General features: G+C 34.8%; 3 protein-coding genes across 8 annotated transcripts; 1 reads left to right on the top strand and 2 right to left on the bottom strand.

The window, feature by feature from the left end:
* Positions 1–7,924: 7,924 nt before the first annotated feature.
* Positions 7,925–37,623, bottom strand: Hmmr (hyaluronan mediated motility receptor). Of its 5 annotated transcripts, none has more exons than XM_005325412.5 (18): positions 37,147–37,623; positions 34,612–34,710; positions 34,090–34,169; positions 32,535–32,582; positions 30,771–30,959; positions 29,661–29,747; positions 29,394–29,494; positions 22,813–22,887; positions 22,510–22,685; positions 21,913–22,061; positions 19,993–20,207; positions 17,870–17,986; positions 14,347–14,493; positions 13,935–14,087; positions 13,732–13,831; positions 12,430–12,606; positions 9,549–9,711; positions 7,925–8,971 (listed from the first exon to the last, which is right to left on the bottom strand). In XM_005325412.5, the coding sequence occupies exons 1-18, from the start codon at positions 37,190–37,192 to the stop codon at positions 8,952–8,954; spliced, it is 2,142 nt and encodes a 713-aa protein (XP_005325469.1). In that variant the 5' UTR covers positions 37,193–37,623; the 3' UTR covers positions 7,925–8,951. The 5 variants fall into 5 exon arrangements, with proteins under 5 accessions (XP_005325469.1, XP_040128033.1, XP_021582135.1 ...); XM_040272099.2 differs by having other exon boundaries at positions 17,921–17,986; XM_021726460.3 differs by lacking the exon at positions 34,612–34,710.
* Positions 37,624–37,726: 103 nt separating this feature from the next.
* Nudcd2 (NudC domain containing 2) lies at positions 37,727–43,854 on the top strand. 2 transcript variants are annotated; one of them, XM_078052119.1, is made up of 4 exons: positions 37,727–38,001; positions 40,001–40,049; positions 40,259–40,410; positions 40,683–43,413. In XM_078052119.1, the coding sequence occupies exons 1-4, from the start codon at positions 37,813–37,815 to the stop codon at positions 40,728–40,730; spliced, it is 438 nt and encodes a 145-aa protein (XP_077908245.1). In that variant the 5' UTR covers positions 37,727–37,812; the 3' UTR covers positions 40,731–43,413. The 2 variants fall into 2 exon arrangements, with proteins under 2 accessions (XP_077908245.1, XP_005325470.1); XM_005325413.5 differs by having other exon boundaries at positions 37,734–38,001; positions 43,363–43,854.
* An 8,418-nt stretch (positions 43,855–52,272) lies between these two features.
* On the bottom strand, positions 52,273–59,230 carry Ccng1 (cyclin G1). The gene is made up of 6 exons (XM_005325414.5): positions 58,967–59,230; positions 57,681–57,944; positions 55,447–55,700; positions 54,984–55,062; positions 54,805–54,903; positions 52,273–54,583 (listed from the first exon to the last, which is right to left on the bottom strand). Exons 2-6 carry the CDS (start codon positions 57,942–57,944, stop codon positions 54,392–54,394), a joined length of 888 nt encoding a protein of 295 aa, XP_005325471.1. The 5' UTR covers positions 58,967–59,230; the 3' UTR covers positions 52,273–54,391.
* Positions 59,231–67,730: the final 8,500 nt, after the last annotated feature.

Here is a 67,730-nt window from a genome sequence, read left to right as displayed (position 1 = left end):
CCTTGCCTCGGCATGCTTCTCTGGTGTTATGGGGAAGCAAGGACTTGTCAACAGCAGTAACAGTGCTAAGTAAGTGCTCTACTACTGAGCTACAACCCCAGCCCCTGGTGTTTATATTTAAATATGTATTTTAAAAATTAACTTTGTCAAGGTACAAAAGCTAACCATCAAGCTTAGAAGAAAATATAGGGGAATATCTTCATATATATATGAATATCTTTTCTTTTTCCTGTTTTTTTTTGTTTTTTTTTTTTGGTGGTGATGCTGGGGATCAAATCCAGGGCCTCGCAATATACAACTAAGCCACGTCCCCAGTCCTTGTGTGCTTGTCTTATGTCAATTTAAGTCTCGGGTCTAACTGAAAATGCCTAAAATGTAGAGTCAAAATTTTTCCTTTCATATTAGTGTTTTTAATTTTATCTATTCCATTAGGTGAGAAACAGTATCTCAATATGGTTTTAATTTGAAATTCCTAGACGTTGAGCCTCTTTTACTGTGTTTGTTGGCTATTCTAATATCTTCCTTAGTGAAGTGTCTACTAAAAACTTCTGTTCATTTTAAAAATTGTTTTTTTTCAAATTATTGAGTTGAAAGAATTATTTAAATATTTCTGAATATAAATTTGTATTGGAATTGCTTTTCCTTAGTCTGTAGTTTATTCATTCATTTTCTTTTAATTTAATTTAATTAATTAATTTTGGTACTGGGGATTGAACCCAGAGTTGCTCTACCACTGAGCTACATCCCCAGTCCATTTTATTCTTTATTTTGAGACAGGTTCTCGCTAAATTGCTGAGGTTCTTGCTAAGTTTCTTAGGCTGGCCTTGCAATCCATAAATATGTTGTATATATATGCATATATATTTAATACACGTTTTTTTTTTAAAAAACATATACATGTATTTAAGTACAAATTTTACATGGTACAGACACTTTGGTAAGCATTGAAATGAGTAGAACGCCTTCAATGAAGAAGCTGGAGAGAATGACCTGCTAAATTCTGATGAATCTTCTTTGCCAGTTAAAGAAGCTTCCCTAAGCCCATGGAAACAGCTTTGCCATGCTTGGTGATAGCATCATACAGCCTGTTCTAAGGAGATTAACTTAATTTTGATTGCCTTTTCCTTCTACAAGATATTACACTAGTCTATTACATCGATGACATTATATGACATGTTAGTGAGGAATGAACGAGGAATAGAAAGCAGTTTAGTATAAGAGAAAGCACTGCAAGAAGTCCAAACTATCTATCGCAAAAGCTACTCTATTGCTCAGAGCCTTGAAGATTGTAGGCAAGAACTCTACCCTGAGCTATATTCCTAGCCACCTTCTAAAAATCTAACAAAATTTGACTGGTGACTTGGATGACTTCTGATTTAAAGGACTATTCAGTGAGCTGAACTCAAATAACCTTTGTAACAAGGTAGATGTCTCAATATCCAGCTCCATCCACAAATAGGAACCCAGACTTCCTTGAGTCCCCACCCTATTTTAAGGGATGTTTATGTTAAAGGATATTGTAGATACACAGGGCATGAGTTGTGCCAGATATGCACTGGTTTCCCATGTCCAGTGTAATGATTAATTTTATGTGTAAACCTGAAAGGATCATGGGGTGCCCAGATATATGGCTAAACATTGTTTATGGGTGTGTTTGTGTTTCCAGATGAGATTAACACTTGAATTGCTGGATTGAGTAAAGCAGATTCTAAATCAGGCCCAAATAGAAAAGCAGAGGTGGAGAGAATTCATCCCTTCTACCTGTTTGAACTTGCAACATTGGACTTTTTCTGCCCTTAGATGGAGATTTGCACCATCTGCTCTTCTGATTCTTAAGCTCTTGAACTTGGACTGAATTGTGTCTGTCTTTTGGGCCTGCAGCCTAAAAATAGCTGATTATGGGTCTTCTCAGTATTCAAAATCATATGAGCCAAAATTCTTCATAATAAATTACCTTTTCTATTTATTTCCCACTGGTTCTGTTTCTTTAGAAACCCCTAATATGGATTTTGGTATCTAGAGTGGTTCAAAAGGAACAAAATGTTAAGGATAAATTTTCTGAATTGCTTTTCAGGGATTCTGAAGTTGGCACTCTCATTAAACTTAATAGCCCTCTTTCCAGATGGAATATGTATATAGATGTAATAACCCTCTTTCCAGTAATAAAGACATTCCATGGCATGGTTTAGTAATAGAGATACATAAAATATTTTCATTGGGTACTCCTAATCAATCACTTATAAAAGGCAAGGAGCTAGGTGACTATTTCAAATGTTTTAGGAAAACTGTTGGGTAAAATGAGGTAGACTGATTGTTCCTAATATCACTTGATAAAGTGATGCAAACAAAGGATGAGTTCAGGAATTCCAGTTTTTAGCTCAAGTGACCAAACATGATCTACAAGTGTTTATGTGTGCCCTTATAGAGACTTATCTTCACTGCACAGCTCAGGCTGATGAAAATTAAACACAGAATCTCATCTTCCCACTGGCTGACTTGCAGCTGAAGTTGAAATCCCAACTTTTCAGTAAAGAATGGAATCCTTTAAGTTGTGATAACACATGAAAAGACCTCCATGAAACTGGAAATACAAGAACCAACTAAATTCTGGTAAATCTTCTTTGCCAGTAGAAGAGGCTTCCCTAAGCCCAGTGGAAGCAGCATCCCTGTGTTTGGTTATAATACCCCCCAACCTTGCCTGAGGGAATTAACCTCATATTGTCTGTGAAAATTATAATGGCCTCCCCTCCCACCTCCCAGCCAGTTGTCAAGGTAGACAATGCTGACTCTTTGAAGGACTTATCCTCATCACCCATCTTTGGGATAAATAGACCTATAACTAGACGCAAGCCTCATAGGCTCCCTAAGAAAGTGTTACCCATGAAAAGGTGCACAATACTCCAAAAGAAATTATCTGAATTTTCTCATTTATATGAAAATAATCTGGGAAAATGTGTAGGGAAGGATACTAAGGATGTGAATAAATGATGGGAGAAACATAAAGTTGGATCCAGTCATATTGCTGCTTGGGAATTTAGGAGTTTACAGTTTGGATAGGTGAACCATGAAGAAAAAATGGCCTACTGTTATAGTTTGGAAATGAGGTGTCCTTCAAAAGCTCATGTTTGAGACAATGCAGGAAGTTTCAGAGGAGAAATGATTAGATTGTGAGGGTCTTTTTTTTTAACTTTTTTTTTTTTTTATTGGTTGTTCAAAACCTTACAGAGCTCTTGACATATCATATTTCAAACATTAGTTTCCAGTGAGTTATGAACTCCCATTTTTACCCCAAATACAGATTGCAGAATCACATGGGTTACACATTCACATTTTTACATAATGCCATACTAGTAACTGTTTATTCTGCTACCTTTCCTATCCTCTACTATCCCCCTCCCCCCCATCTTCTCTTTCTATCCCATCTACTGTAATTCATTTCTCTCCTTGTTTTTTCTTCCAATTCCCCTCACAACCTCTTTTATGTAGTTTTTTATAACAATGAGGGTCTTGATTGTGAGGGTCTTAACCGCATCAGTGAATTAATCCCTGATGAGATTGAGTGGTAACTAGAGGCAGGTTGGGTGTGGCTGGAGGAAGTGGTTAATTGTGGGGGCATGGCTATGGGGTATATATTTTGTATCTGAAGCTGGAGTCTCTCTTTGCTTCTTGATTGCCATGATGTGAGCTGCTTTCCTCCGCCACCCTCTGCCGTTCAGCCTTACCTGGAGCCCCAAGTAATGGAGCTGGCCCTCTCTGGACTAAGACATCTGAAACCATGAGCCCTCAAATAAACTTTTCCTCCCCTACAATTGTACTGGTCAGATCCTTTAGTCACAGCAGTGAAAAAGCTGACTAAGACACCCATAGTGAGCAAACTGGAAAGCTAGTCCTGCCTTGATTTAATGTAGAGGAAGGGATTGAAGGTCTTAGGAAGATTGGAATATTAAGACTTGTCTCTTAAGACCTATTCACTCACACTAGGAGGTTGAGGAGAAGTATCTTTTCAACAATAGTGTGAGAGAGATTTATTTGTCAGCTTTTCATCATTTTGACAAAATACCTTGGAAAATCATGTTAAAGGAGGACATTTATTTTGGCCCAGTTTCAGAAATTTCATTTGGTGTTGCTTGGTCCTGTTGCTTTAGGTCCATGATGAGGCAGAACACCATGGCTGGCAGCATGTGGCAAAACATATGTTCACTTCATGGTGGCCAGGAAACAAAGAAAGAGGAAGGGTCTAGGTACCAATATCTCCTTCAAGGGCCTACCCCTATGGCATAACTTCTTTCACTAGGCTCTGCCTCAAATATTTCTACCACCTCTCCTCAGCGCCACCAGTAGGTAAGCAAGTCTTCAACAAGTGGTCTCTGGGGGACATTTAAGATCCACATAGTAACAGTATCCCGGTGTTCTTTTCAGAGCTTCCTGGTCAATCTTTGTAGGCTAGACCTCACACTGTGATAACTGTAGTTACTGATATGGGAAATTTAAATGAAAGGAGAATAATGGATCCAAGTGTAGTGGGGCCAAGTGATGGGGGAAAAAAAAATCACCAAAGTTAATGTGGCACAGTTTTCAAAATAGACATCAGAACCAGAGGAGTAATAAGAATAGTCTGTTTGCCTAGACCAATGGCTTTGGTGATCATGGTTTTCCTGTGAGTGAAATAGACAGGAAGTCTATTAACTTCTTACCTAATATGTATATGCACAAAAGTTCTAGGTCAAGTGAACAAAAACCTAACTTGAATCATAATGATGAAAGAATCTTAGACCCTGAGTTAATTCTCAGACTTAAGTCAGTATACAGAAGTCCTTGAGCGAAGCAGAGGCTGGGTCCTTTAAGGAAGGATTTTAGTACATTACTAAGAATTTAGTGTTAAGTGTCTCCCAGTCTTTCCCAAAGGGACCTACAGGCTTTTGACAGGGTTACTATACAAGGTAAAAGACAATAATCAACTTTTGTGGAACACTGGATACTAGCATTGTACTGACACAAATTTCAACAAACCCAAAATGTCAATATGGCCCACCAAGTGTTGAACAGTGTCTATGCAGGCCCATCTCCCAGTGTATCCTGTGGCTATTTATCTTGGTCTAGAATACGTACTCAACAGATTGCAAAATCCCCATATTGATTCTCTAACCTGTGAAGTGTAAGCAACTATGGTGGGAAGGCTAAGTAAAAGCCACTAGGACTTTTATCTATTAAGCCAAGAGCATTATAGATGCTCTTCAACTTAAGATGGGATTATACCCTGATAAATTCATCCTAAGTTGAAAATATCATAAAGTAAAATATGCATTTAATATACTTAACATGCTAGACATCATAACTTAGACTTACCTACCTTAATAGGCTCACAATAGCTTACGGTTGGGCAAAATAATTTAACACAAAGCCTACTTTATAATGAAAGTGTTGAATATCTCACATCATCTATTAGCTTAACAATGGGGATATCACTGAGGAATGTATTATTATGCAATTTCATCATTATGCAAACATTAGAGTGTGCTTATACAAAGCTAGATGGTAAAGATCAATCACTTGATGTATCCTTTTGAAACAATCCAGAGACATGGTAAACATGAGAAATGTAAAGCTTCTGCCACCCTAACATGGTTGCAACTGTATTATTATTATTATTATTATTATTATTATTATTATTTCTGTGGTGCTGGGGATTGAACCCAGGGCCTTGTGTATACGAGGCAAGCACTGTACCAACTGAGCTATATCCCTAGCCCTGCAACTGTATGTTTTTTATAAGTAGGAGTATACTCTTAAAGTATAATAAATACATAAGCCACTAACAGTCATATGTTATTCAATGTTATACATAAGGAATGTGCAATGACTGGCACATGTTTCACATGACTGGCAGTGCAGGAGCTTTACCATTACATAATGTTCTGTGCTATTATGTTATGATTCCTATAATGTCACTAGATAATCAGAAATTTTTCTCATTATCTAGTGACATTATAGGATGTATGATGGAACAACATATATGCATTCTGTCAATGACTGAAACATTGTTATGCTGAGTATGACTGTACAGTAATAAAAACAGAATGGTTGTATGGTACAGGAGACAGCGATTGGCATTTTGTAGACATAAGGTATGAAAACACAAAACACAATTGCCAAAAAATGCTGGAAACACACTAGAGTATTGGTTGTTTTCCTTCCGTATCATGTGGAATATGGAGAGCTGTGGCTGGCTACTACTGCTTAGCATGCAAGAGAGTATTATAACCCATAGCTCTGGCCTGGGAGGATCAAAATTCAAAAGCTGAAGTGCTGTTTCTATTTAACGTGTGCCACTTTGGCAAAATTGTACATTTGAAGTAATTATAAACCAAGGATCATTAGTACTAAATTCTTAAGGGTCTTGAAGAGATCAGTGCTATAAGTTCTCAAAGGATGCAGGGGTGGTGATCCCCACCACATCCCTATTCAACTCACCTATTTAATCAGTGCAGAAGACAGATGGGATTTGGAGAATGATTGGATAATCATAAGTTTAACTAGGGGATGGCTCCCATTGCAGTTGCAGTACCAAAAGTGTTTTCATTGTTTGAACAAATTAATGCAGTTCTTGGTTTCTAGTACCTAACTACTACTGATCTAACAAATTTCTTTTTCTTCATCTTTATTTACAAAGCTGAGAAGAAGCATTTTGCTTTCAGCTGGTAAGGCCTAACTCAAAGTATATAAAAACTATCCACCCTATGTCATAATTTAGTACACAGAAATATTAATTGCTTTCTCCTTCCAAAAGGTATTACATTGGTCCATTACATAGATATTAGGCTGACTGGACTCACTGACTCGGAAGTAATTTAGTCTTATGAGTAAGACATTTGCATGCCAGAATATAATCTGGCAAAAATTCAAGGACCTCAGTAAAATTTCTAGGGGTCTGGTGATATATGTTGAGATATCACTTCTAGGGTGAAGGGAATGTGGTTGCATCTGCCCCTTCCCATAACCACAAAAGAGGTACACCACCTAGTGGGCCTCTTTGAATTTTGGAAGAAATGTATTCTTTATTTGGGTGTGTTACTGTGGTCGATACTGAGTGACCTGAAAAACTGCTAGTTTTGAGTAGGGCCCAGAATAGGAAAGATCTGTAATAGGTCCAGACTATTGCTCAAGCTTCTCAGTTGCTCAGGCTACATAATCTGTCAGATCCAATGATACTTGAAATGTCACTTGCAGATAGGGATGTTCTTTGGAGCTCATAGTAGATCTCTATAGGTAAATCAAGGGGTATATCCTTTTTGGAGCAAAGACTTGCCATCCTTTGTAAATAAGTACACTCCTTTTGAGAAACAGCTCATGGCCTGCTGTTTAGGCCTTAGTAGAAATATAACACTTGTCCACAGGCCACCAGTTATCATGTAACCTGAGCTACTAATTGTGAACTGGAAGTTATCTGATCCACTAAGCCATAAAGTTGGATGTAAACAGTAAATGGAACTGGTATATAGGTGATAGGGCCCAAACAGGCCACAAAAGTACAAGTTACATGAAGAATTAGCTCATATGCCCACTACTGCCCTTTTTTTGCCGTTCTGTACCTGTGACCTTGTAGGAGTTTCCTATAATCAGTTGATAGAGGAGAAGGCTTGTGCTTTTTTTGTAGATGAACGATATGATATGCAGCCACTACCCTCTACAGTGGAGAGCTGTAACACTGTGGCCATTTTCTGGGACATTTGGGTATGACAGTGGTGAAGGGAAACCCTTCCAGTAAGCAGAACTTCCAGCAGTGCACCTGTGTGTTTACTTTGCTGTTACTTCAGCTTGACTAAAAGCAGTCTTAAACCATTTGATTTTATTGGACAATTTTTCTAATTTCTGTTTTCTTCTAAACCTATTTCAAATAATCACAGCTTAAAATTCAACCATGTACTAAGGTTTGACAAAATAATTTATTAAGAAAAGCTATTCTGTGATTGTCTGTTAGTCCATCAACATTACAAAAATGGTGTTTTACAATCACACAATTGTGCAAATCAGATATAGCAGAGGGAGAATTACCACTTTCTAAAGAGTATCATTTGTGATTACTGGGAACAAGGGCCAGTGTGGTGGTGGTGGGGGGAACAAAGAACATAAATATATCTTAAAGAAGAATTAATGTAGCTTCATAAAATGAAAATTTAATAACTGAGTAAATTGACTCTGTGATTTTAATTCATATTACACAAATACTTAACAAAGTTTCAGTAGATATACAAATCAAGTTCTCTAAAGAGGTTACTTGCAAAGTTTCTAAGATTTTTAGCATATCTAATAATTATCGAATAATTTATTATCGAATAAAGTGCAGGTTTATAAGCCTAATTACAAATTAAGATAGAGTCAAGGAATCTGTAAATTATTAAATAACTCAGTGACTTTGATAAACGATAATGAGGTTACTAGGAGTTAAGTCTGTCCTTATTTCATGTTTGAAATGGACAAATGGATGGATGATGAGTAGGTCAGAATAGACATTATTAGTAAATCAAAGCACAAGCAAGAATGAACAAAATGTATTTAAGCCTTTCTAAGTCTTTTCAGATTAGAAAAGACTCCAGAATCAAGCTAAAATAATCTGATAATTAGAAACTTGAAACTAAGGTTACAGAATAGGGGAATAATAATCTGAATGGTCATTTTTAAAGAGATGCTAATTTGATGGTGTGTACTGAAAACCGAAAAGCCAATTAGAATGTTTAGAATTAAATACTCCCTCCTAACTGAAAAAAGTTGAACTTCCTTTACATATCTGAGGATAGGAAGCTCAAATGCTCAAATTCACATTAAATATAACATTATAAGATACCCATTGTAAACATAATAATAACATCAACAATTATAGCAGTAAGTATAAAATAATCTTCAACAGGTTTTTCAGATATTTACTTGCATGATTCTTGACACTGCACAGGAGTTCAGTAGCAGTTTGAATTGCCTAGGAAGATTATTAAGAAGTATTATTATTTTTTTAAATTAAAACAAATTTCATCAAGTGTTATAAATTAAAAAGAGGCTTCTCATGTTCTAGAAGGCAGATGGAACAATATTTATACTCTGCAGCTTAATTTTGTTTATAGTTCTTTATATACTATTTAACCTACTTGGATTTATAGTGAAAGACACAAAGATTCAGCCAAAAGAGAAAATTTGCTTCTGCAAAACTACAAATTAGAAAATTATTATTAAAGGCCTAAGAGACATTTAGGTTAAAATGTAAATGTTTTATACAGGGAATAAAAATGTTGGCAGGGAGAATATAGAAGCAAAAAAGTAAAACAAGGCTTCAAGGAAGATCTAATTTTAAAGGGGCTTAAAGAATAGACAGGATCTAGATATACAGAAAGAGTATGACAGGAGGAAAAAAAGCATTATATGAATCAATCTTAGGAAGAATTTCTTATCTATAAAGGTATCAACAAATTTCCACAGTTCATAAAAAAGGTAAGTTGCTAAATGCTATGAAAGCAAATCCAAAGGAAGAGGACAGTTCTATACATGTACTCATTTCTTACCTTCTTTTAATGGAGTTTTGAGGGCAAAATTTTCTTTACTTTCATGATGAAAGGCCTTTGAAGGATCAAAGTGTTTGATACCCAGAACTTTATTCAATTCCTCCTGAAGTTTTCTCTCATTTTGTTTCTTTTTAGCAAGCTGAGATCGGAGTTTTGACACCTCCTAGATGAGAAATGTATAGAGAATAAACAATTATTAAAGATCATGTTGGTAGAAATGTATTATTACCAATGTTGCAGGCAAACTGGGCAAAAATCACTATTACACTTCAAAAAGGAATTACAAAATGCCTTTGAACAGCTATGCAAGTGAGATAGACTTTTAAGTCTTTTTGTTTCTCTGTAAGTACGAAGTTATTTTTCTAATAAAAGTTCTACTCAAAAGAAATTGCAGAAATCAACTACTGGCATGATACCATGCATGCTCTGCTAACCTACTTTCTAGTGAAAAAAATTTATAAAAAGGCAATCAATTAAGGCCTCTGAAAAATGGCTACAAAGGCAAAATACTAAATGAAGAAACATTTATTCAAAAAGATCCACAAAAAAATCTGTAGGAAACCTGAAAGTTTGGGGAATTTCAACCCCAACTGCTCTAGTCACATAATCCTTCCTTCCCTCCCAACTTCCAGAGACTTCTTGCCAGCAAGATCAAGGCATCAGACTTTCTCATCTTGCCCAAAGCTTCTATTGCTGTAGTTATATCCTTGCAAATGCAGCTGAGGGTGGAAAATCCCTTCTCCTGCTCAGCCTCACCTGTGGTACAGGGGTTTGACTGGGACACAGTATGTTGAAAATACTGTGACCCTGATCACCCTTGCTCAGGCTCAATTTTATGCCAGAAAAGGCAAGCAAGAAACTTTCCTTGCAAGACCTCAGCTCTAAGGGCAGATGTAAAATTCAAAAAACCTCCCACTATCCCCAATTTCAGTTCTAGAATTATAGCTCAGATATTGTCTGAAGGAAAAACACACCATAAAATAGCTCCTAATTTCTTTCCAAGGGAAGTGATTTCACTTGGAAGAGATTTCACATGCAGAGATAAAGCCTAAGTGTGCTCTAAAGAGCAGAGGTGGTTGTGGTGAAAGGAACTGGGAGAAGATTAGGGATAGTCTAAATTGTAGGTGGCTAATTTTGTAGGACAGAAATGGGGAATAAAACAGCTGGGATGAGCCTTTCCAGAATCAGAACAAATACCACACAGTACTCTCATATATTACTCCTACAAATGAACCAGAATTTGATTAGATTAATATTGTAGGCAATTTGTATGCCTTAGAACACTACTGAAAACAGCCATGAACCAGCAACTAGTAGAGTTATCAGTCATGTGTGTCAGCAAAAGACAGGAAGATAGCACTACCAAAGCAAGACTTACGCCAGAGTAACTAAGCATACCCAAACTATACCTCCCTGAATAGCAACATCAAAGGTACAACAGTGTTGGGAGGCACGGTTGTCATGTTTGGCAGTATTCACCCTAGATCAACATTTTTAGACAAGTGAAAACTACAAGGCAGGTATTAATTTATACACACTAGAATGGCTAGAATCAAAATTTTAGGTGATATCAAGTAATAGTGAGCATATGGAGAAAATGAAACCCTATATTGCTGATAGAAAGTAAAATGGTATAGCCCCTTTAGAAAACAGTTCTTTAAATGATTAAACAGAGCTACCATAAAACCCACCAATTTCACTCTTGGGCATATAACCCAGAAAAGTAAAAATACATGTCCATATAAAAACTTGGATATTTTTAGGGGGACTATATTAGGGATTGAATGCCAGTGTGCTTTCCCACTGAGCTACATACCCAGTCTTTTTTTTTTTGAGACAGGGTATTGCCAAGTTCCTGAGGCTATCCTCAAACTTGGGATCCTTCTGTGTTAGCCTCCCCAGTTGCTGGGATTACTGGCTACTGCCCCTGGAGAAAAAACTTGTATGGAAATGATTACAGTATGCTTATTATAATAGCCAAAAGGCAGAAAAAACTCCAAATGGCCATTAACTGAGGAATACATAAATGTTTATTCACACAATGAATTATTATTAGTCCATAAAAAATGAATGAAGTACTAAAACATTCTACAACATGGATGAATCTTAAAAATATTATGCTGTTTGAAAGAAGACAGTCAAAAAGACTACCTATTATTTGAGGCAATCAATTAGTAGTTGCTTAAGGTTGAAGCTGGGATAGAATGAGGAGATAAGAGGGTAATAGTAAAAAGAACAGGATTTTATTTTGAGGTGATAAAAAGTGATCTATAATTGTGATGCTGCTGCATACATCTGTGAATATACTAAAAACCACAAATTGTGTATTTTAAGTGGGGGAATTATATGGGATATGAATTATATCTCAGTAAGCATATTAAAAATTTAAGCATATTGGGCCAGGGGTGTGGCTCAATGGTAGAGCACTTGCCTAGCATGCGTGAGGCACTGGGTTCCATCCCTGGCAACACATAAAAATAAAACAATTAAAATAAAGGGTATTATGTCCATCTACAACTTAAAAAAAATTAAGTAAACAAGTGTTTTTGAACATTGTTTGTTTTTATGATATTTACATCAAGGAATTTGCTATTTTGCATACAGAAATGGATGTGTAAAGCTTTATACACTTTTCCAACTACACCAGTAATTTTAAATGTATTAAACCATAGCTGGAAAACTTGAGAACACTGAATATCCACCTCGTAAACACTAAAATAAATCCATTAATTCTCCGAATTTTCTCTGTAAACTGTTATTTTTTTTCTGAATTAGAAGACTTTCATCATACTTAAATATTATTAATAAGATATTAAGCCTTTAACTTGAATACTAAATAAAACTAAATGCTATTAATAAAACTAAATGCTATTTTACAAACCGATTTCAGTTGGCTATTTTCATCTTTCAATTTCACAACATGCTTGATTTTTTGCTTCAGATTCTGATGACCCAATAATTCCGCATATGAATCTCTTATTTTATTTAGCTGCTCCTGAGTTGCACCATGTTCACTCAACAAAGCCTGTTTCTCTGCTTCAAATGCATCCAGTTGAAGCTAGAAAAGATTTTTTAAATGAAATAAAGAATTAAAATTATTAAATTTTACAGGTCTCATACAGAGCATAAAAAACTAAACCCCGAACCAAACCAAACCACAATATGCTTACTTATTTTACAGGATCTCAACAGATTTTCTGATAAATCTTTTAAATTTTTTAGTTTTCATTTTAAATATCATTAAGACAGAGGAAAAGAAACAAGAAAACTAACTAGATCTATCTGATACAGATAGATCTCATGTTATAACCAATGTGTTTCTACTGTATTTAAGTGCCAAACTTAGCATTTATCCATTTCTTCTCTTAAAATGATACTATTTGACCTGGGTGCAGTGGTGCTTGCCTGTAAAGCCAGTGGCTCGGGAGGCTGAGGCAGGAGGATCATGAGTTCAAAGCCAGCATCAGCAACAGGGAGGTGCTAAACAACTCGGTGAGACCCTGTCTCTAAATAAAATACAAAATAGGGCTGGAGATGTGGTTCAGTGGTTAAGTGCCCCTGAGTTCAATTCCTGGTACCTCCAACCCCCAAAAAGATAGTATTTGAGATAGATCATAACAAAATGCACATCACAAAGTAACATAGATTAATCATCCAAAGTTTATTATCAGGATAGCCTTCTGATTGAACTCTGGGGTGCTTGTCCACTGAGCCACATCCCCAGCCCTACTTTTGTACTTTTTAAGGTAGAGACAGGGTCTCAACTGAGTTATTTAGTGCCTCGCTGTTGCTGAGTCTGGGTCTGAACTCTTAATTCTCCTGCCTCAGCCTCCTGAGCCACAGGGATTATAGCATACGCTACTGTGCCTGGCTAGAAAGCAACTTTTAACCTGTAAAGAGTACATTAAAAACTTATGGGGGCTGGGGTTATGGCTCAATAGTACAGTACTTGCCTAGCACGTGTGAGGCACTGGGTTCGATTCTCAACACCATATATAAACACATAAATGAATACAGGTGTATCAATAACTAATAAAAAAGACAAGGGCATGAAAATTTAAGTCTAGTAAAATTTTTAATTATATTTCAATAAAGGTGGAAAAATTTTATGCATAATCCATTTTATAAATCTTTAATTGGAACTTAAAATAAACACATATAAGTTTAATTCTAAGAGACAAACCTGAAAAGGTTTTGTTTTCTTATACAGTTCTTCATAAAGGAGACGCCATTTATTAACTTCCTCAGTTAATTCTGCCACTGTGTTTTCTTTCCCAACTTTTCTATATGGGAAAATTAAATTAAGAAAACATTAATTATTAAAATTAATTACGAATTAGAGAAAAATAACCATTACACGGTACTCACTTTCCCATTCTAACTTACCTTACTTCTTCCTCTTCCAGTTGCTTCTTAAAGTCTTCATCTTGTTGTTTGAGTTGGTTCTGCAAATCAGTTATTTTTTTAAGAGAAGAAACTGTCATTTCTTTAATTTCTACTTCTTTCAGTGCTGATTTGTTCTGTAGATCTACAAGCATCCTTTGAATTTGAGAGAAAAGTCACTAAATATTTTAGACATTGATTTTTCTTTCACTTCTTACTTTTTAAAATCAAACCCAAATACCCCAAATAACTCAAGTATCTTAATTTTATGGATTTAAATAAAAATTTTTAATTTAAGATGACCAAAAGCAAGCCATGGGACAATTCCCTGAACCACTTAGTAGCTGGATTTTGACAATATTAAGAAGTTTTAATGGTTCTAAGGTATTAGTGTGAGCAAGCAGCTTATTCATACCTTGCATATTCTTGATTTGTGCTTTCAGTTGTCAGTATCTGATGTTGAACATCCTCTGCTCTTTTTTCAGCCTTGGCCACTTTTTCCTGTAGTGATGAGTTCTCCAGTCTAAGATCTTCTAGCTCACTAATTATTAATGCTTTATAGCTTATTAAAAAGAAAAACAAAGTTAAAGTATTTTTCTAACTACCATGAAAATGACAAATAGAGTGAATCAGTTTACATTTCACATACTCTTCAGCAAAGTTAACAAAACTTTATAATATATTCCTGCACTTACACAGGTAGGAATTCAGGCTTCTAAGGTAAGTGTTAAGAAGGAAATATACAAAGCACTTTAAGTTGGTAAAATAGGGGAACCTACATTTTGGTTGGTGATTTAAAAAAGGCCTTTCTAAGAAATTTAGAATTAAGCTGAGACATGATGTGTAAGGAGGCATTAGCTAGGCAGTTAGGGGAAAGCATTTCAGAGGATAAAGCTGATATGAGAGTGAGGTAGAAAATGTCCACTAAGGGGTCAGAATGGAATCTAATGAATAAGAGAGGCAGAAACAAAAGCCAGAGCCATGAAGCCAATCAGGGGCACAATGGGTTTACCTAAAGAATAAGGGAGAAGCATTAATTTGTATGTAGATTACTCCAGAGATATGTGGAGGATGGATCCTGAAAATTGGAGGATGGAAAACCAGGAGATCAAAAGGAAGACAATTATTTATCATCCCAGGTGAGCAATTACAGAGGCTTAAACTAAGGTGTTAACAATGGAAAGATGGGAGATCTCTTTTGTAGGCAAAACAGAAAAACTAAAGAGATTAATTGGATATTGGTGGAAAGGGAAAGAAAAACAAGTCTAGGATTTATGGAGTGAAAGGCTGGAAGATGAAGATGTTATTGCTTGCAATTAAAAAAAAACATGATAAAACAATGAGAGAATAGAGGTGGAAAGAGAAAGAAGACCAATAATTATTTGATGCAGGTTATTATCAGGCAATAATAAAATATCTACTTCAATATATCAAGTACACAGAGATGTATGATATGCAGCTGAAAAGATAAGTATGTTTGAAGAAAAAAATTTTCATGATAATATATAACGAATTAAGACTTCCTGAAGCACTATTTTTAAAAAGTTTTTTTATAGTTGTACATAGACAGAATGCCTTTATTTTATTTGTTTTCTTTTATGTGGTGCTTAGGATTGAACCTAGTGCCTCACACCAGCTAGGCAAGTGCTCTGCCACTAAGCTACAGTCCCTCCCCTGAAGCACTATTTTTAAGCCAGTCTGCACCCCCCACAGTGTCTCATTAAGTCACCAGGCTGGCCTCAAACTTGTCCTCCTACTGTCTCAGTCTCCCATGTTGCTCTAAAGCTCTATTTTTTAAACCATTGAGAAGAAAAATTCCTTTAGAGGACACTGTGATTGTGTTATTTACATATATGTTCTGATATATAAAAGTTTTTAGTGAAATATATATAAATATATATTATTTATCTACATATTTACCAGAATGTTTCATATAGAGGAATACATCACTAGGAAAGAAGTAGTATTCAATGAATAGGTAGTAGGCAACTATTTCTCCATAGGGACAAACAAAAAGAAATTTAATCTTCGTAACATTGTACACACAGTAATCAGTTGTAGGCGAAAAAATGAAAAGCAAAACTTGAAACTTTAAGAAGAAAAATAGGTAAATATCTTCATGTTGCTGGGATAGAAAGAAGTTCTTATAAAATTTATAAATTTAAAAGAATAATTAAAATTTCCAAATTTAAAATCAAGAATTTCCACCCATCATAAGAAACCATGAAGAAAATGCAGACAGGCTACACTGTGGAAGAAAATATTTACAACTCATAGTGCTGATGAATTATCTACAATACAAAGTCATTTTACATTAGCATAGTGGCAAAATTTTAAAAGTACAGCAGCTTTGGTGAGAAAGTAGAACACTGGATATATTCTTACCCTCACTTTAGAAAATGATTGGTATTAAATTTTAAAAATTATCATTTACATACAAGGATTCTTATACTTGTGTACTAGGAGACGTTAAGATAATTTTCATTAAATATATCACCAATAATAACCAAAACATAAATAAATTTAAAAAAGGAAACAACAAATGTGCAAAGTAAGAATGCATAAAAAAATTGTGGTTATGTTCATACTCAGCTATTCACAGCATGACCATGAACAAACTATATTCTCATGAAACAATACAATTCTGTTCTAGAAATACATAAGGCAGAGTGAAAAGGCAAGTCAAGTCATAGGAAATGGCATATGGTATGATGACAATTTCTGTTGATGCTAAGAGTAAAATTAGATAAGTGATATTTGTATGGGTATACATGTTATAAAACTATAATGCATGGGGAAAAAGGTGAGAAAATACTAAATGGAGGCTTTGAGACAGTGTTACCTGTTCAGAAATGGCATAGAGATGAAACTCATACAACCAATTTGTTGAATATCATTATACTTAATGGTTGTCTTTCATGGGTTCACATGTATTGATTTTATACTTTATGCTTTATTATTCATGTATATTCTTTTGTGTCTAATATATATATTAAAGTGGCAGAAACCTCCTCTCCAAATGGTCTAAACTATGATAAACAAAAATATTAATACACTGTTATCTTTTGCAATTAAACTTCTTTTTTTTTTAAAGGAAAAATAGCAAGAGGTAAAGAAGTAGATATAATACGCAGACAGATAAGCTTCTATTAAGAAGATGAACTGGGAATAGGAATATAATTTTAGGTTAAGACATATTAGAAATGATTTGTATTGGACATGTACAAGAAGCAAGGAAGAGTCAAGGAGATTTTTTTTTAAATCCTGCATTTTAAAGATGACTGCACATTAACATTAATTCATATTGATGGGGAAAATTCTAGTAGAAAGGTTGAAAATTTTGAGAAACAAGGATCAAATATATAGTGATGTCACTGAAGGTTAAAAGATAGAAATAATCTAGTAGGTAAGAAGACAGTATGACTTTACAGCCATGTAGGTGTTTTTTAAGTTTGATGAGGACATAAAAGTTTTTGAATTTAAGCAAACAATATCAGAGAAGTAAAATAGAAGTGTCAAAAGTTCAAGAATGCATGAAATTTAAACTAGATAGTGGGAGTGAAACATTTCTGAATAAATATAGTGACCAATTTATGGCAAGTCATTATGGTAAGGAAAGTTAATAACCAAGTGTCATAGAACACGCCTATAATTACAGTAACTTGGGAGACTGGGAAACTGAGACAAGAGAATTACAAGTTCCCAGACCAGCAAGTTAGTGAAACTGTCTCAAGATAACAAAAAGGGCTGGGGATATAGCTCAGTAATAGAGCACTGTTGAGTTGAATCCCAAGGACCACAAAACAAAACAACAACAAAAATAATTTAAAGTAGTACCAGCCATCCTCTGTGTGATTACTTTGTTCACAGATTTCTGTAGATAAACACTTCTCCCTGCTCACATTATATTTGAGAGTAAAGGCTCCTAAGAAAAATACCTTTCAAATTGAGCAGTAACATCTCCAAGGTTTTGCACTGTACTATTATACCTTTCCTGCAAAATTAGGGTGGCCTGCATGTGAGCAGCATCATTTTTCTCCATTTCAGCTTCTTTCCTAAGAAAAAGAAAATTTTAGAAGATAAAACGCTAACAACAGATCAGTAAGAAAGAGAATACATAGGAAATGTGAATCATACAACTCATCTTTCAGGACCTGCATTAGTTTAGAGTTTATGGCCTAATTCTCATATTTTTATTTACTGTACTAAGAGTACTGGCTTCATCTTATTTCTTCTGCTCTTATTTTACTCTTTTTCATCCAAATTTATGCATTACTAAATTCCTTTTTTCATACCATATGCATTTAAGTGGGTGTTTAAAATTTGGGGGACAGGAGGTAAGTAAAAGCCCTAATGCAGAATCTTAACAACAAAAGCCCAAAATTACAAGTTAAAAAGTACCCAGATTTACTCAAGTTTCATTCTCTGCACTTAGATACTAATACTAAATATAGTTAAACACTTTATTTTAAAAGTTCTTTTGGAAAAAGAGTTATAAGATTCTGTGGATTATTTTGATTATATGATTAATCCACATAATTAATTGTTATAAAAAATTCAACACTTAAATGGATTATTTTATATTGACAAAATAAATTAAGTCATCTTTATATATTATAAATCACAGAATTTTTTGAAATATTCATGATAGATTATCAAAATGGTGAAAAAGTTTTTACATAGTTATCTGAGCTTATGAGAAACCTTTTAAAGAATATACAAAAGTAAAACTGTAATATGCATTGTGTACTTACAAACTAGGTAGGACACTGAAATAAGATAAATAGTTAATCAGGTTCATTAAGCAATGAGTTTAGATTTTTAAAATATACACATCACAGCAAAAGCTATCAAATGTTACTAAAGGGTTTGTAATAAAAACATTTTCTTCCTTATCCTTTAGAGAAATTACTTTCAATCCTTAGTTGATCTTTTCCTAAGCCTGAAATTTCTAGTCTAGGAGAGACCCTAGAGATCATCTTATAATTAAATTTCTTTATTTTATAGAAAATGACAGAAACTAATGATGTTTTGCTCAGAATCAGACAGTTAACAGATGCAGTAATAAAATTCTTATGTCTTGAATGCTACAATAGAGTTCTTTGTCTTTAGGATAAATGTCTCAACTATCCTCTGTGAAATTGATATCTACTCAGTTTCTTAAGGTTCCTGTTCTTTAAGACTGGGAGCAGTACAGAACAATCCCCCTAGTTATACTTTTGTACTGTTTCCAAAAAAACAGGTATAAACTCTTAAGTGTTCTTTGCCTTCACCAATCACAAAAAAAAATAGAAAAGAGATTAATAACAAAAAAAATCCAACAAGAAAAAGTGGGAGATTTACTATAATAATATAGGTTCATATCTAATCCATGGTTCCTTACTAATAAAATGTTTTAGTGATGAGTTCCCAAGGATTTGCAATTCAAATTCAAGAATCAAAATGGATATTTTAATATAAATACATTAAATGGTGAAAGAGGTATAATATAATGAAAGGAATATAAAGTTAGAGTCAAAAACCAAAATAAGATCTCAGATTTTCTACTTTGATAAATTTCTTATTTTTTAATGTTTTCCATTTCTGGTGTTTTTTCCCCATTTTATTTTTTGATTGCTGCCTCATGAAATGTAATAAAAAGTACCACTTATACTATGTAAATTGATGTACACATAGATAAAAAAATGCAATCCATTTTATTATTAAAGGGTAGAGTTATTAGTTTTTTTTTCCCCTAAATTCATCACTGTAAAGCTGATGTACAGTGACTTTTAGAACACATAGGAGTAGTAAAATAGCACAAAGCTTCTGTCATTTGTTAACTAAAACTACTTCTGGCCTTAAATTTAAGAAGGGACAATGCTTTTTATTTTAGCTGTCATATTGGCTTGCACACACATTCTTTGCATGTATAGACTTTGTCTCTGTCTATTCCTTCTTGAAAAATAATTTCAATCTCACATATTCACAATTGAGGTGAGAATCTTAAAAAAATAAACCAGGAAATAATTTTAAACATCTCAAATCATATATAAATAAGAGGTACATTATTAATACGAACTCTTTCAACTGTTCTTCTAGGAGTTTTAGTTCTTCTGCTGTAGTTTTTGTTTCCTCTTCCAACTGTTTGACCAGTCTTTCAGTTTGTTCTTCCTTTTGCTGAACTAGATCTAGTTCTTCCAGTGCAAGCTTTAATTCTTCCTTAAAAAGAGTTCTTTCTTTAATCATTTCTTCTTGATAAAAAAATAGCTTCTGCTGAAGACTAGAAGATAATTCCTATATCCAAAAAGATAACCAACAAAATAATTTGAAATGGCATTCTTAGGTTTTATGAAGAGACAAAAAAATTTATATATATATATATATATATATATATATATAAAGAAGTATGAAAACTAAATTTAAGAGTTTCAAAATAACATTAAAAAATATAGATATATGGCTGGGCATAGTGGCATATGCCTGTAATCCCAGTAACTCGGGGGACATCCTGTCTCAAAGGTAAAGCACCTCTGGGTTCAATCCTCAGGACTATATATATTATATATAAATAAAATAAACAAACATAAATACACAAACACAAACTTTTTTCATGAGCTATTTTCCACATCTTAATACTGTGGCAACTTTCATTTCAGGCTTTTTTCTCCTATGCAACATACACATAAACTTATAAAACTAAAATTATATTTATATGTTTTACAACTGGTTTTTATGTATACTTTTCTCCTATAATACTATATAAAAGTATTTTATGATTTCAACCTTATATAAAATACTTTAAGCTATATAGTACATCAATTATACAAACACATCATCATTGTGAAAAACATTCTATCATTACAAAGAAAGTGACTATTATCTTTGACTACTTCCCACCCCAACTTTAGTTGTCTCTGCCCAGAAACATCTACTAATTTGGAACATGTATGCCTTCTGGTCTTTGTCAATATATTTATATATACACATACATATTTTTTGGACATATGTAGAGGTCATTATAAAAAATCATAGATAGTTGAGATCTTTCTAACTCAATGTGTTCTACTTCATTTGTTGTAGGTTAACCAAATACATACTGCTTCACATCAATGCCACAGTCCGGCTGCAGCAAAATAACCGGTGTGTGTGTGTGTGTGTGTGACGAGCAACTTGGTGTACATTGATACAGCAGGAGTGGGAACCGTTTATTATAGGAAAGGAGTGGTATTTATACATTCCACACAGCTTATCTAATTAACATAAACTAGATACAGCAGTCAACCAATAAGGAATCTCCACACTTAATGGCTCCCTGGCTTACTTCACAAACCACTCCCTCTGGCATTTTGCCAGGCGCCATCCAGACTTGTTTACAGACTCTAACACATCAATGCATGTAAGTACCAATTGTCTCAACCATTACCAATATTTTACATTATTAAATGTTTTAATTTTCACCAATTTTGTAAATGGAAAAATTTTATTTCCATTTCCTTGATTACTACTGAGATGGAGCATCTTTCATGTTTATAAGATATGGGAGAATTATCTATTTCTGCACTATATTTTAGTGGACTGTTTTCTCTGTCTCTCTCTCTTTCACACACACACACACACACACACACACACACACGTAATGTTATTCATGTAATCTAAATTTTATGATTATATTTTTCCTGTAGTAAGATATTCTTCTAAAGACAACTCTAAATGTCTACATGGGCTTCAAATACAAAAATGTAATAGGAAAGCAATGTTAAATGATCCCTACTTTGCTACATCTGTATTTTAATTTTTTTGACATTATTAATAACCCCATAGTGAACACGTTGTGAAGGAGTATGGCTAAGACTTCAGAATATCCATGGTCATTTCCTCAGGATTAGATTTTAAAATTAGAATTGTTGGATCAAAGGATATATAACAAAGTTTTCTGACAGTGAAATTTATGACACATAATAAGCATTCTTTAATTTAAAAAAACATTGCAGTTAATTACTTTCTCTTGTTGGAGAAGTGATTCAATTTGCAACTCTTTTTGTTGTAGTCTTTCATGTTCTTGTTTTTCCAGAATAAGCTTCTCTTTTAAGTTTTGCATCTCTGCATTTAGACTTTCATCCCTTTCCGTTTTCCTACTGAGAAGGTCTTCTATAAAAGGAAAACATTTAAAATACTGTAACAACATACAAACATCATTAAAAAAAACCTAGATACTCAAAATACTTCATTATGCTGGTGTTTAGCACAATTCACAGATCAAATATTTTCAAAGGAAAAAAGCAAAAAATTATGAAGCTTGTACAATTATTACAACATATAACATATATTGTATGCTATATAACAAAACCCTCAAAACTAGTTCTATGTTATCTACCAATTTTAAATAGCCAGTCAAGGGAAGTCATGAACTGCACAATTGTTTCTTTTTTCTATCAAGAAAAGCAACATACTGAAATAGAGAATAAACATTATAAAAAAAATTTCAAATACAGAATAAGGTTTACTGTTGTTGATTACATAATTTTAAAAAAGTTGTTTTGACATAGCAGTGCTTTTCTTAAATACAATAATGTACTAACTATAAACACAATAATACCTTTTTCTCTTTCAAGCAGCTCACATTTAGCATTCAGGTCTTCTACTTGTTTAGACAAGATAACATTTTCCTCAATAGACTGCTTAAGGATTAAAATTTCATGATTCTTCTCTTTCACATGTTCTTCTAACTGGGCAATATCTAGCTTATATTTTTCCACTTGATCTGATGCACAACTATATTAAAAATATTGAAAAAGAGCATATCTTTTTAGGCACATGGAAACAGCAAAAAGATGAAAATGATGTTTTCATCAGTGTTTAACAAAATAAGGTTCAATATTAAGCTACTTTTTCATATTACCTAATTTCTTCGATGTATTCTAAGAGTTTCTCTGTTTCAGATTTTTCATCAATCTTTTCTTTCTCTATTGAAACACTAAAAAAAAAATTGGATGTTAGTTTATTTAATAATTGCACATATAGGAAGGGGATAGGAAAGGCAGCAGAATACAAGAGACACTAGTATGGCAGTATGTATAAACATGGATGTATAACCAATGTGATCCTGCAATCTGGACACGTGGTAAAAATAAGAATCATACCCCACTTGAATCAAATGTATAAAATATGATATGTCAAGATCATTGTAATGTTTTGAGCAACCAATAAAAAAATAATTGCACATAATGCTTACTATGTATAAGATACTGTTGTATTAGGCAAGTGACTGCAGAGTTCAAATTCTTAGTCAGTAAGAGTGACTTACTTCTCAGGTTGACAATTTATATGCAAGCGGGAGACTAATGATTTTACTTAAGTAAAAAGGATTTTCAAAGGTACTATGACAAAAGAGCTATGATAATGAGAATCATCTCACAATATCCCAAATCAAAGACATAATCTTATTTTGTAGCTTTCTTGGTCTCCTTACCCACCCAAATAGCATTTTGAGTGTCATAAAGCTTTTGTTTCAGCTATCTGGCATTCAATTATTTATATGTTCAACTCTTCTTTTTTTTTTTTTTTTTTTTTTAAAGAGAGAGTGAGAGAGAAGAGAGAGAGAGAATTTTTTTTTTAATATTTATTTTTTAGTTCTCGGCGGACACAACATCTTTGTTGGTATGTGGTGCTGAGAGGATCGAACCCGGGCCGCACGCATGCCAGGCGAGCGCGCTACAGCTTGAGCCACATCCCCAGCCCTGTTCAACTCTTCTTAACAACCTAATTTAAGAAATGAACAAAAGACTTAACTAGACATTTCACAATAGAAGACGTAGAAATGATCTATAAGTACACAGAAAGATATTCAAGGTTCATAGTAACAAAGTTACAAATTACCACTTCAAATCCATTAAAAAGGACTAAGTAAACAGGATACATCAAATGGTGTTAGAAATATAGAACCACCTTGCTAGTGGGGGTATAAATGATACAACAACTTTGAAGGTTTTTGTTTTTTTTTTAATGTTATATATTACCCTATGACCCAAGAATTCCACTTCTAGATATTTACACATGAAAAGTACAAATAAATATCCACAAAAATGTATGTTTATAGTAGTCTTCTTCAGAGTAAGAAACTTTTAAAAGGGCCTAAAATGGTGAAAAGAACAGTAAACAGAGATGTATTCATAGAATAGAATGTTACTCGGAAATAAAAAGGAAGAAGAATATACATTGATGAATTGTGAAAAATTATGTCATAAAAAAGAAGCCCCCAACCCATACTATAACAAACTTCTCAAATTTATGATGAAAAATAGAAAGTAGCTGCAGGGATGGCCAGCAATACACAGGTAGCAGTCAGGTAACGAGGGGTATGAAAGTAACTTTCTGAGGGAATGGAAATATTCTCTCTGTTATTTGGTTAATGGTCACAAAAATTTATATAACTGTCAAAAGTTATCAACCTGAATATTTAAGATCCATGCATTTATTATATGTAAATTATAAAAAAGGAATATTACTGTGCATTAACCACAGCTTCTTATACCAGTGTTTCTCAGTTTGGTTCCGACTATCATCTCCGTAAGATTACACTAAATGGGAAGATCATAAGCATTTCCTTATCATTGCTACTGAAGATGGGACAAAAGTACTACATTCATATAACTTTCTAGCATTAAATGTTTGAGAATGATTAGGGTTCACTGTCACTTGAGAGAAATAGGGAGGACTGGAGTGTAGCTCAGTGATAGAGTGCTTATCTAGCATACTCAAGGCCCTGGGTTTAATTCCCAGCACCACAAAAATAAATAAATAAAAGCATACTCCTGGACCCCAGTGTGGGCTTCCTATGTAAACCATGGAGGATTGGGGAAAAAAAAAAAAAAAAAAGAAGAGAGAGAGAGAGAAACAGGAAAATTAAAGAAGTGATAAGTGTTGAGGAAAGATTAAAATCTGACTAAGGAATAATTTGCTTAGAAAAGCCAGCGAAGAACTGCTAACAACCTATGGCTGCATCTCCTAAAAGCAAAAAAAAAAAACTACAATGAACACAAAATTAGTAGAAGGAAAGAAATAATAAAGATCAGAGTGAAAAATCAATGAGACAGAAACTAAATAAAATAAGAAGATAAACAAAAGGAATGTTGGTTTTTTGAAAAGATTTTTAAAAATTGACAAACTCTCAGCCTAGTTTAAAAAAAAAAACAGGGGCTGGGGTTGTGGCTCAGTGGTAGAGTGCTCGTCTAGCATGCACGAGGCACTGGGTTCGATCCTCAGTATCAAATAAATGTAAAATAAAAATATTATGTCCACCTAAAATTTAAGAATAAATATTAAAAGAAAAGAAACCAGAAGACTCAAATAAAATCAAATACATTTATTTCATAAATAAAATGAAAGGGGTATGCTACAATTGACACTGTAGATACACAAAAAACTCAATGGAGATTATTACGAACAACTATAAGCCAAATTTGACAACCTGGAAGAAATGGATGACTTCTTGGACACATTCAGCTTAACAAGATTGAATAATGAAGAAATAGGAAACCTGAACAGATCAATAACAAGACTGAAACAATAAAGAAAAGTGTCCCATCCAAGAAAAGCCCCAATCATACAATTCAATGCTGTGTTCAACCAAACATTTAAGGAAGAACTGGTATCAGTTCTTCTTAAATTATTCTCACACATTGAAGAGGAAGATATTCTTTCAAACATATAAAATGGAGACAGGATTACCCTGATATGCAAACCAGACAAGTGAATAAAAAAAACTGTAGCCAGGTACAGTGGCACATGCCTGTAATCTCAGTGGCTCAGGAGGCTGGGGAAGGAGGATCGAGAGTTCAAAGCCAGCCTCAGCCAAAGTGAGGTGCTAAGCAACTCAGTGAAACCTTGTCTCTAAATAAAATACAAAACAGGGCTGGGAATGTGGCTCAGTGGTTGAAAGCCCCACAGTTTAATCCCTGGTATCCCTACCCCCACAAAAACAACAACAACAACAACAAAAAACCCTACAAGCCCAAATCCTCATGAACATAGACATAAAAATCTTCAGCAAAATATTAGCAAACAGAATTTATAGCACAGCTGAGCCTGATGGTGCATGCTGTAATTCTAGCAACTTGGAAAGCTGAGGCAAGCTGATTCCAAGTTTGAGGCTAGGCTCAGCAACTTAGCCAGATCCTCAGCAGTCTTGTCTCAAAAATCAAAAAATAAGAAAGGTTGAGATGTAGCTCAGTGGTAAAGTGCCCGTGGGTTCCATCCCTGGTACATACACTACACACATACAAAACTGTCAACAAAATCCGTAGCATGTTAGAAAGATTATTCAGATTATTCACCATGATAAAGTAGGATTCTTCCTAGGTATACAAGGATGGTGTAGCAGAAGCAAATCAATAACTATGACAAACCATATCAAAAAAACATAGGATAAAAACCACATCATCATATCAAGAGAAAGAGAAAAGTTATCTAATAAAATTCAAGCCATTAGGCATGGTGACATTATAACTTTAATCTCAGCTATTTGGGAAGCTGAGATGAAAGAATCCCAAGTGTGAGGCCAGCCTTCACAACTTAGTGAGATTCTGTCTCAAAATAAAGGAGTTAGGATTGGGGTTATGTCTCAGCAGTGCAGTGCTTGCCTTGTACCTGTGAGGCCCTTGGTTCAATCCTCAGTACAATCAGTCAATCAAACAAAAAACAACTTGGGATATAGGATGTAGTCAGTGGAAGAATGCCAACCTAGCATGCACATGGGCTTGATCCCTAGCATCAACCAAAAAAATTTAAAAAACAAAAAACCTTCAACATTTCATGATTAAAAAATGCTGAACAAATGAGGTATAAAAAATGTACTTTAATATAATAAAGTCCATTTATAATAAGCCAACAGTGAGCATATTGGGAAAAGTTGAAAGCTTTCTAAGATCCAGAAAAAGATAGGGATGCCCACTTTCAATCAAAGTAGTACTAGAAGTACTAACTAGAGCAGGAAAAAGAAATAAAACACATCCAGACTGGATAACATAAAGTCAAACTTTCATTGTCTGTAGATGACATGATCTCACATATAGAAAACTACAAAGGCTCCACCAAAAATTAAAATTAGAGAAGTTGCATGATACAAACTCAACATCCAAAAATAGGTATCAATATTACTCCCTAATCGTTTACTACATGAAAGAGAGAAATCATGGAAACAATTTCATTTATGATAGCTACAAAAAAATTTAAGGAATAAATTTAATCTAAGATATAAAATATTTCTATAGTGAAAATTATAAGGCACTGATGAAAGAAATTGAAGAAGATACAAAAAATTGGAAAGACATCTCCTGCTCTGGGATTGGCAGGCTTAATATTGTTAAAATGTCCATATTACCCAAAGTGATCTACAGATTTAATATCATCCCTGTGAAAATACCATAGCATTCTTTACTAAACTACAAAAAATTATCCTAAAAATTCCAAGAAACCACAAACCATCCCCAAATTGTCAAAGCAATCTTGCACAAAAAGAGCAGAACACAAAAAGGCATTACACTACCTAACTTTAAAATATACTACAAAGTTACAGTAATCAAAACAGCAAGGTATTGAAAAAAAATTACACATAGACCAATGGATTAGAAGAGACATAAATAAACCCATACATCCACTGCAAACTGGTTGTCAACAAATGTGCTAAGAATAAGCACTGCAGAAAGGACTCTCTTTTCTATAAATGGTATGGGGAAAAATGGGTATCTACATTCAGAAAAGTGAAACTAGACCTTATCTCTCACCAGCTATAAAAATCAACTCAAAATGGATTGAAAACTTAAACTTATGACTCAAACAATGAACTAGTAGAAGAAAGCAGACAAATTGTTTTAAGGCATTGGAATCAGAAGATTTTTTTGAACCAGACCCCAAAAGCATAAGAAGAAAAAGTAAACAGGACAAATGGGCTTGCATCAAATTAAAAATCTTCTGCACAGCAAAAGAAACACTCAACAGAGTGCAGAGACAACCTACAGAATGAGAGAAAATGTTTGCAAACTATACATTTAACAAGGTTTGTTTTGTTTTTTGGTGGTGCTGGGGATTTAACTCCTGGCCTTGGGCATGCTAGGCAAGTACCTTACTACTGTGCTACATTTCCAGCCCTTCTAACAAGATTTTGATATCAAGAATATATAAGGAACTTCAAAATCTCAATAGCAAAAACCCAAATAATCTGATATAAAAATGGACATTTCTCAAAAGAAGACATAAGAATGGTTACCAGATATATGAAAAGGTGCTCAATATCACTAGTCAAGTAAATGAAAACTTAGTCATATAAGAATGCCATCATCAAAAAGATTAAAAATTAAACAAGTGCTTATGGTGATGTACAGAAAAGGGAACCACTGCATACTGGTGGTGAGAATATAAATTAGTACAGCCATTATGGAAAACTGTAGGTTTCTCCTTAAAACAAACAAACAGACAAATACACCATGTTTACTGCAGCACTATGCACCATAGCCACGAAATGGAATGAAAATGAAAACACCTAACTGTATATTTACTAATAATGGATAAAGAAAATGGTCCATATAAATCATGGAATACTGTTTAATCCTAATGAAGAATGACATCCTGTCATTATGACAACATAGATGGAACTAGATATCATTATATTAAGTAAAGCAAGCCTGGCACAGAAAGAAAATACCACAATATCATTCATATGTAGAATTGAAAAAAGGTTATCTTATAAAGTTGAAAACAGAATGGTTATCAGAGCAAGGAATAGTAAGGGTAGGCAGAGAGGGGAAAGATTAGTCAATGGGCAGTAAGTTACCATTAAGTAGGAGTAAGAAGTTCTGATGTGTTATTTTACAGCAAGGTGACTACAGATAACAATTATATATGGTAGACCTCAAACAGAAGAAAGAGCCAGGCATGGTGGTGCATACCTGTAATCCCAGAAAATCAGGAGATTGAAACAGGAGGTTCACAAGTCCTAGGCTAATCTTAGCAATTTAGTGAGGCCCTGAACAACTTAGTAAGACACCATCAGAAAACAAAAAACAAAAAGGGCTGGGCCTGGGGTTGTGGCTCAGTAGTAGACTATTTGCCTAGCATGCATAAAGCACTGGGCTCGATCCTCAGCACCACATAAAAATAGATATTGTGTCCACCTAAAACTAAAAAATAAACATAAAAAAAAAGCACCGAGATTGTAGCTCAGGACAAAGTGCCCTGGGTTTCTATTCTCAGTGTGGGGTGTGGGGGGAAATTCTGTAATGTTTTTGCAATAACTGAAAAGATAGATATGTTTAACCTGATTTAAACATTACACAATGTGTGTGTATACATATACATATACACATACATTTATATATATGAACACCATGAGGCAGTCAATGAATGTGTGCCATTTTATGTTTTTACTTATCAGATAAATAAAACAAAATAACTGGTTACACTTAATAATTTCTTTTATTCACTTACATTTTCCCCTCAAGTTGTGCTATTTTCCCCTGAGACTCTTCCAGATTCTTCTGAGTAACCAGCAGCTTCATTTCCATGCCTTCTTGTTTAGCCATCATACTCTACACCAGAAAAATTTGTTTTAAGAAATTTGAGTGCTTATATGTGTTATAAGAATTGTAATGCATTCCACTGTCATTTATTTTTTTAAAAATCACTAAAAAAAGAAAGAAATTTGAAATATTTAGATCTAGACACAGTAATTTACCAAAGGTACCGTATACTCACCCTCATTTTTGTTTCTCTTTTGTTTCTAAGTTTCATCAGCTCCAGGCTTAGCATTCTTATATTTTTCTGGTTACCATCTTCTGAAAACTAAGCACAATAAACATGCAAAAAAAAATCAGAAATATTTTCTGCTATGCCAAATATAAAATCATTTAAATACTGATCATTCTACCTATCATTGTAGCTATTATTTGCCTATACTATACTTTGGTAGAGAAAATAGCTTTTGATCAACATAATTACTGATTCCATACTGTTTTTGTCCTTTTCTTTCCTTAATGTGACTTTCTGTTTTATTTCTGAAACCCTCTGGGTGGTTACTTACATTTATATGCTGTAAAATCCACAGCAAACCTCTAAAATTGCCTCTTCAAGAGAATTTACTGAAATGTGTTGGCTTACTAAAACTAATCACCTGGTAAATCTGAAATATGCAGAATACCGGTTCCATCCCCAGCGTACTAAATAAGAAGGCTCCTGGGAATGGCCCAGGTTACTGCTCCCTTCCCCATGCTTGAGTCTAACGCACTTTGACTCTCTAAGTGAAAAGAGCCCTGAACATTACAGGCTCTGAATTAGTGACTCTTATTAAACTGAACACATATTTACATCCTCCCTCAACTTCTATAACAAGCATATGAGGACTATGTTCAGCTCTTTAAGATCATGAGTACATTAATATTGATAAATGCAGATTATTTATTGAACATTACTTATTCTATTAATTCATTTCCCACTTTATTCCCATAAGGATTAAAGATAGAAGCATGCTGCTATGCTATTATGTATTTCAGAGAAAGATCTTTAAAATGAGGTCAAAATGTAAAGTCTGTGATTTTTATTGATGATGTTAATTGGGGCTGATTATGAGAGGTGAGAAAATGTGAAGACATTAAAACAAAAAGTAACTTGTTTGTTTATAACCACTCATGTGCCAGACAACCTAATAAAAAAGAGAAACACTAGTTACTTGAAGTATTAATATTTAAGGTACATTCAGAGAAAGAAAAGGGCTCAAACAGAGCCTCCAATTCCCAAACAAGAGAAATGAGTTTTCTCAACATGCTTATTATTTATTTGATTTTAAGTGTTATCATGAGGTTCAAATACCTTAGATTTTAGTAGTTCATTAGTTCTAGTTAAGTCAATAAGCTGTTTTTCCAGTGAAGCATTGTTTGCAGAGAGAGATGTTTTTTCCCTGACTACAACATTTAACTTTGCTTCCATCTTCTCCAACTCATTTTCCATATCCTGGATCTTCTTGTCTTGAACACCACGCTCCTGGACAAGGACACGAATCTAGAGAAAACAAGATCATAAATGAATAATTCGCTAATAAAATACCAATGTAAATAAATGCTACTGGTAACAAAAGCATTAAAGCTTCTAGAAAAACCATGAGTTTTGACACCATGCTCTCATAGATATTCTTATTTTATCAGTTATTTGAATAATAATATTTACCTTATTGTAAATCTTAAAAATCTGCATGCATCTTAAGAACTGAAGAACTTTATCATAAATTTCCAAATTCAATTAAGCTGTCTATTCACTTTAAAAAAGTATTTCTACCTATTACAGCTCTTCTTTTCTAGTTCTGATTACACAAATATTAATTATAGTTTGAGATGGGGACTCTTTCTTATTTTGAGAAGGCAGAACTAGGCTGTCAAGTACAATGTAGTAGGCATCAGCCATAACTCTTGCCGTTACTAACTAGTAGATTAAACAAAACAAAATAAGAAAAGACCCCAAAGCCTTAATATATGTCAACAGAAATGTAGAAGCCAGAGACAAGGAAATCCTACAACTTTAAAATGATCGGGGAAAATCTTTGCACCTAAAATTCTATACCAAATGAAATAATTTATGCAAGCTATCAGTTCTGATCCTGACACTACCACTCACTCACCAATTAGTTCACTGTGACTCAGTTTTTAGATGTTAAGTATCAATTGCATGTATCCTCATTGACATGTACCCTCAATAAAATGACAATCAGTATTATTAAATATAAAGAGATCAAAGCAACCAGAACAAAGATTCACAATTATTTTGGTATATTCTTGGTTCTAAGATATCATTTGACTGTGATTAAATGGAAAGTCTTAATATAGCAAAAGAACATGTCCACCACATTCTGGATAGTCATGGAAGTACGGAAAAGACTGGCAGAGAAGCAAAGAGTACAGTGAGCAATTTAGTATTGTGAAAGATAAGTGAGTTCTTTAGGTCAACACTGCACATACAAATGCCTGCCATGTTATAAATGCACTGCCCAGTAGAGGCAACTGAGCAGTTAAAATGTGATTAATACAACTGAGGAACTAAGGATTAATTTAAAAACAGGATTAATTTAAAAACAACCACATGTGCTGGGCACAGGGGTGCACACATATAATCCTAGCAACTTGAGAGACAGAGATAGGAGGATTGCAAATTTGAGGACAGCCTCAGAAACTTAATGAGACCCTGGGCTGGGGATTTAGCTCAGTGGCAAAATGTCTCTGGGTTACATCCCCAGTATACACCTACCACTTCCAAAAAAAAAAAAAAAAAAGCCAAAAATAGCCAGATGTGGTGAGCATCTACAATATTGGACAGTACAGTTAGCATAACTTCATCACAGTCCATCTAACCTGTTAGAATTGTATGCTCAACATGTTAATTCTCTAGCTATGTTGTCTTAACAAAGAATGTCATACAGGAAGAGTATACACTATAAATATTTGACCCACTCATCTGTCCATATATTGTAATTTTAATAAATGGACACAGATTGCCCAAACTACAACAGAATCTTAGTTTCTCAGTTGTATGTGATCCTTTCTCCATAATACAGCATATTTACTTTTCAATAAAAGTATTGCTCACCTCTTTTTCTAGTCTCTTCAAATCTTTATCATTCTTTTGAGATTCTTTCTGTTTAAAAGCCAAAGAATAATTATAATCAAACTTAAGCACAAGAAATATCACGTAAAATTTGATTTTTAGCTATCTGAAAAAATTAAGGGTTTTCCAAATAGTTAATTTCTATTTTAAAGAGTTCACCGAGTCTGTGAAATATTTTGTAGATCACTTATTTGGTTAAGTGAAGGAAAGCTTCTTAAAATCTCAAAATAAGCCATGAATGGTGGGGCACACCTGTAATCCTAGTGGCTCAGGAAGCTGAGGCAGGAGGATCAGGAGTTTGCCAGACTCAGCAAAAGCAAGACACTAAGCAACTCAGACCCTGTCTCTAAATAAAATACAAAACAGGGCTGGAGATGTGGCTTAGTGGTCAAGTGCCCCTGACTTCATTCCCTGGTACCCCCGCTCCCCAAATATCTCAAAATACTTGAGGTTTAAGTTTTCAACCCAATAGGCCAATAGCTATTTCTATGAAGTCCCATTGAGGGTGGTGTGGGGCAGGATAAATGGAAGTTTATGGATAAACTACTGACTACCTATCTTCTAATGTTAAATAGCAACAACACATTTTGATTATCCAATCTCATACAGAAAAAAATCTTTTAAAATCAACTTAAACTTCAAATATGCAATTCCAGAGAAATAACAGAAAAATGTAAACAGTAAAATCTGATTCTAAGGCCAGGCGTGGTGACGCACAATTGTAATCTCAATGGCTTGGGAGGCTGAAGCAGGAGGATCATGAGTTCAAAGCCAGCCTCAGCAACAGTGAGGTGCTAAGCAACTCAGTGAGACCCTGTCTCTAAATAAAATACAGAAAAGGGATGGGGATGTGACTTAGTCCTTAAGCCGCTGAGTTCAATCCCCTGTACAAAAAAAAAAAAAAAATCTGATTTTCTCATTACCTTTATCCCAAGACACACAATTTCACACTATATCTTTTTATATACAACAGCTTTTCTGATGTAATAGCTAGAAACAGTATTGATTTTTGCCATCTAAAAATGGAAGAAAACATCTTAAATAAAACCTGTTTATTTGTTTCTACATTGAGGGGAAGGCACACCAATCTCATGTTTTATTAATTTTTTAAACTGATATTATTTTGTATTAGAAAGTCTATTATTTGGGAGTTCTACACATACTTGTGTGGTTAGAACTATAGTTTTCTCAAAATACTACAAAAAAAAAAAACCTATACAATTCAGTGGCAGTAATTAAAGAAAGTATCATATAGTTTGTATAGATTTATAAGAAAAATTTATCTAGATATAGAAATGACAGAAAAATAGTAATCATTTTGTAATTGTGAACTAAGGACACATTTAAATATAGATTTAGTAAAGTCCTAGGAAGAATATAAAACTTGAAAGAGTCCTAATGATAACTTATTCCATCTATTTACAGATTTAATTATAATTTTGATTTATACTTATAACTCATTCTAATTATATATAATACCCTTTGGATATGTTTTCAATGATAATTGATAAGCCAGATGGCAGTAAAAGCTCCTCACCTTTAATCTCAAAGTCTTAGCTTTTTTAGCTGAAGAAGGCATGGTACTATCTTTGTCAACACTAAGATTTTGTTGAGATTCTGCAGAAAAATGAATTGTACCAATCATAGTTAGTATTTACATGTTTCTACCACACAAAACACAATTTCTATATTACTGCAACTAAAAACACAGCAATATAAAGTTATTCTTTTCTTGATAATATATTTCTAAATAATTAATTGTACAATATTTATACATCTAAAAACCTTTCTCATTTTCCTAATATTCTCCAAGAGAGAGGTTAAGGAAATAACCAAAGAGAAAATTACATATCTATGAGTATATTGCTTAATATACAGTATGATAATGAAAGCATTACTTTGTATCTGATCCTTTCATAAATCCACCAAGAAAGTGTAAATATAATTCTAGTTTTATATCTTTTGAGATGCAACAGCAACTTTAAATTTAAATATTGTCACTTATAACTTTAAAACTTATAAAATAATATAACCATGGTTTTATTTTGGGGCCCATTACCTTTTTGTTTTTTAAATCTCTGTGATTTCTGAAAGGATACCGGTCCTTTAGATATTTCTGAAGTGTTAACATCATAAGCACCTGGAGATGGTGCACAGCCTAGAAAACACAAAGTATCAATGTATTATATAATATTATTTATGATGTTAAGTTAAAACTATGTCATGATAATGTGAATATAAGTGTAAAAATGCCATTTATAATTGGATTCTTTGTTTCTGTAAGTGTAACAATAGCACCTATTTGAAATGATGAAGAACAATATCCTATTTTCTATAGACTGGGTCAAAGGAACAAAAATCATATGATTTTGTTGTTCTTATTTTTTGCAGTACCACTGAGCTACATCCTCAGCACCCACCCCCCACACACTTTTAAAGAAAGCCTCCCCTGGGGCTGGGATTGTGGGTCAGTGGTAGAGTGCTCGCCTAGCGCGTGCGAGGCCCTGGGTTCAATCCTTTGCACCACACAAAATAAATAAAATAAAGGTATTGTGTCCATCAACAACAACAACAACAACAAGACAGTCCCCCCCCCTTTTTTTTAAAGACAGTCTCACTAAGTTGCCCAGGCTGACAACTTATACACATACATTAATATATACTGTATATTAATGATGCTGTTACCTCAACCTTATAAGTAACTGGGATTACAACAGGCATGTGCCCCTGAATCCAGCCCATAATTTTGTTGTTAAGAACTAAATATACAAAATAAAATATTTGGTATCAACTGTCTTCAAATAGAGTCACTAAGATAAATACCATGGGATTCTAGGAATCATAACTAAAATGACCTAGCCTTAGTATATATACTTAATGGAATACTACTCAGCTTTAAAGAAGAAAAATAGTAAAAGAGTAAAATTATGGCATTTGCCAGTAAATAGTTGGAGCTGGAGAATATCATGCTAAGCGAAATAAGCCAATCCCACAAAACCAAAGGCCAAATGTGTTCTCTAATATGCGAATGCTAATTCACAAAAAGGCAGGGGCACTAGAGAAGAACAGCATTTCCTTAGATTAGGTAGATGGAAGTGATAGGAGGGGAGGGGAGGGGATTTGGGGATAGGAAAGATAGTAGAATGAAACAGACATTATTGTGTGTGTGTGTGTGTGTGTGTGTGTGTGTGTATGTGACTACATGACCAATATGATTCTACAACATATACACTCAGAAAAATGAGAAATTATATCCCATCTATGTATATCAAAAGTGCATAAATGCATTCTACTGTCATGTATAACTAATTAAAACAAATTTAAAAATTTTAAAAAAAGAGTCTGTAATAAAAATTTAGAGTAATAATAAATATCTGGCTTATATCAACATGTATAGATGATATCAACTACAATTGGAATGCAGAGACAGAAAGCAATTGCACTAATAACAAGTAGAAATTTTTAGTATTTACTAAATGCCGCCATTGTGCTAAACAGGTTAGGGATATTATTTTATTCAATCCTTACAAAAACTTTACGTTAATTTATAGATAAAGAAATTGAGGCTCTAGAAATGTATAGTCATATTATATGAAATATGAACTATACTATAGTTTTACTTTCAAAAAGTTCATACTGTGTAACCTCATTTAACTGGAGTCCCAAATTTTGAGGAATTTCAGGGTGCTTACAGGTAGCAGAATTGAGATGGGATCCCTCTCAGGATTTAAGTATTAGCATAAAGCTTTAGCTGATTTGAAATCAACAGGTTAGATATATTCTCTAAAAAGCTATTTACTTGTTTAGATTCTCATGTAAATAAAAAGGGAATATCAAAGAACATTGACCATTCCAAGCAACTACTACTGTCCCTAAAATATTTTTCAAATAGTAGATAAGCACTCATTAGTAGATTCAACTAGCATTTAAAAAAGTAAAACATAATAGAAAATATCAGTGTACCTCATAAACAACAAAGTTAGGCATTTTTTTCCTAGAATTTGTTTTAATTCTGTGTGTAGAAATATAAAATATATTGTCAATAGGGTGGTTTTCCTAGTTTCTTGAGGATTTGTCACTTATGTAGAGAAATGCCTTTGATTTATGGGTGTTGATTTTATATCCAGCTACTTTGCTCAATTGATTTAATAATTCTAAGAGATTTCTGGGTCCGAGCCCATGAGGCGACGATGGAGGCAGGAAGGCTTTTACCCAGCGCCTGACTTCCCAGACAAGGAAGCTGAGGACAAGGCAGGAGTGTTTGACACTACCTCAGGACCTTGGGAGACGAACGCCTCCCACCCTGTTCCCTTCGCCCCAAGCATTCCTCGTCGCGCTGCTTAGGAATATTCCTCCCCGTCAGAAGGAAAGGTCCTCGGGGCAGGGACATTGTTTCACTGACCATTGTGTCATTCGCATCCTTAACATGCTTGGCGTGTGTCACAAACGTTTATGGGAAAATAAAAAACAGGGAGCCCCGGCCCTCCCTAAAGTCGCTTCAGGTTCTCCCGGGTGAAGGGGACCAAAAAGGGCGAGAAGCGTAAGGGCATCTCCCGTCCCTCCGCCGCCAACCCGCACCTTCCGACGTACACACCTGAAGGATCATTGAATCGCTTCAGCGGCGCCTTAGGAAAAGACATGCTGACAGCCGGCTTCCCAAACGAAGCTAAATCTCCTCAGCGTTTGCCGACAGCTACTCGTTTGAATTCAAATATCCCCGAAGAGTCCCCGCCCACCAACATATTAGCCAATTGGAGAAAACCAAAACCCCGGGGCAGACCAATCAAGCAAAGAAACACCAAAAGAACATGCGCACTAGCTCCTTGCCGCATCCAATTAGAAAGCCTGTATATTGAGGCTCCCAGCCAATGGGAGGCTGGTTTTGTTCGCTGCTTCCACGCCCAATCACTTTTGCGGTTGCTCACTTGCAGCCTAAACACTAGCAACATTTGCGCAAGCGCACTTCAAACTGGAAAGTTAAGGTTGCATTTTGGCGTCACATAAGTGAGGGGGTAATGAATTCCTACATCACTGGTTCCAAACTTCTCCCACCGTTCTGTCCCTTCCCTTGATTTCAGTTCTTTTAAACCGGTTCCTCTCAGTGCCTTAAATGGCCCTTGAGAGGGAAAAAAGGGCACACAGGGAGTCACCACCTTGCGCCCCTGCGCATGTGCAGTGACCCGAGGCGGAACCGGAGCGTGGGGATTTGGCGCCTGCGCTCGGGTGGCTCGGTGCGACAGTGCTGGCCGGCGGCGAGAGCATGTCAGCCCCTTTTGAGGAGCGCAGTGGGGTAGTTCCGTGCGGGACGCCCTGGGGCCAGTGGTACCAGACTCTGGAGGAGGTGTTCATTGAAGTGCAGGTGCCACCGGGCACTCGAGCTCAGGATATCCAGTGCGGTCTGCAGAGCCGGCACGTGGCCCTGGCCGTAGGCGGCCGCGAGATCCTCAAGGTAGCGGCTAGTCGGGCGGGCGTTCTCCTTCCATAGACTTCCGGAGCCCCGGGGCCCTAAAGCCCGCCGTTCCCGAGGAGTGGTTGTTGGTGGGCAGGTCGGCTCCTCTCTCTGGCAGCCTGGGAAAGGGGTGAAATTGGCCTGTGTTTGCTCTATTCAGAGCACCCATTCTTAGGGCAAACCTTGAATTGTGGAAATTTCGAGATTGCATTATACTGTTTAATTTTCCCCCAAAAGTCAGGCTTCTGCTTGCGATTACTCCAGAGGTCGTGCGGAGAACAGGTTAACTAGGTCGTTAAAGGGACAAGCATTGATCCTACATACTCTCTTTTCCGGGCACTGATCTAGGTTTGGAAATGAAAGACCGATAAAATCCTCCTGCTGCAGAGCGGGTTACGTTCCTAGTAAATATGTAGGCTGGTATGGGAAAGCACAACATGGAAGGGACGGTATAACAGGGTGAGAATTAAGAGATAGCGTCAGGTGACTCGTCGTCTGGAATTAGACACACCCTACCTGTTTGCAAAGTGGTCAAGCCAATTGTGAAGAGGAGTAGAAAAAATAATTAGCGCCCATTTCTTCTCATCGATGCCCTTTGGGTCTGGACCTGCTTTTTTCGTTGCTAAACCCAAAGCAGTCAAAGTTCACATAACAATTTGAAATTAAATTTTGTTCCTAGATTAGAATCCCAAGATGTTTGGTTATCTTGTAGTGTGGAGGTGAAGGGAGACTACTTGGTAGGATACCCTTCTGTGCCAGTTTTCTAGTTTTTTAACCTTAGTCAAAAAGTTATTCAAAGTTCTAAAGACCGCATTTATATGCAAGGTGTGGTAATTATAGAACCTTTCTTAGGATTGTTTTGATCAAAGTATGGTATCCATGTGTTTGAAGAGCTTGCAGAGTGCTTGGTATGTTATTGTCTCACACTGCTCATCTGTTACAATTATTTTCTATAGAAGCATCTTGAGTGCCTGGGATGATTTGTGCAAAAGACATTGATTTATGTCCTCTTGGATCTTAATGAGCTTTCTGAATATCTGTACAGTTCCTACTTTCCAGAATAATTAAAATTCCCAGCACCTTTTTATTTTTTTATTTGGAGACAGAGTCTCCCCGAGTTGCTGAGGCTGACCTTGTACTTGTATCCTTCTGCCTGAGTTTTCTTGAGTTGCTGGGATTTCAGCCATTAGTCATTATACCTGGCTAAATGATTTTTTAAAAGTAACATTTTAATTTCAATTACTATAACTTAAAAGTATGTGTTTGAGCATGGCCATTTTCATCTAAATTTATGTTTTGCTTTTTTTTGTTGACACAAGGTTTTGTGAAAAATTAGAGCACTGTGTCATGAGCTACCGTATATGCTTTAAGGTTTTTGTTTTTAATGCCAACATGTCAGCGAAGAGATTGATCCAGTTTTTATGTTTATTTATGTTTATTTTAAACCATTTTTTTAAGCAGGAAATCCCTTTTTGTACTCTTAAATTTGATTAGTAAAATTAAAGCATTTAATATATAAATTTTACATTTGGCCAATTAGTGATCAGTAGTACTTCTTCATCTTCTAAAAAGTTAAGTCTGGGCACAATGGGGCATACCTGTAATCTCAGTGACTCAGGAGGATGAGGCAGAAGGATGGCAAGTTTGAAGCCAGCTTCAACAATTTGGCAAGACCCTGTCTCAAAATAAAACGCAAAGTATAAATGGCTGGGAATATAGCTCATGGGTAGAGTACCTTTATGTTCTAATCCCCAGTACCACAATAAATAAATAAATATTCAAGGGCCCTGGTCTTCCTTTAGGGAATTCTGTGTTGCTTGTCATAGTAAATATTTCTATAACCTAGATTTCATTTAACCTTGGAAGGAAACTTAAGGTTGAGCACATAAATGTAGTGAAATGGTATAAGATGTGTTCAGTTTGAAATTAGCTAAGTCTTAATGAATGCTTTGTAAAACTAATGTAAAACTCTATATTTAGTAACATATTTATTTTTCAGGGCAAACTCTTTGATTCTACAATAGCTGATGAGGGAACGTGGACTTTGGGTAAGGATAATCTTTTAGAATTCATAGAATCTTTGTTAAAATTAATTTTTTGTTGGAACTTAATATCTTTCCCCTTAAAGTCCTTTGTCTTCAGAGCTTTGGAGAATATAGAAATACTTTGAGAACAGTTATATGCAAAAATTATCTAATGTTTTTAGGAATATATAAAACTTAATAAACTCTAGTATTTTTGTAATTGTTTTCTTTAGAGGATAGAAAAATGGTTCGTATTGTTCTCACAAAGACAAAGAGAGATGCGGCAAATTGTTGGACTTCTCTTCTGGAATCTGAATATGCAGCTGATCCTTGGGTACAAGACCAAATGCAGAGAAAACTTACATTAGAGAGATTCCAAAAAGAAGTAAGTCAGATGACTTTATGAAGGTGTATGGTTAAATATCTAAAAATAAGAGAATAATTATTATTTGACATTAAAACTCAATGTGTTTATGAAAGGTAATAAAAATTAATGTAATTTTTAAGGTAAATGATTAGAAAATTTGCTTTTATAATTTTTTAAAATTTTCTTGAAAATTTTATTTGTATTGCTATGATTTTGAGTTTAAATTTACTTAATGTACTTCAGTAAATCGTGAGTAATGAATTCTTTTTTTTAATATTTTTTCATTGTAGATGGACATGATACCTTTATCTTATTTATTCATTTTTATGTGGTGTTGAGGATCGAACCCATTTTTTCACGCTTGCCAGTCAAGTGCTCTACCATTGAGCCACAACCCCAGCCCCAAGTAATAAATTCTTACAAAGTTAGTATTAGGATACATATGTGGCATAAAAATGTATAAGGTCCCTTCACCATCATTCCCTCATTTGTTTCATGTCTCATTTTCATCTTATATTTTGGCATTTCTGTTTGTTTCATTTTTAGTTTAAGTGGAGGTTCACACTGTATTATTGTTGTTGTTTTTAACATTGAGAGTTTATTAGTCATCTGGCCATGGTCCGTTGATTGAATTCATAATGCAAAATATTTATATAGCAAATTGCTAAAAGGAGTGGTATCAAATCAAGAGAGAATGCAAAAGGCAAAGCAAGATTTTAGTTAGTGAATAGAGTATATTAAATACATTAGATTTGAGAGGCAGAGATACTCATACCTCTCTGAGGCATTATGAAAATATCCATGATGGAAAGGAAAACTGCTTGAAAGACAACCTGTTCCACTGATGTTTGAGATGAAAAAAGTGAGTTTTTAATCATCATTCTGCTGTGTACTCTTTCTCATATTTACTGAGGTGTAGTTTGTATATCATATAATGGAGCTATTTTAAGTGATCCATTGGGTTCCATGCTGTGTTGTTTTTCATGTTGTCTTCTCATTTAATAGTGTATCTTGGATATCTTTCCCTAATAGTACATATGGATAAAATTCAGTTCTTTTAATTTGCTTCAGAGCATTTCCTAGTTTGGGTCTATTAATTATTTATTTGGCTATTTCTCTTTGGTAATATTTGGATTTCTCCATTTTCCTCTATTTTAAGCAGAGCTTATGTTTCCGTCTCTGTAAAACTACTTGAATGTTCCAAGAAACATATCTTTGAGACAGATATCTAGGAGAGGAATTACTGAGTCAAAGCACTTTTAAAAATTTTTGATGAATAATTCTTTTTATATGATGATTTCCAAATACATATATCTAGCCTAGACTTTTCTTCTGAACTTTGGATCTGCATATTCAATTACCTGTTCAGCATCTCCATTTGACTATCTGACAGATGTACCAAACTCATCATGTCCAAATTAGTAATCTAATTTCCTCCATAAATAAATTTATTTGACCTTCATCCTTCTCATCTTGTTAAACGCAATTGGGTCTAGGGATTTTGCTCAGTAGTAGAGCACTGCCTAGCATGTATGAGGCCCAAGGTTCAGTTCCCAGCATTGCAAAAAAAAAAAAAAAAAAAGTTAAATCAGTTAATGGAAATTAGTTGCATAGGTCAGAAAACTTGGGAATCCTCTTTGATTCCTATCTTCTTTCTCATGACCTTTCCAGTTTGTTAGGGAGTCTTATTAGAACTATCTTCCAGATGTATTCAGAATTTAACCACTTATCACTACCAGCGCTACTACAACTCTGCTGTGTACCATCTCAAATATATTACCTGGATTACTTCAATAATTTTCTAACTGGCCTCCTTTCTTCTACCTTGCCCAGGCTGTCTTCTCAAAATAGCAGTTGGAGAAGTCCTTTTAAAATGCAAATTGGATCATACAATTTCTCATAACTCTGCAAGTTGCTTCTCTTACTGGATTAATCTAATCAGTTACTCTATTATCTCCCCAACCTTCTCTTCTCTTATTGCTGCCCCCCTCAGTCCTTCTACTCCAACTGTTCACTACTATTAAACAGTAGCCTTTTCTTTAGTTGTCCTGACTTGAATACTCTTTTTCCATAGTTTAGCTAACTTCTGCATTGTTTTCAAATCATTGCTCGATGAAGCATATGTTGATAATCATCCCATTTAGTACTGTAGATTTCTCCCGTTCCCTTACCCTATCCTATCCTATTTTTTTTTTCTCTTTTTATGGCATTTAACCAGCTTTTAACGAACTAGACCAGTGATTGGCAAACTGTGGCTTGTGGGCCAAATTCAGCCCAATGCCTAGTTTTTAAGTAAAGTTACTACTAGACATCATGCTCATTTGTTTGTGTATTATCTTGCATGCAGCAATTTCATATAGTTGTATACTTGTGAAAGTTGTATATTTGTGTATACTTGTGTTGTCTGCAAAGCCTGAAATATTTACCAACCCTTGTATTCAATAATACATGGTTTATTGGTCTCTTCTACAATGGAAACGCCACTAGAGCAGGAATCTTTGTTCACTCTCGAATTTCACATGCCTTTAAGAGTGTCTTTCAAACAGTAGTAATTCAGTAAATTTGTTAAATAAATGAAATTGCCTAATGAAAAGATGAAAGCCTGAGGTGGTATGTATTTTATAGAATTGCTGTGAGAGTTAAATGTGTTGATATATATTTACAGAACCCTGCATGGCAATACAGTAAGCTTTCAAGATAGCTTTTAAAATCGGTTTACGTATTGATATTCAAATATGTTTCTTTATAAGCTTGTCAGTGCAGTACTATACATATCAATCTAAATATCTATAAATTGTAAACTTGAAAAATACTTCATTGTTTTAAATTTTATTTTGGTGATTACAATGAGGTTTGGTATCTTTTCAGTTTTTGTCCATTTAGATCTCATTTTTTTAATCAATTACTAGTTCATACTTATCTTTTTCCTAGTTTAAGTTTTATATAATACATTTTTTTCATGTCTTTTAGAATCCTGGTTTTGACTTCAGTGGAGCAGAAATCTCAGGAAACTACAGTAAAGGTGGACCAGATTTCTCAAACCTTGAGAAATAACTGCTTTTCTTTTTTTTTTTTTGCTACATTCTGTGGATCCTAGCTGATGTTGCCAACTTAAAGGAACAGATTATGTGCTAGAAGAAAAATATGGATGCTTGAAGTTAAATTGCAAAATACATTTAAATATGGTTCTAAAAATTGCATTCAAATATGATTTACATAAGAAACGTACAGTGGGAACTGTCTGTGAACGAACATATGGCAATTTTTTTGGACTTATTTTTGCTCAGCATGGAGTTTTATACGCTACATTTTATCAGTTTCATATTTAAATGCATTTTTACTATAAAAAACATTGGGGTGCAGATCATATTAAATGAAAGGGTGCCTTCAGAGAAAATTAAGTTTTTCTTTTGATAAGTGTGATGCAGGAATAAAGTTCAATAAACTTTTTCAGAAAGAGGATCGTATGCCCCTTCATCTAAGTACATTAATTCACATAAGTACTAAAAAAAAAAAAAAAAAAAAAAATTAACAAAAATTCCACAAAAGTATTTTGGGTAACAATATTAAAAGAGTTAATGTAAATTTCTTAATTATAATATTATTTCTTAAGGGATTACTTTATGTCAAGAAATTAAAAAAGTAAAAAAAACTAATAATTACTACAAATGAGAAGTATTAATACAACAGAGAAGCAGCTAAGTGAATGCGGTTATTGGGCATGTCGTTTGTAGTAGCAGAATGCAAATTTAGGTCACTATAAAGCAGAGGCATTATTTTTCTCCTAGTGATTCAGAAATATAGACAGGGATTTTTGTCGTTTCTTGTTTCTAGTAATGGGAATTTAACACAGCGGTGTGTTCTGCTGAGCTACATCCATAGCCCATTGTTTACCCCATAAGACAAGATTTCACTAATTTGCCTAGGCAGCCTCAAACCTTTAATCCTCCTGCCTCAACTTCTTGAATTGCTGGTATTTACAGGTATGCACCACTGCCCCTGGCTATATATAGGAATTGTCGAGATTTCATTTCATCCTGTATCCTTTTTAATTTTTTTTTAAGGAATCTCAAATGTATAGCAAAGTTACAAAGTAAAGTACACAAAATTTCTTTCTTCCTGAGCCATTTGTAAATAAATTTAAGAGATAATTCACTTTAGTACTTTACTGTGTATTTGCTGCAGAAAAGGACATTCACTTTCATAACTATAACCCAACCATTAAAATTAGGAAATTTATGGTGACATATTACTACCATCTGTTTCTCAGATATTCCCTCTAATCACAGTAAACTGATAGTCCCAATAATGTCTGTCATAACAAGAAAACTCTTTCACAATCATGACCTGCCTGTAGATGTCAGTCTGGAACAAGTTATTTTTGTGTTTTGTTTTTAACCCCCCTTGGCTTTCAAAACTTTGGCATTTTCAAAGATTACATTCTAGCTTTATGTGATATTCCTTTTGTATATTTAATTATTTATTTGTGATGTTGGAGATCAAACCCATGGCCTTAAAGCATGCTAGGCAAACACTCTAGCACTGAGGTACATCCCCAGTGTCTCTGATATTTTTTCATGATGAAATTCAAGTTGTGAATTATTGTCAAGAATGTTATAGAAGTGATCTTATTTTATCCTATCATAGATTAGTGATTTCAATTTGTCCTACTTAAGATAGTGTTACTTAGATCACTGAATAAGATAGTGGCTGCCATACTTCACTATAAAGTACCTCCTTTTAAAATGAATTATTTTGGGAGAAGGTAATTTAAAAGTACTACCATGTTTCTAGTCAAATTTTAAATTCATATCTGTCGAATCAATGTCTTACTTGGTGGGTGAAAATCTATTATTTTTATTACTTTGATGTTTTAAATTCATAAAATTAAATTATTGGCCAGTAAAATACACATGCTAGGTGACTTCTGTTGTCCTTTTAACATATTCCCATGATTATTTGGGTGATTTCTTACTCTGATCTAATATACACCAGGCTAATTACACATTCCCTGCCCCAGCCCAAGAATCAGCCATTTTTCCAAGGAACCCATGTTCTCTTTAGTGAATAAGGGTATTTTTAAGAAGCTGGGGGTATAGCTCATTAGTAGAGCACTTGCCTAGCATGTTCAAAGACCTGAGTTTAGTCCCCAGCACCACATACACAAAACTATGATCTGTGTGTAAGTAATTACTGTTAGTTTGTATAAAATATGTGTAGTACATCTGTGTGTATATCTATATATAAAATTATATGTAAAACCATATGACTTCACACCTAAACTTTGAATCCAAATCTCATCAGGTTCATTTTACTTTTATCTCTTTTTATCTTTAAAACTCCCATAGCTGTAAGAAGTCTCATTCCTATTATACTTAATCTGTTTGACTACCTGTCATAGGTCATCTCACAGGGAGATCTAATATTCTATGCTGAGCAGGGACATCCTCCTCATCATCTCTGAACCCCAATACTTAACTCTGGATCACTGTAGCCTGTCCTCCTCTGATGCCTACTTTGTTCATTTTACCTAGTAATTTCAGGAATGAGTTGTTCTTTTAATTGGTTTCTTTTTGGCATTTAGTTTTATAGGAAAATTTTAACTTTCTGGGGTATAATTCAGTGAAATTTAGCACATGTATAGATACATGTGAACAACTTCATAATCACCCTAAAACAGTTCAATCACTAAAAATACCCCTATGCTATCTTTGTAGTCACCCCATACCTCCCAATCTCTAAACTTTGTAAACCACTGATCTATACATTTTTGTCTTCTCAAGAATATATAATATAGCCAGGCATAGTACTGCATGCCTGTAATCCCAGCAACTTGGGAGGCCAAGGCAGGAAGAACACAAGTTTTAGGTCAGTCTCAGCAACTTAGCATGATTCTTGTTTCAAAATAAAAAGGGATGGGAATATAGCTCAGTGGTAAGGCACTCCTGGGTTCAATCCCCAGTATCAAAAAAGGTATGCATTTAAATTATAAATGGGATCACTTAATTTTTTAGAAATAGCTTTTATTGACATAATTCACATACATTTCAACGAAAGTATATAACTCAATATGCACAGTATATATAGCCATTACCATAGTCAATTTTAGAATATTGTCATTTGAAATAAAATCCTTGTACGCTTTTTTTTAAAAAAAAATTTTAGTTGTTGACGGACCTTTATTTTATTTATTTACATGTGGTGCTAAGAGTTGAACCCAGTGCCTCACACGTGCTGGGCAAGTGCTCTGCCACTGAGCCACAATCCCAGTCCCCCCAAACCTTGTACACTTTAACAGTCATCTCTTCCTGCCTCACCAGCCAAGCAACCACTAATTTATTTTCTTTTTTTTTTAAATTTTTTTATTGTTGGTCGTTCAAAACATTACATAGTTCTTAATATATCATATTTCACAGTTTGATTCAAGTGGGTTATGAACTCCCATTTTTACCCCGTATACAGATTGCTGTATCACATCAGTTACACTTCCATTGATTTACATAATGCCATTCTAGTGTCTGATGTATTCTGCTGTCTATCCTATTCTCTACTATCCCCCCTCCCCTCCCCTCCCCTCTTCTTTCTCTACCCCCTCTCTAATTTATTTTCTGTTGCATAGATTTCTCTGTTCTAAACATTTCATATATGTGGGATCAAATAATATGTGGATTTTGGTTACTGGATTATTTTACAACAGCGTTTTAGAGGTTCATCTGTGTTCTAGCATATATCAGTATTTCATTTTTATGTCTGAATGTTCCATTGCATGGCTCTATCATACTTTGTTAATTCATTTGTAAATTGATGGGTGTTTGGGGGTGTTCCATCTTTTATCTGTGCTTTATATTGCTGCTATAAACATCTGTGTAGAGGTTTTTATGTGCATATGTGTTTTATATGGAATAGAATTTTCAGGTTATGTTTAATAATTTGAGGAACCATTAGATTGTTTTCCAAAGCAGTTACATCATTTATTCCCATCAGTGGTGTACCAGAATTCCAGTTTCTTCACATGCTTGCCAATACTTACTTGACTCTTGGAATCTAGTTATTCTGGTGGATATAGAGTGATAGTTCTTTGTGGTATCTCTGATTTGCATTTCCCTAAAGCCTATGTCAGTCTTGCGCTTATTGAACATTTGTGTATCTTCCCTGGAGAAATGTTTTTTCAAATCCTTTGCCCCATTTTGTTTTTGTTTTCCTTTTTTTTTTTTTTTTGATACCAACAATTCAACCCAGGAGTGCTTAACCACTGAATCACAGCCCCCTTTTTATTTTATTTTTAAATTTTGAGACAGGTCCTTGCTAAGTTGTTAGGCTGGCTTTGAACTTGCATTCCTCCTTCCTTAGCTGAGCTTTTGGGATTACAAGTATGTACCACCACACCCGCCCCTTTGCCCATTTTCAAATTGGATTGTCATATTATTTAAAGTTCTTTATATATTACCTCAAATATCTGGTATATGATTTGTAAATTGTCCTGTGGGTTATTTTTCACTTTCATGATGGTACCTTTTGAAGCAGTGAAGTTTTTAATTTTGATGAAGTCTAATCATCATGTTAGTAGATCATGCTTTTGGTATCATATCTCAGAATGCTTTCCTTAAACCCAATCATAAGGATTCTTTCCTTTGTTTTTGTCTTAAAGTTTTATGATTTTATGTTTTACATTTAAATCAGTGGGCTGTTTTAAGTTAACTTTGTATAAGGTATGAAGTTTAGGTGGAGGTGATTTTTTTTGTATGTGGCTATTCATTTATTTCAAAATGATTTGTTGAAAAGACTATCCATTCCCCAGTGAATTCTCTTTGCACCTTTGTTCAAAAATCAGTTGTTATATATTTATGTGTTTTTGTATGCTCTTTTCCATTGAACTATGTGTAGATCCTTTAAAAATACCATACTGCCTGGATTATTATAGCTTTATATTGCAATTGGTTAGCATGATTCCTTCAACTTTATTCCTTTTCAGAATTGTTTTGGCTATTTTATTTCCTTATCTTTCTATATAAAGTTTAGAATCAGCCAGGCAATATCTATGAAAAAATCCTTGTAGCTTTTTTTTGGCAGTACTGAGAATTAAATCCATGGAGCTCTTTCACTGAGGCACATCCCTAGCCCTTTTTATTTTGAGACAAGGTTTTGCTCAGTTGCTAGACTGACTTGGAACTTTTGATCCTCCAGCCTTAGTCTCCTGATTCCTGATAGGGTTTTGAATGGAATTGCCTGAGTCTTTCAATCCAAGAACATTAAGTATCTCTCCATTTAGCTCCTTTTTGATTTCAGCCTTCAGCATTTTGTGTTGTTTGTAGTTTATCTATTTTGTTAGATTTATTCCTAAGTGTTCATTTTCAGGGAGGAGATACTGTAAATGTTTTTGAAATTTGGGTTTTCATTTGTATATTACTAGCATCTACAACAAATATGTTAGAGTTTTGTTTGTTGACTTATAGTCTGTTACTTTACTACACTCAATGATTAGTTCTAGGAGTTTTTTGTTCTTATTGTTATTGATCCCTTCCTTGAGTTTTCTACATAAACCATAAATAGGAAGTTTTATTTTATCGTGTTTAGTCTATATACCTTTTATTACTTTTTCCTGCCTGGTACACCAGCTAGAACAATAAAGTGGAAAAAGTGATCTTATCTGTTCTTTAGGGTTTTGAAAGCATAGCTTTTCATCATTAAGTAGGATATTAGCTGTACATTTATTTTGTTCTGTTTGTTACTGGGGATTAAACCAGCAGTGGGGTGGGGGGCAGAATGAGGGGGGCGGTACTCTACCACTGAGCTACCTTTCCAGTTCTATCTATACATTTACAGCTTTATATTATTATTATTTTTTAATTTTAAGACAGTGCCTCACTAAGTTGCTGAGGCTAGCTTCTAACTTCAATCTTCCTCACCCTCCTGGGTTGCTGGGATTATAGACAGGAGCCACTGTGTCCAATTAGCTGTAGTTTTTTCATACATAATTTCATCAGATTGAGGAGGTTCCCATCTATTGATTTCTAGTTAGCTGAGCTTATTATCAGAGTATGTTGAATTTTCTCAAATGATTTTGCTTTGATCAAATGTTTTTACCCTGTTTAGAACATTAATATGGTGTCTTTATATTGATTTTTAAACTTTGAAATTGTTTATCTCCACACCCCCCACCCCAGACTTGGTCATGGATATTGTTCAGTTGATCTATCTAGATTTAATTTCCTGAAAGAGACACTGTAGAATCTTAATCCTTTATGAATTTGCCAGAAAGATTTTAAATAAGCATTTATTTTTAAAAAAATAATTATATAATTTATTTAAGCTATCCAGTTCATTTTGGTTAAGTTTTAGTACTTCTTGTCTTTCAAGGAATTGGTTTAATCCTGGCACAGTGGTGCTTACCTGTAGTCCCAACATCTCCAGACGCTGAGGCAAGAGAATTGCAAATTCAAGGCCAACCTCTACAACTTAAATAAACAAAAGGGGCTGGGGCTATAGCTTAGTGGTGGAACATCCCTGGCTTCAATACCTAGTACAAAACAAAAACATAAAGAATTGGTTCATTTTACTGTGATTGTATTTGTTCATATTTCTTTGTGTTCTTTGAATGTCTTTAATGTTTATCAGTTTTATTCTTCTTTTCATTTTTAGTACTAGGGATTCAACTAGTATGAACTATAGCCTTTTTTATTTTTTGAGACAAGTTCTCATTAAGTTACTGAGGCTGGCCTGGAAATTGTAATCCTTCAGTCTCCCAAATTGCTGGGATCATAGGCAAGTGCCACTGTCCCAGCGTTTTTACTCTTTTCAAATAAGTGATTTTTAAGTTTGTTAATTTTTGTCTAGTGTTGGTGTTGAATTTCATCAGTTCCTCTGTTTTTTTTCTTCCTTTTGCTTGTTTTGGGTTTTATTTTTTACCCAAAGTTAAAGCTTATTGATTTAGACTCTTTTTCCTATTCAATAGAAGCAGTTGATGCTGTAATTTGCTGAGTATTAGTTTAGTTGCACTCTACAGTGTTATTTTCATTTACACTGTTTAAATTATTTTCAAATTCCTTTTAAGGCTTCCTTTTAGAGCCATGAATCATTAATCTTTAATTTCCAAGCACTTGCAGATTTCCCTATTGATTTCTATTTTATGTTCAGAAAACATTTTATTATTTAAGATCTTTTAAATTTGTTAAGATTCTTTTTAAGATCCATGAAAGGGTCCTTGGTGTGACTATTTACATGTGCTTGAAAAGAATGCTTAGGAAGCATTTTTAAGATGGTTTAAGTCAGATTTGGTTGGTGGTTTTATTCAGTTCTACATTTTTGCTAGTTTTCCAATAATTCTATATATTACTGACAGGAATGTTTTAATTCCCTAACTGATTTGACCATTTCACTTTTCAGTGTTGTCAGTTTGATTGATGTATTTTTAAGTTGTGATATTCTGTGTCTACAACTTTAGGATTTTCATTTTAGTCAGTCAATTGCTTTATCATTGTATGTCCATTATCCTTAGTAATTTTGGTTGCTCCTCAGTATACTTTGTTGAATTGACATAAAAATTGTTTTATCTTCTAGTTCAATTATTTTGTTTACTGTTTTGGCTTATGTAAAGTTGTGTCACAATTTGGCAGTGTATAAGCAATGACATCTTACAAAAATTAATTACTGTAAAATTCTCTATTATTATTGTCATGATCATAACAACACTGAAGTTAATGTGGCTAGAATTAGTTTTGTTAGAAATTACAGTTTCACATGAGTCCAATGAATCCTCTATTTCCAATTAATCTATATTACAAGGTAATGTAAGAGGTAAGAGTATGGTAAGAACATGGCCTCTGGAGTCAGAACTGCCTGGATTTGAATTCCCCCTCCAAGTACCAAGTAAGTGACCAGAGGCAAATCATTTAGCTTCTCTGTACTTCTACTTCATTTGTAAATTTGGATGGCCTCACTCACTTTAGAGAATTACACATGATGACTCATATAAAACATGTAGTAATAGTACCTGACAACAAAAACTGCCATTGCCAGCTTTAAAATATTAGTTAAGGGTTGGGAATGTAGCTCAGTGGTAGAACGCTTGGCTAGCATGCACAAAGCACTGGGTTCAATCCCCAGCACTACAAAATAAAAGAATAAATAAAAATGACTTTATAAAAAAAAGTTAGCACAGAAATAGCTCTAAGGATAGTAGTGTGTAGTATATCTCAATTTAGACAGCATGTTTCATAATTAGAAAAACAATCAGGTAACTTTTTAAAAAATAACACTATTAAAGGTTTTTTAAATGTCTAATAGGAGTCAAGTGCAAAAGAGTTTTTTCTTTGATCAGTAATTACTGGCAATGTCCACATTATAAGATATCTTATTAGTTGTAGTTAAATATTAATAATTTGAGATCATATATTGTTTCTATTGAACAATAATCACCAACTGATCCAACCAGGATTAACATAATTAGTCACTTTGCTGCTGGAATGCTAGTTAATTAGGTTGAGAGGGTTTGCACAAAACTTGGGGTGGGGGAATCACAGTCTTTGGGATAGGAGTCCCATGTTGCCTTCAAAGCAATAAACCTTTCTCTTTTTTCTCAGAACAAAAAAGCTTCAGGTGGGTGGAATCTACATCCATAGCAGTGATGAATCTAAACGACAAAAGTGATTAATATTGCACAAACATCTTTTTAATGCATTAAACATTAACTTGTTGTATCAAAATATTACAAAGTGTCAATTAGGTAGTGGCTGTACATTAAAAGAGATTTTAATTTCTGCTTTCATGTATCTTTAGTAAAAAATTTCAATATACTAAATAGAGACAGATCTTTTATCATTTTTATTATTTTATTACTATGCTAAAATAATCAGAAAAGGAACAAAACCACCCAGCAAAGGATTGCATTTCAATAATTTTATTGAAAGGTATATTCCTTAGTACCAAACATAATGGTAGTTTGTTAGGTTACATCTGTCAACTCAAAATTAACACTGATGTTTTCAAAATATTGAAATATCAATCTTTTGGGAAAACTGAAAAGTTATCCTTGACATACCTTATAAAAGTTAAGGATAAAATAAACTGTGGTTCTTTGGTTTATTTTTCAGTGCTTATATATCCATAACATTGTCAAAATTGGTTACAGCCTTTCTGGATAGACTCAGGCTACACACTACACTGAATCATTGCTTACAACACTTTAACATGGTATGTCTCCTTATATTCACACGCTGATCTGGAGAATAGTGAACACTACCTCAGAGATCTCATAATTAGAAGTTGCCTACGTAAGACACAATAGGGGCATTTGTGAAAGTATATTTTCTTAACCCATTATATCCCATCCTATATACAGGACACCTAAAAATGAAGGAGTTTTATAGGGCTCCTATAAAATTCTATAGGTTTTTATAGGTGCCCTGTATATAGAATGATGGGACATAATGGGTTAAACAAAATTTTACATTAGAAGCAATGGCAGTTGTCTGTAGTAAAAACTTTGGGGAGTGCTTTATCTGGCCTAAATTTAACTTTAACAGGGTAAAGCAACTTTTCAAAGTGTTAATTTATTTTGAGTTACTAATATAATAGAAACATTTTCTTAATGAGGCAGTAAATTCTATGTAAAAGTTTTTATATCATGAATACAAACATCACCTGTTTCTAGAAGAAATATTAAAGATAATGATTATGCCAAATTTACTAGGTCTATAATTTTTGCTTTATATAAAATGCCCTCAAATTTAAATGTAATTCTCATATAGCATTGAACCCTCATCTCTGAATTATCTATTACTTGAATTATAGGTGCCAAGAAATCATTTACATTGCCTAGACTGTTAACCCTTATCTTGCCTTAAAGTGCTTTTGTGAAATGTTCATTTTTGATGTAAATCTGATAATTTAAGTAGGTTACCATTTCAGTACCACCTAAATACAACATATTGATCTGTACAGAAAAATCAATGTAGGAAATGAAGATTCACAGTTTACCTTCCCATGCTTATAATCACTGTTTCACATTTATGCCTTTAGCTTCATTTGAATGCTTCAAAGGTGAATTTAATCTAAACATTATTTTACTACATCATACTATTAGACAGTTTTTTTAAGTCCGAGAACATTCTGCTAGGCTTTATAGCTTAAATTCATTATAACATGGAATCCACATCTCAGGGTTCTGGAGAAAAGGCCTCAAGAGAAGAGGTTTTTTATTGCTACAGAAATAGACCTTAAGTAAACAACAACCAAAACAAAAAATCCCAACTTAGCAGAAGTCTGCCTAATTATTACTACAAGTTAACTGTTCATTATTCTCAGATTCATGATCATATGTAGATGTTAAATATTAACATTTTGTTTTAAGAGAAAAAAGATAAATCATTACTGTGAGTTAAGAAATTTAGATGACAAGAATATATAACATGCAGTGGCCAAGTTTACATTTTTTATCATCTAATTACTTCTGAGTAGTTCAACTGCTATAACAATGATACACTGGCAATTTCCCAGTGCAGAGATCATCTCCTTATATTACTCTTTCTTTAAGTATGATTTTTTAAAAATATGGGCCAAATTGGTTTTTTGTTTGTTGTTTGTTTTGTTTTAATGGATATTTTTGGTCCTCTTATCCTACTTAGGCTTATATAACTTTAAATGAGCTAAAGCTTGGGTTATGCATACTGCAAGATGATTGGCGGGGGTTCCTATTTCAGTGCTACTTTACAAATTTGGACTATCTATCATTGAGGATGTTTTCTAAGCTGATAATTTAAATGGTCATTAAGTGAAACAAACATATTAGAGGTTGGATAATTCCTTTCTCTAAGGGTGTTGCACCTTATATGTAGGAAATGCTTTCAAATATTAGCTGACTAGATCAATGTCATTTTTCCCTCTGCTATTCCAACTCCATTTTGCTTATTTTGAAAATAATATTGTAATTTTTCAATTGTAGAAGAAAATTATGTCATTGGAAAAATTTCTCTATATGAAGAATAACAACCATATTTGCCAGTTAAGGAACCGTTTCAGGAATTGTTGGAAGGTGAGTTATTTTATAGTAACTATGCTTCAGTTGCCGTGCAGTACGTCCAGAAACAATCCATTTCAACTTCTGAACATTGGGTTTGGAACACTTGTTTGATGAATATTCAGTTAAACACTTGGATACAAGCTCCTGCCAGAAGGTCAAATCTCTGCCATGTATCTGCACATAAAATTTTAAAAGTTATTAATGAATTAAAATAAAGTCTTGTATTTAACTACAGTAACAAATACAGCCTACTAACATGTGTCTTTCCTTGTCAAAAATGATTCAAGGCTAGCTACTTAAGTTTCAAATAAACACATTTTATTTCAGGAGATAGTACAAGTGGTCAAGTTTCTTTCACAGTTGTTAATAGGATTTAAGCTATGACCTTGACATACCTTGGAATGTTTCTGAAGACATTCTACTCCTTCTGTTAACTCTACACAGTTCTGTGCTTGAATCTCCAAAGCTATGATGGACAAAGCCAACACAGAAGGCTGAAAAGAAATAAATATAATATAAATGTCAAATATAAAAACAGATCTACATAAATGTTTACTCTTTATAAAATATTTACCTTTGCTTTAGAAAATATGATCCTGCAATGACATGCCTTAAGTTGAGCTTCCAGTCTTTCAAAATTAAGGCTATTTCTCCTTTAAAAAGAAAATGGAAGTGATTTTATTATATCTAGTCAGGAACAATTTTTAAAAAAATATTGAAATCTATTTTTAAAAACAATACGCACATTTATCATAAGAAGTCATTTGAAGTAAAAGAAATTTCCCTTTTAATCAGAGACATTAAGTTTTTAACCTGAGTTTTAAATGATTTGAGCCAAAAATAAATAAAATGAACAGAATCTTGCCACAAATATCAAGATTTATTTTCATTTTAATCTATTTCTGTACCTATTGAATGTTCTTTTCCTATAAATCTGAATTAGGTGCTACACTGTTACAAATATTGATTTTATGCAATATATAGACAATATCATTCAAATTTCTAAAGTTCATTTGTTCAAAACAAAGTGCACATACCTTTCAAATGGCAAGTTCTCTTGAATGAGTGAGTAATAGAGTTGCAGAAATTGAAAAGCAGTAGTAGCTTTAACTTTCCAACACACCTTCTCCAATACAATCTTTTCCATTCTCATCAGGTCTGAAACCGTGAATCTATATTGACTTATGCGGATCAAGTCAGTTGCCAATGGGACATTCCTTTCTTCTTCTATTGATTTTACAGCCAAATAAAAGCAGCTGAGTCCAACACACCCAAGGTGCTTGGGCTGTACCTAAAAACAAAAACCAAGCCGATGCGTCTATCATATTTCAATTAATATAGAACAAAGGATAATATAGAACTCAGACTCATCATTATGAGTCATTATACCTAAAATGTAGCCTGTCAACACTACGTACCCCTGTTGGAACTATTTTTTGACCAATATAACTAGTTTTCAGTACAATGTGTGGCTTCAGCATAACAAAATTCTGACTTTAACTGGTCAATGACTTAACACAAGTACTCAAACATGTTATAGCTTATACACAGTTTTCCTTCCAGGATGTTATTTTTTTTTTCCACACTGTTTTTGCAGTAATCAAAAATATTTTAAAAATACTACTATAACATACCATTTACTTTGCTATAAATTTCAATCTACAACAAATCCTTTTTATGTATTTGTCATTTTCTAAATGTCTACAGTGTGAAACTGTAAGGTTTTAATCAATATCTCTGTTCTCCTCTTAGAACATTTTTGAAAAAAATTTTAATTTTTAAATTTTTCTCTTATAAGCCTTTAACAGTAAATGTACACTTCTTTTAAAGCATAATTAATTTTCTTTTTCTTTTCTTTTTTTTAAAGAGAGAGGGGGGGAGAGAGAGAGAATTTTAACATTTATTTTTTTTAGTTCTTGGTGGACATAACATCTTTGTTTGTATGTGGTGCTGAGGATCGAACCCTGGCTGCACGCATGCCAGGCAAGCGAGAGCCACATCCCCATCCCCAATTAATTTTCTTATTATTATGACTTCTCCTATGACTATTATCTGTAGAAACATTCCCACATAAAACTATTATATTTGAAAGACAGCTCTATACTCTTCATTTTGTGAAACACAGACTCAAAGGTAGTGCCCACACATGGTGTCTAAAGAGTTGTTTAATAAGTTTTTCAACCATTCAATTCAACAAATATCTGAATTCTTTCTATACATGATGCATTGTGTTAGCTACTAAAGACTAAAATGTGAGTTTCATTCTAATTTTGACATTATCCAATGATCTTGTGGGTACAGGGAAGGCAGATGTACTTTTAACAGTTAAGCTTTTAAGCTTGAAAGCTACACGGATGTCTTACAGAGAAATAACTATATACCCATACTCCTGGAAAATGATACTTCTTGAAACTGAAATAGTTAAAACAATTAGAATTTGTTATGATTAGTAGAGAAATATATCCTCATTCTTAATCATAATCTAGCATTCTGCCTTTAACAAACTTTGTTAAATTTAAAAAACAACTGTGCATACAGTAGCACTATTCACACTAGCCAAGCCAAGCTATGGAGCCAACCTAGGTTAAATGAATGAAACTGGAGACTCTTGCTATGTGAAATAAGCCAGTCCTCAAAAGTCAAAGGCTGAATGTTTTCTCTGATATGTGGAAGCTAATCAAAAAAATAGGGTGGGGGGGTGTTGGGGGGAGATTTTTTAAAAAAAAAGAATAGAAGAAAGATCAGTGGAGTAGACAAAGGGAAATAAAGGAAGGGAGGAGGGTGGGACAAGGAAAGATAGTGGAATGAATCTGACCTAACTTTCCTATGTACATATATGAATACACTACAGTGAATCTCACCATCATGTACATTCACAACACACTAATTTAAAAAAACTATAAATAGCAGAAAGACCAGTAGAGAATAGGGAACAGATGGGGAGAAGAGGTGAAAGGGAAATACTGGGGACAGAATGAGAACAAATTATAGTCTATGCTTTTATAATTATGTAAAAATAAATCCTATTGTCATGAAGACTCTGCAATTATTTGATATTGGGCTATTTTCCATCTCCTAACTAATAAATGATACATTATTCTTGATTATGGTAAGGAAGCATCTAATACAGTAGTGCACAAAATTCCTATAGTGTTTTGGTTATTTGCTGAATATACAAAAGTTTATGAGTATCAGGCGGAAGCTAGCAACTACATCTCTATCACAATGAACAAAATTAAGAAATATTCAGGGAAATATAGCTTAAACATACCTTCATTTTAGACAGAAATCTGTCCAGCAAATTCACAGCTAGAGAAAATGTCTCCGTGTCGAAGCCAAAGAACTGAGTTAGACTAAGAAGATCTTTTACTTCAAAGTCCCTTAGTCTTGCAGTCATTCTGAGGCCATTATCGTGGGCAGACTCAATTAGCCTCAAGCCACAGACCTTTGGCTGACATCTAGACTCCTGTTCCAACAGGGTATTCAGCTGGTGTAGCAGTTTCTGAGAGTCAGTTGTTGTCAGTACCTCTATCATCTATATATAGAACAAATCCCAGTTAGGAGTAACAGTAGCTCTTTCTGCTTTCCTTGGCTATCTTTGTATTGTGCAAAGAGGTATTCTATAGTACATATCTTCCCTCTCTCAATGGGGCTAGGGAATCTAAATCATTGCAAAGTGCTGTTACATTACCCCTGCCCGCTTCTACAAGTTGGTCACATTGTAAATTCTGAGTTTCTAGAACACAAGAACTATACATTTTTTTAAAATGTAAGTCTTCAAGAAATATTGTGCAAGTTGCTTACTGACAATGGATAACAAATGAACAGACATTGTAAGGCAGGATACCAAAACTTTGGGATCGAACAGTAGCATGTATTGTATTAACAATGTGAACCATTCATGTTACTTAATTTTCCTTAACTTTTATGTAAAGTGGGAAAAAGGTTATTACCTGCACAAGTCTACCTATGCAGATTAAAATGAAATCGTTTAGAGCTTAGCGCATAGGTAGATGCTTAATAATCATTGAACAATAATGAGCGCATTTCCACATCTAAGATGAAGGTAACAATATCTGATTGTAATGATTACACAAGATGATTAAAGAGTGTAGCATGGTGCTCCTAATGGTTGATTTTTATCAGTATTATGGGGGAGACGGTGCTTTGCGGGGCACGTAGTAGGCTGGCGGGGCGGGGTGCGGTAACCTAGTCTGCAAGACGAACCTGGGAATTACTGTAACTGTGCATAATACAACTAAGACCCCGCAACAGTTAAGTCTAGATACGCGGAAGTTAACTAAAGCCTCACATCAATTTAACGACGGGAAGGCAGGACACCTTAGGGTTGAACCACTAACTTCAGGGGTCCTGGAGTGGTCCTTGGGACTGACACCTCAGGAGCACTGAGCCAGTTCCGCCCCTCCAGGCTCAGACTAGCCTGGGCTTGTGCACACACTCTCAGGACTAGGGCGCGGGCCAGACTTAGCCCTCCGCGCGTGCCTCCACCCTGCTTTCCACCCGCCCGAGAGTCACCCGAGACCCCACTCAGCTCACCTTGACAGAGACGGGGGCTCCTCAGCAGTAACCACCCTCCCCGGGCCTAACTCCCACTTCGCCCCAGGATATCAAATCCGAGAGATCGCGAAGGGGAGGGGATTCCAGAGACAGACTGGAAAGGCCCGGGGAGGGGGAGCTGCGGGTGGTGGTTTCAGCAACGCAGCCGAGACGCCTCTGCACTCCTCAGGGTCAGCTCCGAGCCGAAGGGGCCACGCCTGGCCTCCGGAGTGATATATTGGAGGGCGGGCCTTTCCCGCGGGGGAAGCATTTTTGCCGCTGATTGGTGTGGTTCTTTTGATGGATGGCCTCCGTGGCCCAAAGAGGGCTGGTCCATAGAGGCAAAAAAGCTTGGCCAATCAGCGCACACTTCCTATTATAAGGACTCGAATTCTCCGCCCCGTTGAGGCCACGCCCCTACCCCTAAGCGTCTCTCATTGGAGAATTTTCTAAAGGGTCTTCACGCTGGAGGGGGCCGAACTAAATACAACGTGCCAGCGCTTGTCACGGCGGGTCGTTCTGCCGCCTGCCAAACTGTCAGACTATCGTTCCAGAATGTACGGGGAATTTTCTCTGCAGTATTGTAATTGCATAGTGGTTCTGCCTCCTCTTTCTAAAAATACAATGACAAGTTAAAAAAAAAAAAAGTCAAGCTTTGATTTTTTCCATTACACATGGAGAGGTGGTAGATTTTCTGTGGTGCGGTTTATTTAAATTCCAGCAGGTTCTCTTTGTGAACTTTGGAAATCGACTATCTTCGTCCCGTTTTGCTTTTTTGTGTAATTTGTCAAATAGTGTGATGGCGTTGGACTGTGTAATTTCTTGATTCTCTACTAATTTTTTTTGAACATGCTTTTAAAACAAATTTAAATAGTAATGTAAACAGTTAAGTTGATTTAAAACGAAAACTGTGTGGCGGACCATTAAGAGCAATACAGGAAAATCTTCATTGTAGTGAATGAATTTCAGTCTCCTATCTGGGTGTAGAGTAATATCACTCTTCTTATTTAATATAATGAACTTAATCTATATTGGCCTTTTCCCTGCCAGGTTAGTGGGAAAATAATTAGCTGGAACTCTTTCTGGATTCCTTCCCTCTCTCCTGGATTATCACAAGTAATCAGGGTCTACTAGTTAACATTAAGTCTGAGGAAGCGGGCATAAGAGATCAGTCCTCAGCGCGTACAGACTGCAGCTAGATATCTTTGTCCTCATGGTCAATTCCTGTTCCATGGTTCTCTGGGCAATGAAAAAGTAAAAATCTGAAAGATTTTGCTGGTACCTCTGCTGTTTGCCTTGCCATGTACTTTCCTGAGCCAGAGGCCCAAGACCAAGCCCTGGAATTGGGGACGGTGGTGTGAAGGGGAAGGGGGAGGAAGGATAAGGGAGAAAAAGTTAATGCCTCAAGATAATACCTCAGTCAAATTATCAGGTCAGTTTTAGAAGTTGTGGCACAAATGGGGAAGGGGCTTTTGCTGCCCTTGAAAGTAGACAATGAAAATAAATTGGTACTTTATTGATTTTTTTTGTGATGCTGGAGACTGAACCTAGGACACTATAGCACTGAACTGAATTCCAGCCCTGTGAATTTTTTATTTTGACACAGAGTCTGGCTAAGTTGCCAACCTGGCCTCCCAACTTGTGATTTTCCTGCCTCAGCCTCCCTAGTATCTGGGATTGCCGGCCTGCACCACCAGGCCTGGCTTACCTTGGTAATTTAAATTTAATTGAAAATACTACCTGCAAAAATATGTGAGTTTGCAAATGTACAGTTCTCCTTTCAGTTTTTAGGTCCTGTTATTCCTAATTATTAAATTTCCACTATATAAGAAAAAGAGTTTAAGAACTATAAAATATTTATAGCAATGACAAGCACACACAAGTTTGTTAATATTTATTGAACTTCTAATTTGTGCCAGTGGAGGTCAGACTAGAGTAGTTCCTTGCCTTGTAGAACATATAGTATTGTGGGTAATATGAGCACATAGATTTAAGAATAAAATAAACTTATTAGCTTTGTGACTGTAAGCAAGTTATTTAATAACACTAAGTTTCTATTTTATCAAAAATAGGAAGTAAAAAATATCTTACTCATAGGGTAATTGAGAGGATTAAATAATGAAAATACATAATGAGTTAGGCAGTATTCCCAGAATACAACAAATTACTTGATAAATGGTGGCCTTTATTATTAACTTACAAAGTCACAAACTTTTATTTTTACTCTCCCTTCTTTTTTCTTTTTTGGTGCTGGTGCCAGAGCTCTATGTATGTTAGGCAAACATTTTACAATTGGGCTGTATCTCTAACCCCTAACATTTTTAATGTATGTATGTATTTATTTATTTATTTTTGCAGTAGTGGGGATCAAACCCAAGGGTATTGTATCTCTGAGATATATCCTGGCCCTTTTTTATTTTTATTTTCAAATTTTGAAACAGGGGATTGCTAAATTGCCCAGGCTGTCCCAGAAATGGCAATCATCCTGTTTATACCTCCTGAGTCATTGGGATTGCAGGCATGTACCACTGAGCCTGGCTAATGTTTCTTTTTTTTAATGTCTTGCTTAAACATATGTTTGTTTTTTATTGTAAGACTAAGTCTTCTATTCTCAGCCTAGAAGGAAAATCAGAGTAGTAGAAATGTTTAGCAGAAATAAAAATATGTTCATTGCATGTATTAATTTCTACATCTTATTTACACTTGACATTTTCACTTGAAAGCTTTAGAAAATATATCATTGTTTCTATAAAAAAATGTATTCTTCAAGATTTGAATATTTTTACTTTTTATGTAAAACATTGTTTCACTAGCACTGAAGAAATAGTAACTAAATACAAATCAAATCAAATGAACTTTCTTTTCCTTTTCTTCTTCCCCTTCCCCTGCCATTTTATTCCATAGTATTAGATACAGACCATCATTTGATAAATTTAAAAGACCTAACTAGAAAAATCTAAAAATTAACAATTATATATTCTTGGAAAATAAGAAAAATGAATCTTACATTACCTATGATTTTATTTTTAAAGAAGTGTAGATTTATAGATGACATCCTATCAAGAATTGTTTAACTGGCTGATTTGTAGAGTATGGTCTAGATTCAATGATATATTCAATTCCTGTCTTTGTACTTTTTTCTCTATCAGCATTTAAGTACAATAAGAACTAATGCTCAGAATAATTACCTTGAAGCTAGGCAGGAATCCAGACAGTAACGGGAAGATTTGATCATATTCTCTACAGGGTAGTATAGAAGAGCCTTTGAGCAATGAGGATTATGACAGGCAGGTTTAACACTGGTGATGTGTCTAATACTGCCCTGACTCACAGGGAAATTCCTAATTGTTTCTATTTCCATCTTGGAGGTGTTAAAGGATCCCCCCCCCACACACACACACAATATGCAAGCATTTTACCTTCTGTTCAGATTCACTGACAAATGTATAGAATGTTTGAATATAGAATTGTTCAACTATGAAGACAACCAAGGAAGAGAGGATCAAAAAGAACTCAAGTGAGACCCTCAGGAAAGTATCTACTTCCTGATCTTTTCTTGTAACTATTTATAGCCTCCTCCACCTCTCCAGGCATGCTCTGGTGAATCTACTCTGTTCTGTTCCTTTGAAGATAACTTGCTTGGCAGTGGCTTCTTTGATTCCTCATTCTAATTTAAATTTCTTTTCCCTTTACATTGTACTGAAATCAGGATCCTCCTCGGTCAGAACCTTTGTTACCTAGGGTGGCAGTAAACTGATGATAGCTTCTTTGCTTTAGGTCACAACTTCCCTTGTCTCTCTAGCCTTTTAACTCTTCTTTCCCCTATCTGATTTTGCCTTTGCTCTTTCCTCTACCCCAACCTCATTATCCTAACAATTAGTGAGTCCCGAGTTGGTTGTTTACTACTGCCTCCTGTCGGTGGTGGGTCAAAGCCTCTTTCTAGCATGAGTTTCTGCTGCTGCTAGAGGACCATGGGAACCCTCTTCCTTAGAATTCCAAGGGTGGCTGCATGAGTGTGGAGGGAAAACATGTAATTAAGGTAACATATTACATGTTTCAGTTTGTCTTCAAAACAAAACAAATCACACAAAAAAAATTTCAGGAAGAGATGCAAACTCTAGAGTCAGTGGCATGAAGAGGTGGGCACTCTCATGTGTTCCAGAAGAGCACATGAGAAGATTTAAGCTAAGTCAGTGTTAAAGGTCACCATGGAGGAAGGGGCTTCTTAGAGATTTCCAAGATAATATAATTCCTGATCTGGATTTTGAGGAGGCCAATGCCTTATCCATTAGGCTACTGGGTCTTCTCCTGATCTGGATTTTGAAAGATTTAGCCAAATGAAGAGATGATTGCAAAAGACAATGCAGACAAAAACAACACTATGCACAAAGGCATAAGGGAAAGAGTAAACTGATTTCTGTGAATGAAATGTAGATCACTCTGGCTAAAGTATGAAGGTATGAGGAATGTTCTAGCAACGAAACTGGGTAGAGAAGCAGTTATTCATCCTGAAGTATTGTGAATACCACATCCACCATTCTTTTTATTTATTTTCTCTCTCTCTCTTTGTGTGTGTGTGTGTGTGTGTGTGTGTGTGTGTGTGTGTGTGTGTGTATACAGGGATTGAACTCAGGGGCACTCAATCACTGAGCAACATCCCCAACCCTATTTTATATTTTATTTAGAGACTAGGTCTCACTGAGTTGCTTGTAGCCTTGCTTTTGTTGAGGCTGGCTTTCAACTCCTGAGCCTCCTTCCTCAGCTTCCCCAGTTGCTGGGAATACAAGTATGTGCCACTACACCTGGCTCACAGCCATCATTCTTAGAATATAGGAACTGCAGACTTTGAGGCATGCTCTGGTGACTGCAGACTTTGAGGAACCAACCATAGAATTCAAAGATAATGAAAGATATGGAAAATGACAATCCCTGGGAAGAGGGCAAATATTAATCTTTTCTCGGTGACAATGGACCTGAGAGGAAGAAGATAAGCGATGAGTGCTAGGCTTGAGACTTCTCATCCTTTCCCAGCAATAATGTGTTTCCGACTTTTATAACCTCTTTCCTGACTGCCCAGAGTCCCATGTTCTGCTGAAGTCTCCATTGATTAAGTTCCCCTTGTTGTAACCTATAAAACACAGACCCTTCTTGTTGGCCTTTTTCTACCCCAAAAATGAGCCTCTCCGATGCCTGACTGATTGACTTCAAAGCTTAATAAATGGCATTGATGAATCCCTTGATGTCTCCTCCCGTTTTGGTTATATATATATATATATATATATATATATATATATATATATATATATATAAAATTCTCTCTCTCTCTTAAATAAAAAGGACATTGCTTTAATCCAGACAAAAAGTGACAAAGTGAAAGGGAGGGAATCAGAGTGGAAATGGTGAGATAGAGATAGAATCAAGGGGATTTAGGAGGTGGAAGGATGGATTGTGGTTAGTGATCAAATATCTTAGTTTCTGGTTTAAGCAAAAGGTTGAATGGGGTTCTATTTATATATTTATCAGGAAATTTAAGAAAAATACCAGGCTTTCTAAGGGAAAACTTTGAGCTGCAGGACTTCAGCTGGAGAGACACTGGGTTCCACAGATAATCTGGGACTCACCAGACTATGTGGGTAAATTGAATCATAAAAATAGATCAGCTAGGGAGTATTATGATTTAGATATGAGGTGTCCCTTAAAGCTCCTATGTTAATGTAGTAATGTTTAGAAATAAAATTATTGGATCATGAGAACTGTAAGCAAATCAGTCCACCCTAGTTTGAATGAACAGACTGGGTGGTAACTGTAGGCAGGTGGGACATGGCTGGAGGAGGTGGGTCACAGAGGACATACATCTTCTCTGAGGTCCCTTCCTCCCCGCCCCCAACTCTGCTTCCTGTCCACCATGAGATGACCTGCTTTCCTTCAGTATATCCTCAAGTCATGGTGTCATGCCTTACTGTCGGCCCAGAGCAATGGACTTCGTCATCTATGGATGGAGACAGCTGAAACTGTGAGCCCCAGATGAACTTTCCCTCTTTGTTGTTCTTGTCAGGTATTTTGGTGACTGCAATGCCAAGCTGACTAAAACAGGGAAAGTTGAAAATGGTACGTCTGAAGAGAGACTCTAGGGAAGAGGAGTCACTAAAGGAAAGATGAGAGAAGGAAGAGGGAAACGAGAAGAGAGTAGCTTACAGGAACCAGGAGAAAGTGTTTCAAGGAGGGAATGAGCACAGTATCAGATGCTGCAGAGAGGATAAAATGAAGCATGAACAAGATAGAAAATGAACTGATGAATATATGAACCACTCCTACAGGAACTTGACTGTAAGGGGTAGAAGCAATAGCCAGAGGGTGGATGTGCAAATAGAGATATTTTGCTTTTTAAAGGTGAGGTAGACTTGTACCTGTTTAAATAATGTCAGGAAAGAGCAAGCAGAGAAAAAGAAGTACGTGTGTACTGAAACAATCTGAGGCCTCATATGACTCTAGTTAATTTACTTGATACTAGTGCGCTTACACTCCTGTAAGCTGTATTATTATAGAAGCTTCTGGTCAAAACTCACAGACTACAATGGAAACAAACAACACAAAGAGCAGTAATTTTATATATTTGGAATGCTTAAAGTTCTGTGGAATTGGTATTATTCAGTAAAACACTAATTGCTTTATAAATGTTTATCTTGCCTACAGTTATTTTATGTGCATAATTTCCAGTTTCAAATTATTCAAAGGACTCTTCTTGATTTGAAATATTTTCACTGGAAAAGGAAACCCTTACACACTGTTGGTGGAAATGTAAATTATCACGGCCATTATGGAAATAGAATGGAGGTTCCTCAAAAAATTTAAAAAATGGAACTAGTATAGGATCCAGCAATCCCACTACTGAATATATAGGTAAAGGAAATGAAATCAGTACATTGAGAGACATTTGCACTCTGAAAGTTAATCTCACAGAAGGTGAGAGTAGAATCGTGGTTACAAGAGGCCGAAGAGGGTGGGGGAAAGGGAGAGAGATGGGGAACTATTGGTCAATGGGTACTAAGTTATAGTTAGGAACAATAAGTTCTAGTGTACTATTGCACAGTAAGGTGATTCCAGGTAACAATAGATAAGGTATTATACTGTATATTTCATAAAAGCTAGAAGAAAGGATTTGAATGTTTTCATCACAAAGCCATGACAAATTTTTGAGGACATAGATATGCTTCCCTTTAATTTCAATGACATACAATGTATACATGGATAAAAACATCACATCGCACTCGCCGGTATGATTTTTAATGTCAATTAAAAAGATGAATTAAACATTCTCACGTGTCAAATTTAGGAAACTTTCTGAAATCTTGATGTAGACTAGTAAATAAAAATATGTACTTTATTTAACCATATGTAGCTAAAATATGATGAAGCAGTATATGAAATCTGCCCAAGGCTTCTTTTTTAAATTTTTTTATTGTTGGTCGTTCAAAACATTACATCTTTCTTCATATATCATATTTCACGGTTTGATTCAAAAGGGTTATGAACTCCCATTTTTACCCCGTATACAGATTGCTGAATCACATCAGTTACATCAATTACATTTCCATTGATTTACATATTGCCATTCTAGTGTCTGATGAATTCTGCTCTCTATCCTGTCCTCTACTATCCCCCCTCCCCTCCCCTCCCCTCCCCTCTTCTCTCTCAACCCCCTCTACTGTAAAACATTTCTTCCACTTGTATTATTCTTCCCTTACCCCTCTCTTCCTCTTGTATGTAATTTTGTATAACCCTGAGTATCACCTTCCCTTTCCATGCAATTTCCCTTCTCTCTCCCTTTCCCTCCCACCTCTCGTCCCTATTTAATGTTAATCTTCTTCTCCTGCTCTTCGTCCCTACTCTGTCCTTAGTTACTCCCCTTATATCAAAGAAGTCATTTGGCATTTGTTTTTTAAGGATTGGCTAGCTTCACTTAGCATAATCTGCTCTAATGCCATCCATTTCCCTCCAAATTCTATGATTTTGTCATTTCTTAATGCAGAGTAATACTCCATTGTGTATAAATGCCACATTTTTTTATCCATTCATCTATTGAAGGGCATCTAGGTTGGTTCCACAATCTTGCTATCGTGAATTGTGCTGCTATGAACATCGATATAGCAGTGTCCCTGTAGCATGCTCTTATTAGGTCTTTAGGGAATAGACCGAGAAGGGGAATAGCTGGGTCAAATGGTGGTTCCATTCCCAGCTTTCCAAGAAATCTCCATACTGCTTTCCAAATTGGCTGCACCAATTTGCATTCCCACCAACAATGAACCAGTGTACCCTTTTCCCCACATCCTCGCCAGCACTTGTTGTTGTTTGACTTCATAATGGCTGCCAATCTTACTGGAGTGAGATGATATCTTAGGGTAGTTTTGATTTGCATTTCTCTGACTGCTAGAGATGGTGAGCATTTTTTCATGTACTTATTGATTGATTGTATGTCCTCCTCTGAGAAGTGTCTGTTCAGGTCCTTGGCCCATTTGTTGATTGGGTTATTTGTTGTCTTTTTGTCTAATTTTTTGAGTTCTTTGTATACTCTGGATATTAGGACTCTATTTGAAGTGTGAGGAGTAAAGATTTGTTCCCAGGATGTAGGCTCCTTATTTACCTCTCTTATTGTTTCTTTTGCTGAGAAAAAACTTTTTAGTTTGAGTAAGTCCCATTTGTTAATTCTAGTTGTTAACTCTTGCGCTATGGGTGTCCTATTGAGGAATTTGGAGTCTGACCCCAC

The sequence above is a fragment of the Ictidomys tridecemlineatus genome, chromosome 1 (genome assembly GCF_052094955.1).
Source record: "Ictidomys tridecemlineatus isolate mIctTri1 chromosome 1, mIctTri1.hap1, whole genome shotgun sequence".
NCBI lineage: Eukaryota > Metazoa > Chordata > Mammalia > Rodentia > Sciuridae > Ictidomys > Ictidomys tridecemlineatus.
The sequence above is the reverse complement of the archived record's forward strand: the minus strand, read 5'-3'. Positions and strand labels throughout refer to the sequence as shown.

Excerpts from the sequence above, each read along its gene's own strand:
- Nudcd2 (XM_005325413.5), top strand. The coding sequence starts at position 37,813 with ATGTCAGCCCCTTTTGAGGAGCGCAGTGGGGTAGTTCCGTGCGGGACG. Across the intron at positions 38,002-40,000 it reads GCGGCCGCGAGATCCTCAAG|GGCAAACTCTTTGATTCTAC; the intron begins GTAGCGGCTAGT and ends TTTATTTTTCAG. Across the intron at positions 40,050-40,258 it reads TGAGGGAACGTGGACTTTGG|AGGATAGAAAAATGGTTCGT; the intron begins GTAAGGATAATC and ends TGTTTTCTTTAG.
- Hmmr (XM_005325412.5), bottom strand. The coding sequence starts at position 37,192 with ATGTCTTTTCCTAAGGCGCCGCTGAAGCGATTCAATGATCCTTCAG. Across the intron at positions 32,583-34,089 it reads CTAAGACTTTGAGATTAAAG|AAAGAATCTCAAAAGAATGA; the intron begins GTGAGGAGCTTT and ends GCTTTTAAACAG. Across the intron at positions 13,832-13,934 it reads CTGGAAGAGGAAGAAGTAAG|AAAAGTTGGGAAAGAAAACA; the intron begins GTAAGTTAGAAT and ends TTTCCCATATAG.
- Ccng1 (XM_005325414.5), bottom strand. The coding sequence starts at position 57,944 with ATGATAGAGGTACTGACAACAACTGACTCTCAGAAACTGCTACACCAG. Across the intron at positions 55,063-55,446 it reads GAGAACTTGCCATTTGAAAG|GAGAAATAGCCTTAATTTTG; the intron begins GTATGTGCACTT and ends TTCTTTTTAAAG. Across the intron at positions 54,584-54,804 it reads GTCTTCAGAAACATTCCAAG|ATACATGGCAGAGATTTGAC; the intron begins GTATGTCAAGGT and ends TTTTATGTGCAG.